Source organism: Dermacentor silvarum, chromosome 1 (genome assembly GCF_013339745.2).
Source record: "Dermacentor silvarum isolate Dsil-2018 chromosome 1, BIME_Dsil_1.4, whole genome shotgun sequence".
NCBI lineage: Eukaryota > Metazoa > Arthropoda > Arachnida > Ixodida > Ixodidae > Dermacentor > Dermacentor silvarum.
The window spans coordinates 91,294,358-91,356,035 of record NC_051154.1 but is presented as its reverse complement, the minus strand read 5'-3'; the positions used below and the strand labels follow the sequence as shown (position 1 = coordinate 91,356,035).

Below are 61,678 nucleotides of genomic sequence, written 5' to 3'. Positions count from 1 at the left end.
TTGTGCAGAATAAAGTTATAAAAAACTCACTAGGTTGATTGTTGGGTTCTGTTAGAATGTAATGTACTCCTTATTTATCGACAAACTATTAGCTAGTCCCGAGCAGATGCCATTAAAATTCTTAATGCCACACGTAGCGCAGTATTTTCAAGGTAGCGTCTACATGTCTTTCGTTCCTGCGTATTTTGTGGCTTACCAAGCCTCCGCAGACGGTAGGACTTACCTTTTCGATTTCCCAGAAGCGTAATTTACCAAATTCAGAATAAATTGACAGTGCTATTTAAGTAATTTATTATTTATTCAATTTTATTTTTCTAGTCTAAACTAGAAACGCCCTCCTTTCTGCCGTAAACAGCTTTACTGCTGACAGTGTATGATAGCCTGAGAATGGTTGGTACTCTTGAAGGGCAGACATACAGGAAAACGAGCGAAAATGACAATTGACAACATATCATCAACAACAACAACGACAAAGAAATGTAGGACGGGATATTTTGACACTTTTACACCGCATATGCCAGTGACAGGATACCTGACATGCAATATGCACGCTGGCGCAGTAATATAACAGTTGTTTACTGACAACCAACAAATAGACAGGTATGGGACCTATTTAGAACAAATAACACTAACATTTTTGGTGCAAAAATAGTATAACGACAAGAAAACATTGTCACACATTAAGTGTCAATTACCTAGAATATATACGTCTACAAGTTAATAAAGTATACCTTTATGTCTTTGCGAGACAAGTTAGTGGTGTTAATGTATTTATTAAGGATTTTTGGCAAACCTTTTAATGAACTGAATATTGTATTCTGTGCGAAAGCTATGCAGACGAGTGTTTGCAAATTCTGTCGAGTAAATTGTGCCAGTATAAGCTCATGTGCTAGCGAGCAAAGCCATGTGACGGCATCGGTTGTTTACAGCTGCAGCGCTATATAATGGACTCCGTCATGGGCAGATCGGGTGGCGTCATTCGCATGGTTGCTATAGATAGATGCCGCAATGGCTCGGTATCAATTCATATGCTGTATTGTCTCTATAGCTCGAATCCAATTCTACGCTCTGTCTTCCACCTGGAATATCACGAGCTGAGGATATGCTTCTGTGCCGCCTGTGGCTTGGCGTGTCCTACACAAACGCCTGTTCATTTCGCATCGGAATGGCCGACAGTCCTACATGTAACTGTGACCGCGAGCCGACGATTACCGTGGTCTGCCATCCACCAAGTTCCCACGCAAATCACTAGCCCTTGTGAAAGAACTCAAGAACAAAGGCTTCACGGTAAAGTTTCAGTGGATTGCCTCCCACATTGGTATTACTGGCAACGAGAAAGCTGATGCGCTTGCATACGCAGCGCTCTATCATCCTCCCAAAATCAAGGCTCCAAAGAGTAATCAAGTGAAAAAATCGGACATTCGAAATCACTTTGGGTCGCTTTGGGTTCCACCACATATGCCCTGCGTAACCAAGAGATTTCATCGAGAGGAAGTATCACTTTTATATCGAATCAGGACAGGATCTGCTAGTACACCGGCCTGGTTATTTAAGACGGGATGAATCAATTCTCCGAACTGTACGGCATGTGACGAGACAGGAGATATTGAACACTTTCTGTGGTCATGCCAGCAATTCCAAATTGAAAGGGACGCTCTCCTGGAGAATCTACAAAAAAAGGACCTTCCGCGTGCGTGCCTGCAACACCTTGTATTTCCCGAGGGATCAGTTATAGCCCGCACAGAAACTTCACGTCTGCTTATGGAATTCTTAAGAGAGACTGGTTTGATGGACATATGGTGAAACCATTCAGCGATATTGTAAGAGACGCTCAGGCGGAGCAATTGCCGGCCTTGATCGCCAGGCTAAACCCGCCTGTTGCTACAATCCACCACCACCACCACCACCACCACCATACGCATCTTCTTCGTGAATGTCCTCGACACAGTGTGCCTTAAAAAGAACTCTCAACTGAATTAGATAGACTGAACAATCCGCCTTTGTCGGAAGAGAAACTCATTGGACTCTGGCCCAGACCGTCCTCAGCACAGACAGTGTTGAACGCGTTCTAGCGCATCTTTAGGACATGTGGACTGAGTGACAGCATTTCTTAATTGTCGTGCGCTACAGCGCATGGACCATGTGCAGATTTTTCTTCTTATTTTGCTCGTGTCTCCTTCTATAATGTTTAATTCTCTCTCTCCTTACCCCAGCACAAGTTAGCCAGCCGGCGTACCCACTATCTATCCTCCGTCTTTCCCTCTCTTCCTATGCCAAAAGCATGTCAGAAAGCTATTATCAGGATTTCTGAGATGTACATAGCTCTGCAGCCGCCGGTCGCGATAGATGTGAGAATATTCCTCAACTCTTCTTTGTTTTATTGCGATAGCAATTATATGGACACTCGAAGAGGTTTTCTGCCGTCGCCGTCACCGTGAGGTTCCCTATAGAGTCCAACGGCGATGAAATCGTCGCCGCGAGCTGTATGCTGTATGTGCGAGCGAAAGCGCGCGAGGCACGCGCGCTTTCACGGGGAGCGAACGCACGGCGGAGAGCAAACGCGACTTCTTCCGTCGCGCGAAAGGCCGCGGGGGACGGGAGGGAGGGAAAGGAGGCGACGTTTAGGTGCGGCACCAAATGCGTATTTATATAACACGTTGCGAGGTGAGAATGTGGTAAAGACTTCCGACGCTACTCGACGAGTATCCCGTTCTGATCTCGTCGAAAACCTCCAAGCCGCCCCCAGAGGCACCGGCAACAGTCACCAACAACGCGCGCGTTCGGTGCGAACGCGGGCAAAACGCCGACTACGTCGACAACAGTTCGGCGCGTTGCTGGTGCTGCTGCATGTCCAAGTTTATACAGCTGATAAAACTACTATCCTTACTCCGTATAGCTCTCTACTAATTTGCTATCGCAATTGATGCTTCGCCTTTCGGGTGAAACTGCGACATTTTTTCAAATGAAAATGGCTGTAAAACCCGGAATTTGCAATATCGACCAACCCATAATGGTATTTCGATGACAAAGTTTTAGTCATCCGTCGAAGTTTGACATTTGCTATGTGGCGGAGTGGCGATTTTGATTATGTTATTCATACTTGTTGGTGATATGGCTTCCGAAACTAAACTACAATAGTTAAATTGCGAGTTAAATAGTGCGTGATAAATTCGAAGCTTGATTTTTATCGGCATAAGAGCTCTACATACTGCGAGCCAGCGCCCCAGCCACAGCAGAGACAGAGAAAGAGAAGGATAAATGAAAGGGAGGGTGGTTAACCAGGGCTGATCGCGGTTGTCTACCCTGCACTAGGCGAAGGGAAAAGAGGTGCAAAATATTAAGGGAAGGAGAGACAGTCCTGTGTTGATGTTGCTGACGTATTGGAAGTTGTCAGTTCTATATATATCACAGACGATCGCTCAGTCCGGTAGCTTCCAGAAATCGCAGAAGCGTTTTTGTGGCCTTCTGCAGCTGTGTATGTCAGGCCATAATCCCGAGATGGCAGAAAACTTATTTCGGAGAGGGCCATCCTAAGTGAAATGACTAGAAAACATCACCAATAATTTTATGTTCTTTAATCAGCTCAATATCCTTTTGTGAATACTGAGTGAATGTTCCGACGTAAAAGTTTTATTTCTTACTTTAAATAGGATACCTCCCTCTTAGTGACCGCGGAGATAAATGAAGCAGCAAAGCATTACACCTAATGAGTTAATATTTAATTGCATCCCATTCAAAAACAGTAAAATGCTATCATCTTTATACATGAAGAACGTTATGAATAATTTCTAAGTCACTGAGATATATGTCAAACAATAATGGGCCCACAAGACTTCCTTATGGGCCCCCGTTTTAACTAATAAGAAATTAAATTGCTAAATATCAACACATGCACATTGGGTTTTCTTCCTCAGATGTGATTCAAGCAAGGCGACTGGATTGACGCTGATTGCAAAAATTGAAATCTTAGATATAAGAATATCGGGATCGAGGCAACCAAACGCCTTATACTAAAATCAATAAAAAACCTCAAGGGCAAACCTCCCACTCTTTATTTATACATTGCACTATACTTTCCTTCTAGGATAGGAGAGCTTCTTCAGTGTTCCTTTAGGTCATCAATTCTCGTGAACATGCGTGTATCGGTGTCAGGGAGCCGACATGGTCGCCTAGCGCGCATAGCTCCAATGCTGGGCTTCTGATTCTCAGCTCAGAAGCCGCAATCTGTTCATTTTCCCGGATTGAAGGCAAAAAGAAAAAAACAAAAAACGACCACATTGCAGCTGTATTTGAGAAACTGCACAAGTGGACGAGTCACCAGTACTTATTTTCTAGGCGTTGTGCTGAGCAGCAGACTCGTCTGTCAATAAGCTTTGGGTTGCGTTACAAGGTAAGCACCGCAAATGCTTTATTGCACTTCCATGCTTGCAATGCACTCTCCTGTAGTGAGCCGTTATATACTTAATCAACTATGGCTGACGTCTCCATAAGAGAGATGGTATGAACTGCGAGGGACCGTCCAACAGAAGGGTCTCCTTTTGTCTTAGTGCGTTCCTCAGCCAGCTTCAAAGTTATGCATGAGGTCAAGCCGAGGCCGCTTCGTGATTTCGCCTCTCATGGGATTTGGGCCAAGCTAATAATAATATTATCATAATAATTATGGGGTTCTACGCGCCAAAACCACCACCTGATTATGAGGCATACCATAGTGGGGACTCCGCAAAATTTTGACCACCTGGGGTTTTTAACGTGCGCCTAAATCTAAGTACACGGGTGTTTTCGCATTTCGCCCCCATTGAAATGCGGCCGCCGTGGCCACGATTTGATCCCGCGACCTCATGCTTTGTAGCCCAACACCATAGCCACTAAGCAACCACGGCGGGTTTTGGGCTAAACGCCTTCGACTGAGTGATTCCATACATGACAATGCCTTTCTGGAATGGATCAGTGTGATAGGCCTGAATGTGACAAATCAGTTCTGTGGAAGACCAAAAGGTGGAGTAAAGGTCCCGAAAGGGAAACAATTTCATCCATCCGAGTGCAGCACGAAGGTGCAAAGGCAAAAATACGGGTTTCCCAGTAAAAAACAACTTCGCAGTAGAAGAAAAATTCATCCTGGTTTAGGGAATGAATTTTCCCTCAACTTCCGTCTCATTTTTATGTGCCACTAAATAATGTACACGTAATCAGCTTGCTTCAACTATTCTGAACATAGGCAACGGTCTGATCCCAGTTACTTCCTATAGGGCAATAACTGCTATCTCAACTTTCTTGACTTACACTCCAAGCGCTTCACATTTTTTTTAGAGGCACGCACTTTCATGTTCGAGCACCTTCACAGGTAGGAGTTATCGTGATAACGTGGAGCGAAAAGTAAGGTGGATGAAGGGCGGCTCTGCCGCTGCATTTTGGATCCAGTCCCGTGTGGCCGTTTGGTCCGGTAACTTGGGCCAACTGGTCTGCATGCTTGCGGAGAATGATGCAGTCGCGGGTGTTCTATGCAGGTTCAAAAGCGGTCCTGCGCGGAACGGCGTTATATTAACGGAATCAAGGTCTGTGCTTCAACAACTGTATCGTGGCGCATATTCTAATAAATATTGTCGAGAGTCACTTGGTTTACTTGCACATTTCAGAAACAAGTAGTCTAAGGTAGCCTTTCGGTGGATATCTTCTTCTTGGTATCACTGGCAATAAAATAAGAGATGCTCTTGCAAAAGAAGCTCCATCAACGACACCAGCTGTGAGCAGCCGAACACTGCAAAAAGTGCGCATGCACACCCATGCTTTCCAGCACAACTTTATTAAGGAAAAAAAAAAAAAAACTGAACGCGAAATATTTGAAGCGTATTTTATAAGGAAGACAGGTGATATGTGTGTAAGCTGTCCGCCTTTGGCGTAGCAGGAAAAAGAAGTGGCATTTCTTTCGAGGCATCTAGACATGTGAACTAATTGACTACACAATCTTATGTGTGAATTGATTGACTGACACAATCTTTTGTATGATGATGCATGCATGATGTAGTACCTGATGTGCAGTGCATAAAATAAATGATCGTTTAAAATAAACGCCAGTTGGAAGATCGACGCCCGTTCTGTCGTAGGTGTTCCTTTCGTCTTCGTCTTTACCGAGTTTTCATGAAAATTGTCAAGATGAACTAACTCGCCCAAACCAGAGTATCATTGCAGCAGTGAGAGCACCGATCAGCCACCAGTCGCTTTGAACTCCGCCACATGAGCCCAGCGTAGTGATGGGCTTATTCGCGTGAACGTCACGTTGATTTGCAGAATACGAACAGAGAGAGAGAAAACAAGAGGTGAAAGGCAGAGAGATTTAACCCCAGAGAGATGAAGCCCAAGGTGGCGTACCCGCTACCTTGGGCTTTCAAAGTCGGGTGAAGCCATTACGCGTACAATGCAATGAAATTGGTGACGTGACGCGGCTGCATTTCATTTACTCCTTGGCCGCTTCAGTGTGAAAAGGAAGACTGACATCTTGTAACTAAGAGGTGTTCCACATGTGTGTGTGCAACAGGTAGTGTTCCCCGTAGGACCAACGATAGTCCGAAATTAGACCTCGCATCCTCTACTCTCATTTTACACGACACGGAACTTCCGGCGACGTGGTGACTCCTGGTGACTCGCACAGTCGCGCTCAATTTGAGCTGCAACACGGCGCCCATACTCGAAGGGGCTACAAGACTGCTCGGTGGCGCGGACATCCGAAAAATTGGTTTAATAAATACCGATAACTTGAACGGTGTTGATTTTCCAATTTTTCATATGTCAGTTCCACCATGAAGCCTTGGGCCCCTTTCGAACATGGGCACCATGTTGCAGCACAAATGGGATCTCAAATGTTGCAGCTCAAATGGGAACGCAACGCTACGTTTCTGAGAAGAGGAAAGCTACGATAAGGGTGGAGGAATCGCCGGCCCAGATTGCCAGGCTAGCCCCGCCAGCACCAAACACCTTAAGCGACCGACGTATATACCGACCGACCAACTGACTTGCGCAGCCGTGTATCTTCATAGTTTCTAGTGTTTTTATTTTCCCGGAATAAGTGCAGTAAATTAAAGGAAGGGTAAGTTTCGAGCAGCGGTGGCGGCGGACAGAGAATGCTTGAAACCTCGTCCTTCGGCGGCTGTATGCACATAGCATAGCTGCACATTCTCGTTTCATGGCATATTGTAAGACTTGACTGGGAAGTTCACAGCGTCCGCGGCTAGAAGGCTCTCACTTTCAAAGCGAATACCACTTTCTTCTGCACAGAGGTTTTCTGCGCACCAATAAAAATCTGTGTTGAAATTCACAAGGCTTTTCTCTCGTAAGTGACGCCTGCCATTGTCGCGCCACCTCCGTTAATCTGTTCAATTAACATGAAACCTGACATACCCTCTGCTTTTATGAATGATTCTAGCGTAAGAACTTCTTTGTAAATACGGGTCCTGAGACCGCATCCCAGTGTTTAGCGCGTCTGGTTCTCAATTGCACATTGGGGCATGAGTTCGATTGCTAGGGCGATGGTAGGGAAACTTTCTTTTCTTTTTTGGTTCACCATATGTTGAACATGAAACTGAGCATTATAAAATCGCCTGACGAAAACAGTTCTTAACTGCTGGCGCAGTAAAAATAGAAAAAAGAAAGATAAAGAGGAAAAAGAACCGAAAAATAACCGAGAAAGAAGAACAAAGAGAGAGAGAGAGAGAGAGAGAGAGAGAGAGAGAGAAACAAAACAAAATAAAACTGACAAATGAAAACTACGGCGGGACGGGTGGGGCAGTCTGGACACTCTCTGACTTTGTTTTTCTCCGAAGAGGGTTCCTCTAGTAAAGCACTCACTCACTTCGAAACGAAGACTTGAATTTACTGAACGCATACTTACCGAGACTGAGGTGAAACCAACTGTACAGTAGAAATCCTTTCTATCATCATATCTTCCCTCTGCGTTCCTTGATGTGTCGTTTTCGCGTAGCGCTCAATACACCACATACTAGTGCATCATTAATGGAGCACACAAAAGCGAGCGCGATACATTCTTGTGCACAGCAAAGCGAAAGATTCGCCGTTGCTAGTCGTTAGACTTGTAGGTTTTAAAATATATGTCGTCGCAAGCATGTTATCGTCATTGCTGTAAATGCTGTTATGAAATTAACATCTCCCGGTTGAAGTAGTTGGCTCCTATGCGCAGCCGAGGAAGCGTTTTCACAGCTTCACTCTTTCTATCAGTAACCATGCAGTCATCGAGGCAAATTTGAGAAAATAGACAGCTAGACAGGACGAGAAACGAAGAAATGACGGAAGAGGAATCACTTTACTGCTTCAGAACATTGCGTGGAAATTTGGGCCGGCTTCAAATAGCTGCATGCATGGGAAGATGCGTACCAGTCAACCACGACAGCGCTATACGAACGAGGGTTCTGCTCCACTTACCTCCTACCCTTCCCATACACCCCCCCCCCCTCCTCGTTCCCTTCCCCCCAAACCATTGTATTTTGTTTTACTTCGTACACTTAAAAAAACAAACTGCAAAAATTCACAAATTAAATTAATTACTCTAATTCCCTTCATAGTTACACACTGTTTACATTGGAAAGTTGAAGGAATCGTCATAAAACTGTATTTCTGAGGTTTTACCTTGTAAAATGGCCGCGCAGACCGAAATAACTGGCGTCAAATTATGTGTTCAATTTACCTGACTACGCACTCGGCGCCTCGAAGCGCGGCTCTCCGTCCAACAACCCTGTGACGTAAATGTGTGACGCAAAATGAAGCTGGCGTCGCTCAAAGTTTGGAGTTGCGCAAAGCGCCAATCGGAATTAGCTCGTGGAAAGAGGAACATGCGACGCCAGCTCCATTTTGCGCCTCACGTCCCTTTTTCCACTACCTAATTCTGATTGGCGCTTTGCGCAACTCCCGATTAAATGCATATTCACCTCAGCACGAGGGGTGAGACCAGCGCCTCCTCTATTTTTTCAATGCCAGCCAGATGCGGCCGATCCAACGGTTCACCACCCTCTCCGATTACCCTGTCCAACTCTCTCCCGTCGGTTAGCGCTCGCGCCTGCTTTACGGTCGTGGGGGAGAGTACCCTCTGGGTAGCGCCTCACGACGGGAGTCGGAGGCAGTAATCATGACAAACGCGTGAAGCGTCTACCGCATTTCCTCCGGAACGGCAGCGGCGCACGCTCAGTGGCTCAGACGCACGCGTGACGCAAGCAGCCGTACCTAGAGGGAGCATATCCTAGGGTGCCTCGATGTCCTCCTCGCCAGCGGCGGACGAGGAGGACATCGAGGCACCCTAGTCGTACCCTCTGGGTAGCGTCACATCGCGGCAACTCACTGAACTAAGGCGGACCAGCGGCTCCCATGCGGAACGGGCGATTGCACTGGCTTTGAAAAAATAGAGGAGGCGCTGATGAGACAGACCGCTTTATCGCGTGGTATGGAGAAAGTTAATTTCTTTTAAGGCCGCTCTACTGCGTAAGGGCGCCGTAAATATAAATAAATAAATAAATAAATAAATAAATAAATAAATAAATAAATAAATAAATAAATAAATAAATAAATAAATAAATAAATAAATAATCTTTTTCCCTACGTATATACCGTGTATTTCTACAAAGCCTTTAGGTAATATTAAAAAAAAGGTGGTTTTGAAATAAAAGGACAGTTCCTTCGGAGACATGCCGTCAAGGGTCGCGACCACGGCATGGCGGGTGACACGTGGTAATTAGTCGCTAATTACTAAAAGTGCATTAATGTTTATTTCAATAATTTAAATAGATTTATTTTAGACGTTTTGGCTGGGCTCTTGATCAAGGCCGGACCTCAGCCGAAACGCCGAAATTAAATGTTTGTTTTTGCTTTTCTACATACGTCTACACTTTATTTCTTCCTTTCTGACGAGTTCCACCAGATGCAAAAAAAAAAAAAAATGAAGAGCTTTTCTGGTGCAGCGTTTAAAGTGAAGTTTGTTTTGTCCTTCATTGATTAATGTATGTATAACACTGGCGTCAGCCCGTTTGTGTAAGAGCCTGCATAAAGCAAAACGAAAAGTTTGTTCAACGCGTCAAGTTGTTCAACGCGTTTATCACGATATTTCGGATGCAAACTTGACGCGATTGAAAGAAGTCCTGCAGGATGTTACATGGGAGTGCATATATAACATCAACGATTCAGATAAGGCATATGACGAATTTCTAAATGTAGTGAAAAATATTTATCACGCAAGCTTTCCCACAAAAATTGCTAAGCGGACACACAGAATACGGAAACCTTGGGTAAGCAAGGATATATATACGATAAAATTAAAACCAAAGAACAACTTTACGCTACCTTCTTTAAAACTAAGGACCTAAATGTATTTGCTGAATTTAATATAAGCGGCTTAGAAACAACGTTGTGAAGTTGCTCTGGAAAGCGAGGTCGGCCTATTACTCTAATCTATTTTCACATGATATTAAGCGTACCGACCTCACCTGGAAAAAAATAAACACTGTGCTCGGGCGTAACCAAGAATGCAATGACATTGAATCAATATGTTACGCTAACGATTATGTTTCGGGTTCTGCTTTAGCCAATCTGTTTAACAATTTTTTCATTAACCAATTCACAAGTAACGCAACACTACAACACAAAAGAATACAAAGACCTTGCACAAGCCCAAACACCATAATTTTTTTACCCAACAGACGCTCAAGAGGTGGTTTCCGCAATAATAAACCTTAAAAACAGTAGCGTTTGTGACGTAGACAACCTACAATTAGGACCACTAGTGCATGAGATAGCGCGTCCATTAACGCACATTTTTAATCTTATCCTCTCCACTGGTGTATTTCAAAAAACCATGCAGATTGCAAAAGTAACTTTAATTTTGAGGGCGGTGACAGAAATGTATTGAAGAACTATAGACCCATATCAATTTTACCCGTTTTTTCCAAAGTGATAGAAAATCTCTTGTATATAAGATTGTCTAACCATTTTTCTAAGCAATCATTACTACACAATTTTCAGCATTAATTTCGTCAGCATTGTTCGACGGAAACCGCGATGCTAAAGCAAAAGGAAATAATCTTTAAAAACTTTTCAGACGGTAATTTAACGCTGGCAGTATACGTAGATTTATCGAAAGCCTTTGATTCATTACAGCATGAAATACTACTTGATAAATTGCAGTCATACGGTGTACACGGGATCGCGTATGACCTCCTAGCTTCTTAAGGCATCGTAAGCGATACGTATCAGTAGGAACATCTTCTTGAGATATTAAATGCATAAAGATGGGAGTACCTCAGGGCAGCATATTAGGGCCACTTTTATTTTGTGTTTGCATTAACGACCTACGCTTTTTTACCTTAAATACACATGTAACATCAATTTGCTATGCTGATGACACTACATTATTAATCACCGGTAAAACATCTGACGATATACAAAAGATATCTGATGAAACAATGCCGCTGTTACTAGAATGGACAAAGCGCAATTCCTTACTTATTAATACCGCAAAAACAAAAGCAATACTCTTCAGATCCAAAAAAATAAGGTTGTAAACTTGCCATTGATTAAACTCGGTCACAATGTGATTGGAATAGTAGAATGCATGAAAGTGCTGGGCGTATATTTTTCAAGTACTTTAACTTGGGATGACCATATCCGTGAAACTCATAAAAAATTGTGCAAGACTGCGGGTATGCTAAATAAATGTAGACATATCATTCCTCAACGTATAAAACTACTACTATATAACTCGTTAGCCCTTTCTCAGTTATCCTACGCCCACCTAGTATGGGGCACAACAACAAAAACGAATCTAAACCGACTGTTCTTAATTTAAAAGAAGTTTATGCGAATAATTGCAAACGTCCCATATGATTTTCACATGCAGCAACTCTTTAAACAGTTTAAGGTTATAAATGTTCATGATTTTTATAATTATCGTTTACTCCAGACGTACTGTTCCGCCACAAAAAAGAACAACTCTTTTTACAGCGAGATTTCAGAATTAAGAGAAAATATTGCCGTATACACTACACGTTACCACAATATTTGGCACATACCTACTGATCAAAACAACTATGCAAAACAATCAATCGCTTTTACTCTTCCAACTCTGCTCAATAATCTTGCCAACAAATTTGTAGATGTGTCACAGTTGTCCAAAAAACAATGCGAGATCAGTTTCTGTGAACTGTGTTGCATTTATTTATCTATTGTCTTGTATTTGCTCATTAATCGAAGCTTAATTTCCTTTATCTTTTGCAAAATGCTTATGTTATCTTGTGCAATCATTGTCTGTACATATGTGTAAAAGCAGTCATTTGTATGAAAATTGTTTAATAACTGCTGCTGCTGCGTAAAGGGGCAGCCACCTCGTCAAGCTACTACTCTCAGTAGCTTTTTGTGGCTACTCCTTCCTTGTGCATTTGTTCAAGGAGAATAAATTCAATTCAATTCGATTCAATTCGATTCAATTCAAAAGTTAGTCAGAATATCGCCCGTGGTATAGAAGAGTGTCTGAATAATTACCTATCTGATAAGCTACAATGACGCTTTGATGCCTGCGAGTACTACGGCTTGAAGGATGAGTGCACTAAGCGCTTTCTTTCTGTTCATCGATGCACTCGCTGCTTTTGAACTGAGGAAAAACAATCATATCTGTGTAGCTCGGCGTGTGCCGTGCAACCTTCCTTTAATCTCGTCGGTGAATGGCGGCCGATTCGATGCGCTCCCCTGGCTTTAATTATTTCGGCAGCATACTTGACTAAGCGGGCAGTCGTTGCTGGGCATTCTTGAGATACAGTAATCCGTGCTGTGCATGGGCACGCATTTTCCAGGGTATTTGGCTCCTCTGAGGCAGCTGGTGCCTTCGGCTGTGCAAGAAAACATAGAAGGCGTTAGTTCGTTCGCATCAGTGTCCCTTTCAGTTTAAGCCGCCTCACGCGTTGGCGCCAGGCAAACAAAACAAAAACAAAAACCTATAGAACACAATGTAGCTAGGTGTTTAGATGCGACTCATAAAGTAGCTACTACGGTCCAAAAAATAGCCGTGATTACTTTTTGTCACGATAAATAAATTGCAGAAAATATAACAGCATGTGCACGGTGCGGCGCGCGCTTTGGTCATGTCTCTTCGCGGTACTCAAGTATGAGATGAACATGATGAGAGCAGACAAATTTGATGGCCAGCTGTTGACAAAGCTGATGACCCTGATGACCAGCGTCAGCTGGTCATCAGGTTCAGGCTGGTGATCTGGGTCTCCCACTGCTCCGGTGTGGGGCGAGGGATAGGGGGGGATGCCGGAGTTTCGGTCGCATTCCCATGCCATGTGGTACAGGGTGTCTGGCGTGTGTCAAAATTTGCAGTTGTAGATTGCAATCTACAATTCGTAGATGAAATTAGTGCCGTAAAGTAAGTAATCAGAAAGTTAATTAGCGTAATTATGGTAATTATTCATTTACGCATTTTGATTTTTCGTAGAAGTAGTGGCCGCCTCATCGAGTAATTTAGATGAAAGGTTAGAATTGTACTTAGGGCCACAGGCAAGTTTAAAAATTTGGTGCAGCTAAAAAAAAAAAAGGAAAAGCAAGAAAAAGCACCCGCGGTATCACATACACATATACGCTATTCGAAGCTCACCAATGCCCTCTCTACCTTTTACCTTTGCCTCGTGACCGGCTTCCCACTAATGCTAAGGCATTAAAAAAAAGAAGCTGCTCACGTACTTTCCTGAGCTCAATCGTGCGTGTTACTTACAATGGTGCAGATAACTATGCAGATATATACATGTGGCACAAAGCTCTGCAGGCATGAGAAGTATGCGCCAACGGCCATTTATTTTAACCCTACAGACGAAGAAAATTTGCACACTTAAGGGTATTTTTTCTTTTGTTTATAACTCATCCCCTTACACCCGTATGAAAGGGTGTTTCAGTGAACTAATACACTCATATGAAAGGGTGATCTTTTGGAATTGCATCCTTTTTCCCTAATAAGCGTTTTGCGGAAATACACACTACGTTTTCCGTTTTACAGCGATATATTTTATTATATCACTACCCTACTCTTTCTGGCATGTCAGACCTTGTTTAACTCTTTCGTTACCACGCCCATCGAACTTGGGTCACCGGTGACCCAAAGGCGCCGCGAAAAAATTTAAAAAATACCGGCGCTCCTATGGACTAGCTGTGACATCTAGGGCCTACTCAGGTGGTACTGTGACCATGCAGTATGCACGTGAAATTTGTGAGGCCTTGTGGGCACCGACGGAAAATCTGTGTCAGTGCGCCTTCAGAATATCTATAAAGCAACACCAGGGCGAAACAATTGTAGCTAAGCTAGCAGTAAGATCTGAAAGGTAGTAAGGAGAGAGGAGGACGTAATAATTGTGTCTCCCCACTTAACAACCGGGGCCTGTCCCCTCCGCAATAAAAGTTCTGTTCTTATCGGTAGTAGATTGCTTCACATGTAGCTGCGAATGTTTATTTGAACAGATACTGCATAGATGAGTGGAAGACTTACTGCACGTAATATTGCGCTGGCACCGATGTTACACCAAAAAGAACATGCGCCTGCACATTTACAATTAGCTGACGCACGCTGATTCGCTGATGCTTGGCAGGAGCTTAAACAATTTAACCAAAGACTTGTTAAAGGCGAAAGGCCGCACAGGAAATAAAAGAAACAGCTCCGTCTCTGCACTTCACCACCGGGGATGTCATATATCGTACATGAAGTAGAAGGATGACATCCATTGCATACTGTGATTGTATGAGGTGTTCGAACGATGACTTGGCACATACCGCTTGGGTATAAACGCGTATGACTAATTACCAGCTTTAAAATTGAAGTGCCCGAGCTCCCTGAAATTCTGTAGGTTCTATGTTCTTCCCAAAACACGCTTTTAGCGCCATAAAATTAATGATAGGGTGCGTAAGGGTATTCTTCTAATGAATGCACACATTTTCAACATTTTCAGTTAAGGTAAGGGCGCACAAAGGGTGTTTCGACATCCAACCTACCCTCGAGGGTGTTCTTTTTTTTTTAATGTGTATGAAATTCTTATTTTGTGCTGTTTTTGCTTTGGCGGTAGCATTGAAACGTTACTCAGCTGCCGAAATGGTCAACCATTTCATGTCGAAAAAGATAAGTTTCACAAAGAGTTTAATTCAAGCTGTGTCATTAAGAAATTGTCGAACTTACTCTTTTCGCAGCACACCTTTCCACCAGTGCAGCCGAATAAAAAGGGGATGAACATCCAGTTCTTGCATACCTCCCTCGAAATACATGTGTAGCCCTCTGTCTGGCAATTTAATAGTTGGTTTCCTGTATGTGAAGTGGAGTTCAGATGTTAGTCACATGAGAATACAGTCACACATGACAAAGAGGATTTTGATTATAGTATAATAACACAACACATTGTGAGAGTTGCAAGCCGTGCGTAAAATGAATGCATCTGCTACAAGCTCTAGCAGGTAGCTGAATTGCTAAAACATGGCCGATATTTGTGCTGCGCTATACGACGTGCAATAGAGTCCGGACACTGTCACATGTGAGCGTGCAAGACTTGGCGCGCGCGCTGCACGGAGCGACCCGACAACGCCATCTTTTCCTGGGTTTACGAGTTTTCTCTTCGGAAAATTAGGGCACATGCGCTACATAAGTAGCCAAGCTAGGCACCGCACGAATTGGCGTTAATGGTCCTGCATGGCAGTTACCGCCGGAAAAATCTGTGCAGGATTTCATCAGTAGCTACGCACACAATAATAAAAAAGAAAGGCATTGTAAAACGCACACAGAATGGATAAAACGAAAAATGCAATGAAAGAAACACACTGACTCCAACATAACGGAATGCTACAGGTGTGAATAAAAAATACGACCCAAAGGTTTTTCTGCTACAGTTTGTTCTCCGCGAAACCCTGGCTGGTGCGAACACGAAAGGCTCATTTCTTCTGTGCTGGAATCGGCTCACACTCTACAGAAAACTGCACATCCACCTCTTAATTTTCAAGACAAGCAGTACTTCACCCAGTGATCACTACAATTGGCGCTTCGTCTGAAACAGTGGTAGTGGAAGCAGCGCCCGGATGGTGGACCCGATACGTCACTCCTCCGAAGATAATTTGTCAGCGAAAGCGAGAAAACCTTAACTAATTTGGTACTAATAATAATAACGTCGCCCACTTAAACTGTATGGAGCGGGCGTCCCTCTTAACCATGAACGAGATAAATCACTCTCAGTCATAATTCGCATTTGTCTATTGTAACATCTGAGGCTTGCATGCAAATTTACTTCTTGTCACACTTCATCCCTAGCCCTTCATCAGGGGGAAAAAGGTATCTTAGGAAGCATCGCCAACCTGCCTCTACTATTTATTTATTTACTTATTTACCGTATCCCCTCTTGTAAGGACCACATTCCCACTTTAGAGTGCGAAAATTTTGGAAAAAAGGTTGCGCTAAGCCTCGCGCCTACCCCCGTGCTTGTTAATTTTCGCAAGCCGCTATACTATAGATGGCACCAGTTTTGCTGTCGACGTTGAAATTATCATCACCGTATCCCGCACTCGTTTATAGAATGGTAGACTCTACGCCAAACCTACCAACTCGCAGCTTTGGTCGCGTACTCCGACGAAGTGGCACGGCCACCGTGTGCCCGGTGCACGGCAAGCCGTTCTGGCAAGTTCGCTCTTAAAATGTTTGTACCAATAGACCACATCGGTGATCGGGCGGTTGGTCACGTGCACGGGATGGATTGGCTGCCACGTGCGTAAAGCGGAGTTTGGGCCCACAGGCGATCACCCGGCCACGAACGCCTTAAGTTTCTTGTGCGCGTTTAGTGGACGCGTACCGGCGTAAGCTCGCGTGTGGGTATAAAGCCAATAAAGCTCCAAGCTGATTTTGCGCAGGACAGCCTAACTGACAGTGTCGCGGAGTCAAGGCCGTGGGCGCGGTATCAGCACTTGACACATGGGTGAACGCGAAACGCACCTGCGGCCTCGCCCGTCGCTAAATTTCAAGTAAGCAAGCTTTATTTATTGTAATGGGGCACATCACCGAGAAAATGTTTGTAAACACATTTTCTGCTGTGCTTGCTTTCTTAAAAAAAAAATCTTGTTTACCGCCGCAATGCATTTCTTTTTCTGACTGCCAGGTTATTGGGGAACTTTCACAGCATTAAATGCGAAGATTGCAGTGAATAGCAAAGATTGCCTCGTGTAAGGTGCGCACCCAGTAAAAAAAAAAAAAAAAAAAGTGTGCGGGCTATAACTAGGGTATTCATTTACTCACTGCGGGCCAATACTTAGCAAGCATTGAGTTTCGGCTTTTCGAGATCGTTTCTCATGTTTATACGCGGAAACTTGCGAAAAACACGGACGGAAGACGGGGCACACACACACAAGCGCTCGTCTTCCGTCCGTTTTTCTCAAGTTTCTGCACTTATACAAAGTCGACGACTCTACAATTGCGGTGGCAGGCCAAGTGCACAAAATGTCCACGGGGCGGTGTGCTACAGATTTTAGTATAGGTACAGGTGTGTTTCTAAGCTTCCGTTTATTAAAATACAGTGTGCGAAATTTCACACTTTGAAATTTACAAATATGGTGCGACCATTTACTCAAGATTGTGACACCTGTATATTTACATCTCGACCTCCGAAATCAAGAGCACGAACTGAACTTGTAAAAACTGTCGGGATGTGATGATGTCCTGAAGGTGAAGCCTACGTCAAAAGAATGTTCCACATCCACCGTCATGCCGCGGGGGGGGGGGGGGGGGGGGGGGGGGGCTCGCTGGTTAACTCTATCAGGGCTAGATGTAATAGCCATATGCAATACCCGAGAAAGTGTAATGCAGGATGGCGCCGCGATTGTTTAATCGTAAAACATCGGGTGCGTAATGCGGAAGATCGCGGGTTTTACACCCACCTGCGGTAAGTTGTCTTTTCGTCCACTTTCATTTACTGTTTTCTTTTTTTATTTATTTCCCCAGTTCAATTAAAAACAACCGTTCATTCTCCTGATGCTTTCTCTGACTTTATTGTCCTTGTTTCACTTTGCGTATAGTTAGTAAAATAACAACTGTAGCAGTCAGCAAATAGTCAGTAATAGTTTCATTATTATTTACGGTGTTTGTTAATTTATCGTTAGGTTGACTAAGGCACCTCCAAAATTTCTGTGGATCAGATATCAGAAACGTAGCAAGGGTCTAAAATGAAAATAACCTTTACAAGTTTCGTGCACTTAAAAATGTAAGATTTCTCAGCTCTTAGAACGTTAGTGACGAAGTGAGATTTTGCTTCCTTAATTTTTTTAGCTTCTGTTTAACGTGTACATTTCTGATATTCTAGATATATTGGTGCTTGGTATTGATTTTTATATTAGCCACAAAATTAATGTTACGTAAGTTTACAACGCAGAAAGAATCTCTGCCAGGAACATACAAGTTTATTTTTACAAAAGTCACGACGTCCACTTAATAATAAGCAATAAAGAGGCTGCTGTCTTTCCGTACAGTTCATCACAAGACACCGCATATATTAGGAGTCGGCTTATATGTATGTCTATACGCATAATATGTCTATACGCATAAGCCGACGCGCTATATCTGTGCAGCCATCTGTACTCTATAGATGTGCCTGTGGCATGCTCTGTTCTCTACGGAACTACGCAATGAAACAACAAGCGTTACCTAAATGTTCTGACCGCCGCAAATATGCGCCTTCAAGCGCATTATTCCTTTAGTAAAGCGAACAGCTTTCGTTGGCTCTCTCCCGTTCTCGTGGTCGGAAGACTATGCGGCCTTACACACGGACTTGTCTCCTATGCAAACGCCAACCAGCCTTTTGAGAAGCACGTGCTCTCGCGCGAGAGCTTTGTTGGATCTCCGAAGGTTTAAGCGCTATGGTTAATCGTGGTGCTATGCCGTATTTCTCCGCCGCCTTGGCTGACGGTTGCGAGGCGTCGTTTTGTCTTGACGGGCTCACCACAGCTTCGCTTAGACCAACTGTCATAGTGCCCGTGCGATGTGAGTGATTTACAAAAAAAAATATTCTTTGTCTACTGCTCTGGGACAACTTTATTTTTACTCTGGCTCTGAGTGGACATGTAGGTGTTTCAAAAATGTATTACTCACAAACAATTAACAACGCCAATCACACCAGTTCCCTAACTCGAGCAATAGTTCACTGCAGGCTATATTATGTACGGAGATGCGTGTATGATGTACTGTAGCTTCACAAGAATAGCATAATAGCAGTCGAGTCGCTTCATACACAGGGTCAGAAATGAACAGAAGGTATGACATAGATTTTAAATTATGCGTAAATTATGCAACATAAATTTCCAGACATGCACCATGGGTCAGCGATGAACATTGTGGGTCCATGATATGCAATGGACGTGAACATTGAAATTATGTATAGATATGAACATGCTAAGTATATACATGATTGTCCTGCCAAATAAGAATCATGAGCATAGGCCAAGGTTGAAGACTGGGCGTGTTGGTATAGCATATCTCTAGAGGTTGGAATGCGCAACATTTTAGACGAGAGACACAGATCATCTGTGCCTCTCGTCTAAAATGTTGCGCATTCCAACCTCTAGAGACATGAGCATAGGCCTACCGAACCCAGGCCGGCCGAAAAGCGAGTTTCACATGCGCTTCAGAGACAGACACTAACGGGCAGGAACATTGTTGAAGGAATTCCTCTTCCACCGAGGAAGAAGTGCTCCTCCGACTAAACAGACAGAAGCTAGAAATGCAGCCGCTCTAGGATCGTAAAAAATTTGGAGAACGCTTAAGCTTCGCCTTTAAGAGTAGAACGCGATATCATTCAAAGATCCCTGAATGCCTTTCAGGCTTCCCGGCAACTGCGGCTTTCCTTTTTCTCCACCTTCGCCTCTGCTGTTTTACGCTAAAGTGGACAAGAAAAAGGAAAAATGAAGGGACTGGAGAGATGTCGCAATGCATAATGTGGGTTATACTACGTTGCAGAGATACTAGGTACGGCCAGAAAAAATTGACTACGCGAGTTTCTCCGCTCAAAAAGCGGAAGGTCAAAGTCCCGCGAATCTCGAATATTCTGCTTTACATCTTCGAGCACATCGAACCAGATGGAGACAGAAATGCCATAACGATTACAAAAGCTTATATACGAAGGTATGCGCTCAGTTGTATAGAAAAAAGGGGACCTGAGTCTGCAGTTTGGTAAGGTAATGGACAAATATCTGCATTTTGGAAAGAGCTGCGCCCAATATGAGACCATACTCAACGGAGAGGCGAAGGCAGTGAGATGGACTATTCTCATGAGCGAAGTACAATGTAGTGTCGTCTGCGGAGGTTGTCACTTTCACAGCATTGCTGCCAGGGAGCGGAAGGCCTCGCACGCGTGAATAACCAAGTAAATAAAGCATAAAAAATGGCTCAGGACTAAGGACGAATGGTAAAAGAGGACGTCGCAGCGACCATAGAATTGTGCCGTGCACTAGGCGCGCACGTGACCGCTTGAACCACATCTTCGACACACACGCTGGAGGCCACAGCATTGTCAAACGTGGCGCGGAGGCTGGAGATGCGCAGATAGTTGGGCACAACCTTCGTTGTGTTCATTTTCAAGCGGTTAAAGCGGGTTTCCGTAAGGACACCTCGCCTTGCGCTTATCAGCCCACTGGTGATAGAAATAATCTTGCCAAGTTGTGAGAGGGATTGGACAAGGGCTTCGTTAGCGACGAAGTACGGCCTGAACAGGCAGGCGACGTTGGTTACCTGTAGACCAAAGAGGACGACTGCGACACGCTCGCCACCTATGACCAGGCAGCCAGCGTCGACGATTACAGCCATGGAATCCGTGTTCTTGACTGTAACATAGAAGTGTTGCTCTCCCAAATGCTGTACGCAGTGAACCGCTGAGAACGTGGAACGAGCAGGGACGTAACAGAGCGAGATCGCGTACTAGCGTCACCACTATGACCTTGAAACTGCAACATATGTTTCTCGCCTTGTAGACGACCGATAGGTCTCACGGTAGACGAATGGCTTATCCATCTGTACTGGGCTCTAAGACATGCCGGTGACCTGCTCTGTTCGCTACCAAATGACGCAATGAAACAACAAAGAGTGCCGAAATATGCTTACTACAACAAATATCCGCCTTCAGGCACATCCTTATCTTAAAGGGACACTAAAGAGAAACTGGAAGTTCAGCTGGAATAAAAGAGGGACCTTCAGGAATGCATGCAGTTTTTGTTGGGTGCAAAAACATGAGTTATTAGCGGAGAAATTCGTAAACAAGGACCAAATATCTCTTCCTCAATTTCTCTCCCCCCAGATTTGGCGCTGAAGCAGTGTCGTCACAGATTTCATTACTCTCAGCGAATCAGAATGCGCCATGATACGTCACCGCTTGCGTAAACGACCGAGGCGCTGGATGCATCATGGCTGCATGCATGGTCGCTGCGTTTGCGTTCGCCGCGATGGATACCGTTGCTGCCGCTGAACCTTGCAACGAAGAGCTCGCCAGGGAAGCAGGACTGCATTTCAGCGATATTCAGTGAAACGGAGCGCGAAATGATCCTCCGTGCTCGAGCGGTCGGTGTTTCCGCGTGCGATGGCGGTGAGCCGCCGGCCGCGCCGGCGGAAAGCCCAGCTTCGTTTTCGTCGACGAAGGCGAAGCGTCCGATCCGCCAGGCGACGATGTTCCCGACCAAACAAGCGTAGAACGTTGCGCACGTACTCGGTGTGGTTATTTCATGGCTTTATTTAATGCCATTCTGCACTCACCGAGCCGCCAGGTTGCTGCTGCAGGGGCACCGGCAGGGTGTTTGATGAAGACCGCATTGAGGGAACAGCTGCTCGAGAAAAGACTGGCTTCTGGGGCACGCCAAGATACTTTCCGAGGGCAGGAATATACACATAATCCGAGGGCGAGATATGCAGAGAGCACACCATCGGTTTCTCTGGCTCTTTTGCCGTTTTATCATCGGCAGAGCACTGAGCCATTGCGAACGCCGGGGAGCCGGGGCTCACCGCGCGACACCACATGAAAGGACACAATCGAGTCAACACTGCCGCTGCCCCTGAGCAAGCGCCTTGGGCCATTTATACAGCCCTCAACACTACACACACGAGGCATTTTCTGACTGTTTCCCGCGAAGTCAACGTTTTTCGAGCCACGCAACACGCAACCAAACACCGTAGAGCGGAACAGGCGCGCGCGACGATGCATTGACCAAAAACGAAACTACGAAACTATCACGACCGGGCGTATCGCCATGCCATTTTTTCTTATTTATTTAATTTTGTGCTAAACTTGTACTTCCTCGCTTGAAACGGTTTAAAAAGTTGGCAAATGCTGTTTATGTACGCTTAAGGTGTATTTCATTTTGCGTTTCATTAACAGCGATAAATCGCTCTCGACCAATCGCGACCGGCCTGCATTTGTAATCTCCGACGTCACGAACGTGTAGTGCGGGAAATTCGAAGGGGCGTCAGCACCTATCCTTCAGTTTTTCGCTATTTTCTCGCTTATTAAACATCTGTTTGCAGTAAGAATGGTATGGCTGTGATCGTGAAAGGATAATCTACCATTTAAGCTCAACTTCCATTTTCTCTTTAGTGTCCCTTTAAGAAAGCGAAACTTTTTTTGTTTTTTTTTTCTATCTCACCGGGCGGGGTTTGGCGGGGCTGCTCAGTTGGTTTCTCGCTGAGTAAAGTGGACTCGATCCCGGAGACAGTGTAAAAAAACCCCACAGATCTAATGCAAGCTTAAAAAATAACTGACGCGAAGCTTGTTTGAGTTTCCGAGGTAGCAGCAGTTCCGGATGGCATGCGCACGAACTCGTCACCTGTAAATGTTAGCAGTCTGTGTCACGAAGACGAAGGCGATGTATGATGCTTCCTGAGGGAAGAGTATTGATGAGGGGTGTGTGGGCACATAGAGGTACGACATATATTCAAATACATTTGTGGCTTGTATACCCCTTGTGTCCCAGTGGCATACACTTTTTTTTTTGGGGGGGGGGGGGGGGCGATTGACCAAGAATGGACTCATACCCAGTGGCACATACTCAGTGCCCCAAAAATAGGGTAGAACAAATGAAAGAAAATCAATTAAGCAGGGTAGGTTAAAATACTGACTTCGATAGTTTCACAGGTATCTTGAGTCACGATTTTCATACAAACAAGTCCCTGCTTCAAATGAATACGCTGCAACTGACGGGGAATATGAACGTCTAAGGGTCATTAGAAGACCGTCGATCAGAATGTGCGTTCCGGAGCAGCGGACGACTGGAGGCGAACAAGAATTCACAAGAAGCTCATTCAACCTAGCGCAGGCACATGCGAAAATGAGGTAGGAGACGATGGAGGTGTATATTGAGCAACATAGTCTCCTTTCACACCAGTTCCACGAATATGGTTCATTATCCGCCCATCAAGTGGCCCAGTTACGCAGACTCACCCTTTCCGAGCGCTTGCTATATAGCTCACAGCGCATCAGAAGCAGCTGTTTTTCACGAATCCCGTCGGCTCGTAACCCGACCAAGAGTTTCAATCACTTGCCGTCAGTTTTCGAGTTCTGCAGCACTCGCAAAACAGAAAGTTCGAGCATGCTTTTCATCACAGCATCCTTAACTTGATGGTGTGGGTTCACTTAAGACGAGCTGAAATGGAATCTTGCATTATGCCGTCAAAAGATAGCTGTCGGCTCAGATGGCGTTACGTATATGATGTTAAGAAACTTCGTACCAACAGGTAGAAAGCTTGCACCGGATTCATGGAATGTCGCTTATGCTATTGCAAACCTTCAACCTGGAAAGTCCCCTCTATATATTGACTCCTTCCAACCCGTAAGCCTCACAAGCTGTCTTTGTAAGTTAATGGAGAAGATGCTGGACAGTCGACTGCAATGGTGGTGTGAACACACGAGAGTGCTTTCCTACTACATGACAGGGTCTTGATAGCGGCGTTGTACTATTGTGCATAAGAACATACAATTTAAGTGCAATTCTCGACCGACGACTGTCATGGGCTTCACACATCAGCGTAATTGAAAAACAAGTCAGCACTGGTATAAACGTACTTCGCCGACTAGCCGGCACGACATGGGCCGTATTTATTTATTTGATTTGTAAACTTATATACAGGAAAGAAAAAGCGAGGAGCAAGGCTGGCAACTGCCACCAGAAGGGGCACAACGCCTGCCTACTCTTTAGAAAGTACGAGACAAACATAGAAAGGAAAGATGGGCCGTAATACTCGCTTCACTAATGCAAGTACATAATGCACTCATAAAGCAAGAAATTGCTTATTCTTCACCTAATTTTTTCAAGGAAACTGTTTCTGGCTAGGGTTCCGTGCATTTTGCTTCTGCGTCAACAAATACTCAGGTCCCGCGCGAACGAGCTCGTGCCACTGCTCGCGCGTTTGTCGTTCTCTTCTTCCACAGCTGGCTCGTCGGCGTCCCTCGGATATGCATTTTGAGTAAATTAGTTATAAATAGACACTATTTTCTAGGTCAGTAGACTCCCAGGTAGATAATAACGGTTTCTCAAAGATTTCCCGCTGTGCGACCCGCGTCGGCCATGTCCGCGTTCGCACCGCCCTCTCTTTGTCGGAGTTCCAAGCGCTTGCTTATCTAGTTTCCTTTCCTTCCGCTCTTCCGTGATGGCGGTGCCGTCGAAACGTCACGCGTGTCTAGTTTCCTCCTGCTCCCAGGACGGCGCTCCCGTCGTACACGCGAATGTGTATATAAAACCAGAAAGACAAGTTGCCGTTCTCGATGTTGAATTTTACTTCTCTTCTGTCGTCGTAATGGGGAGGCCTCGTATAGTCCGGACTCCCGAGGATCAACGCGCTTACGTGCTAACCAGCTTCACTGGCCATCCATCTTCACAGAATGGAATGGCTCATGATTTTTTTTTTTGCTCGTCACAAACTTCTGAAGAGCATCTTCAACGTTTACTGGCAAGAGGACTTACAGTGTGTTTCGGTGTCCCTCAAGCAACCTCGAGTCCCCTAGTTGTCGCTGAAGCTCGTCATCCGCCCTTTATATTTATTTGTACGGTTGAAATTTTACCGCAACATTCACTAAACCAGGTCTAAAGGGAAATGGACATAAGCAAAATTCACAAGGTTGTTCAGGAACGTAAACGCAAAAGATTATAAGCGGATATTACTTATCCTCCTTGGATGCTGACAACACCCAAAATTTAACTAACGGTTGAGGGAATAGCTAAGAGAGACACGTTCACGATAAGCGCGCGTAAACTAGAATTATAACCATATTCACACTTTATATCGCTAGTATATCCACGTTTATACAGACGGATCGTGCCCTTATATTTCTTCGGCATCAGCATTCGTCATGCCCCATTTCATATTACAGCAGACATTTAAATTTTCCCGAGTAACATTTTCCACCTTCACCGAACCCTTTGCTATAACTATCGGCGTTGCGCTTCGTAGCATCAGTAGAGAATGCGTAAAAATGAGTAATATTTAGTGATTCTCAAGCTACACTTGCATCACTAAAAACACAGACATAATTCGTTGAATGCTTGTTTATTGTACGAAACTCTGAAAAAGCTCACAAAAGCCAGTGCGAGGAATCACGTTATAGCGTTTCAGTGAATACCAAGTGACTGCAATAATTCCTGGAAACGCTGCAGGGGGTGCAGCTGCCAATGGAGCGCACAATAACGAAGAAAAATTAGATTCCTCTTTCACGCAGTGAAGCCCACTTGCACCTGAGACAGTTATCCGGTCGTCTCAGCAAAAATACTCTGTTCGAACAGCAGCCTGAGAGTTCTGAGTTATTCTCTGTAGACCCATTTATAAAATTGTAATTTCCGCCAAAACTTTTAACAGAAAATGATAACAGATAACAGAAAATGTAAGACATTACTGCACCGCCTGCGATTTGGCACAGCATGTATACGCAGTATTCTTTGTGCAGAATTAAGCGTGCCCCTAGTCCGCGGTGCTCTTGTGGCCAGCCAGATGAAGACGTGCACCACCTCCTTTTCGAGTGCTCAAGGCACAAAACTGCAAAGCGAAATTTGAGGGCAGATTTAATGCTATTCGATCGACGACTATTTACCCTAAAATAATGTATGGCCCATTGACAACAGTGGAGCTTCAGAGAAATGCGCTTGTCGCTTTAAATGTTTTCTTAAAAAACACCAGTATCTTTAGACTATATTAAATTTCAATGTCCACTGAAAGATACATGCATGATGTAGGTCTCAGCTTGTTAGGCTGTCAAATGTTTATGTACTATGTTATGTATGAGTATATTTACGGTCTGTACACCCGTATGTGAAACTGTGAAGTTTATGTGTTGTTGGACAATTCGAAGCACTTGTGTTTACATATACGACTGTATACACGTTCTTCTGGACTCACGTACACAACATTGCGATAATGCTGACACACTGTTTTTTCTGATATTTTTGTGTCCATTATGTAAGAAATTTTGTGAAAATGTCTTTCTTTACCAAGTGATGAAAAGTAGCTGGTGCCACTTAAAGGCACCAACTTCTCCTATTACATCATGTAAATAAAAAAAAAAGGTTTTCCGATTCGCCTATGGCTTGGAGCCCGTTGATGATGCATGGCTTAAGCACACATTCACATGCTTTGGCAACGTCCATGAGGATGGCAAGTATCGAAACGCAATTAACTCAGTAGGGCTGGACATAACTCAGTAAGTCCCAGACACTGTCCTGAGCGCTCAACTGCTGATGAAATTCAGTCAAACACAACTGTAGTTTTCTCTTTCTTTTTCAACTTGTCAGTTATTATTATTCATACCAGTATTTCCCTCTACTTCAATACACACGATGTTGGTGACACTGGCTGATACGAGGCCAGGTTCACAGGGTTCTTTTCAGAGGTTAGCCCTGGCACTACCCATGCTGTCTTCCACAATTATGCGATCTTTTCCGTGCTGCAGACGTCATTAAATATGTCTAGAAGAACACATCTTCGCTTGTAGGGCATATTTATCAACATCTGATTGCTGGTCCAAACAGGACCCACAACACAGTGCCGTCTTAGGTTGCTAAGTGCCAGATCCAACTCTCGAAAGGTGAATTGTAGAGTGTAACTAAGTTTAAAGGAGGTTCGCTATTCCTCCTAATGACCTGCCAAGTGAGTATATGTCTGGGAAGTCTCCTGCAAAGGCTTGTAAAGTGTTTCCTTCTTTACAGCAAGTCCTTCGAATGGCCTGTACTGGAGAACTTTCCAGGCGAAGTTGTTGATCACTCCCCATATCCTTGTCATCGCGGTAAACACTGCTAAACTTTCAAAGAATGCAGCCCACTGGCTTTTATTTTGTGTGTGTGTGTGTGTGTGTGTGTGTGTGTGTGTGTGTGTGTGGCGGCACCTTCCTGCCTTTCGTTCCTTCTTTTCGTGTGAGCCATTGCTTAAGGGGGTATGAGCCATTTATTGTCTTACGTAACGGACAGACTTAATTTTGAAGCAATTTAATTTTGAAGAATCGCAAGCGAATGCTGCTATCCACGCCGCCGAGCGAACTCGAGACATCGAACGCAAGCGACAATGGCAGACTGACAGCGGGCATTCGGTCAGTGACGTCGTTCTCTCCGTCGCAGCCGAACGTGTGTGGTGTAACCTCATAATTAAGAAATACGTTAATGAACCCTGGGGATTAACCCAGTAATAAACACCGGGGCCGCACGTTTCAGCTTCGCTGGGTAACCTTCTTCACAGAATGGAAGATACGACGATTTTTTTTTCTCATTAGCTTCCACTCTGCCTTTCCTGCGCGCAGTGCTAATGCTTTTTAGTTTCAGATCAGGAGTAGTAGCAACATGTCAACGAACAGATCACCAGCTGATTCACCCAACGCTTCCCTGTAAGTGTCCCAGCACGTTACATTGCAGAATCGTCGACCGTTGGTGTGAAAGCCGCTGATATTCGGGAAGATCGGGAAATGACCGCCATCCATTCTGTTTGGGGCTGTCGTCGATGATAAAAAAAGGTCTGTTGAATGTATAGCACGAGGTCTATTGCACTCCATGCATCCCGTGGGCTGAAGAAAGTCGGCTTGTTATTGTGCACCACAGACGAGTCCGCAACATACATGACTGCTATTTCATTGCCTTTATATGGCACGAGCACCATGCTCTGCCTCTGTACGTGCGTGCGCCCGCAGCGCAACTTTTGTAGACAGTTGGTTTGTTCGCAATCCTATTGAGTAAAAGCAGCTTCAGCCTTTATAGTTTACTGAATGCGGCTATATACAGGGTGTCCCAGCTATCACGCAGTACTATTAAAAAAATAGGAACGACGTTACGCGAGGCAAACCTATATAGTGCGTATTGTTTCCAGTACAGTGTAGTAGCCGCCAGTAATTTTTTCGTTACTGAGATTTAATTAGCTAATTGTAATTAATTATTTAACTCTAGAAGTACTGTCCTAATTATCAAAGTGTCAATGGTAAAGTTGTAGAGCAACATGATAAACTCCCGATACAGCTTTCTGGTTCTCAATACGTGCTACATAAATGTGTTTTTCCGAGTGTGAAAGAAGCCCGCGAATACACGCAGAATTGCCGCACGACTGACCGCTCGAGGCACTTTGCGTGTATTCGCGGGCTTCTTTGATGCTCGGAAAAACACTTCTATGTAGCACGTATTGAGCAACAGAAAGCCGTATCGGGAGTTTTTCATGTTGCGCTACAACTTTCTTATTGACACTTTGATAATTAGGACAGTACTTCTCAAGTTAGATAATTATTTACAATTAATGAAAAAAATCTCAGTAACGAAAAAATTACCGGCGGCTACTCCACTGTACTGGAAACAATACGCACAAGGTTTGCTTCGCGTAACGCCGTTCCTCTTTTCTTTTTTTAAATCGTACTGCGTGATAGCTGGGACGCCCTGTATAGCGGCTGTGGACTACCTGGTGCTGTTGTTGACGACGTTTTATTGCGATAGTAATTATACTGACACTATGTATATTTTTGCCATCGCCGCGTTGCCGTACTGTCCCGAATAAAGTGGAAGTGCGAGGAGAATGAGCGGCCCGCTCGCCGTATGCAGCGGGTGTGAGTGAAAGCATGCGGGGGCGAGCCGAAAAGGATGGTGTCTTGAAGCGCGCTGTGTTCTCGCGCGCTTAATGTTGGAAGTCACGGGATCGAGTGCGCCTCGGACTTGAGAAGCAAAGCGCGCGTCTCTTGTAGTCCAGCCGTGGCTGCTGCGGGTGCTAGGTCGAGGACGAGCCGAGGTGACTGGTGGATTCACGCACATCTATGGTTCAAAATCGCGTAATCTGAGTTTTGGAGACGCGGCGCAGTTAAAATGATGAAACGAGCGGGAGCACGAAACGTTCGCTTTGGGACAAGCACGCGCGCTTCCCGCTGCCGGCACTCCTCATCACGCCAGGTTGCGACAGCGAGCGTTCGCGGTCACCGAGAGAGATTATAGTTCATGTTTGTCAGTGCGCGAATGATACAATCGGAATGTTTGCTGCAATTTATGCAGCCTATAAAATTACGAACATTACTTCGTTCATTTGTCTAATAATTTCACATCGCTGTCAATGTTTCGCCTTTCGGGTAAGCTGCGACTTTTATTCGCCAGCTTACGCCAGTGTAAAATCATCACGGGTTAAATGCGTTCCTGCGAACGGACCCATCAAAGCGATTTGACATTTTGGGGGAAGTTCAGTTAATGTAAGACTGAAAAGAAGCGCATCTTTGATACTATCTTTGGCAATTGTGTTTACGTGAGGGACAGCAAACCCACCTGATTGCTAGCCTTTCTCTTAATGCCTTGCATACACCTACTAAGAATAAACTAATTCGGTGGTTTTCTTTTGGTTGCGTTAGATTGATTTTATAGACGTAATTGCTTCGATATCGCTACATCACACCTAGGTACCTCATAGGTAAGAAGACGAGCATGAAGCCCGTCTAACTGCGGATATAAGTCATAACCATGAAAGGCAAGCACGCGCTACAGTGCTGTCCCATTGTAAGGTGACAACGACTACGTTACAAATCTTTTAACATGACAAATGCGTGTCTTCTGTGCAATGTGCGCCAGTAAAGGGCAGCAAATACAGGCCGGCTGTCGCCAATAAGTATGAAGTGTGCGCTTCATACCGTTTCTCCAAAAGATCTGAAGGATATATCTTGCACGCTGTTTTATAATAGACAGTTTTAAAATAGGAAACCAATACTTGGGGCCCCAAAGAGCTTTGCGTACGCTGGCTTTGGGTAACACAGGAGATACGAGCTTCAGAAGTGTTTTTCACTACCTATTTACTTCTTGCGCTTGCGGTGCCACAAAAACAAAATAAAAGATGATATGACCTGGCATTGCAGTTCGGTATACGTTCTTAGGTTCCCAATAAAAATTCTGAGTGTTAATACATTATCGGCGGACAATTTATTATGTTGATTATGAGTGGGTATCTTATTAACCGCCATCAGCCAAGGCAATCCAAGTTCGGTTCCGCAGTCGTAAACATCCAGCTTTAGGTCTATACGAGTTCTCAATCGCCAACCGATCAGAAAACAGGTGCAATTTATTGCTGAATCTTTATGATCTGCGTGAGACAAGAAAAGGTGATAGCCTACATCAGCATTTGTTTCTTACGACCGTCACTAGTTACAGAGAAAACAGATCAGAGCCCATATACACAAAGACCTCTTACGCTAGAATTGTTCTTAAAAAATGCTAGGCAATCCTGCTGCTGGCCATATTATTAGCGAACGTGGACGAACAAAGGCACATAGCGCTTACGAACCGAAATGTTTGTGATAACGGACTCAGATTTGGTCTGAGGCGATGGCCGCCGCTTTCATAGGTGCCGTCATGACTATTCACTCAAAGCTTGTGGGCCAAGTTTGAGGCGGCGCGCTTATATATATATATATATATATATATATATATATATATAACAACGAGAACAAAGGGAACCGAGGGGCCCGGTTTTTAATCGGGCCCCTCGGTTCCTTCTCTTCCCGTTCATTAAACAACGAGGGTGTCGAATCCGGCAATATTGATGCCTCCAGGTAGCATGTGTGGGTTTATTGACCTAGTTGCTTTCACCCAAAAGGATCACGTACTCGTGACTCCTGCGGCAGACAGGATGTTCCACATGGCCGCCAAGGTTTCTGAGTGGTAGCGCTGGCTAACATTCCCAGAGTTAGTTCTAGTAGTGCAGCATAAAAACCCCAGACAGTGGATGGGAAAACGGCGCCGCGGTATACTCCATCGGTAAGAGCATCGCACGCGTAATGCGAAGACGTGGGATCGTTCCTCACCTGCGGCAACTTGTTTTGTTCATCCAATTTCATTTCCATTAATTTATAATTTCTTTAATTCAATTAGTAAGTACATGTAATTTCCCCTATGTTGTCATTGGCGTCTTTGGCTTATTATGATCATCATCACCAGCCTATATTTATGTCCACTGCAGTATGAACGCCTCTAACTCTGATCTCCAATTACCCCTGTCTTGCGCTAGCTGATTCCAGCTTGCGCCTGCAAATTTCCTAACTTCATCACCTCACCAATTTTTCTGCCAACCTCGACTGCGCTTACCTTCTCTTGGTATCCATTCTGTAACTCTAATGGTCCACCTGTTATCCATCCTACGCATTACATGGCCTGCCCGGCTCCATTTTTTCCGTTTAATGTCAACTAGAATTTCGGTTATCCCCGTTTGTTCTCTGATCCACACCACTCTCTTCTTGTATCTTAACGTTAGGCCTAACATTTTTCGTTCCATCGCTCCTTGTGCGGTCCTTAACTTGTTCTCAAGCTTCTTTGTCAACTTCCAAGTTTCTACCCTATATGTTAGTACCGGTAGAATGCAATGATTGTACACTTTTCTTTTCAACGACATTGGTAAGCTCCCAGTCAGGATTTGGCAATGCCTACCGTATGCACTCCAACCAAATTTTATTCTTCTCTAAATTTCTTTCTCATGATAAGGGTCCCCTGTGAGTAATTGACCTAGGTAAACGTACTCCTTTACAAACTCTAGAGGCTGACTGGCGATCCTGAATTCTTGTTCCCTTGCCAGGTTATTGAACATTATCTTCGTCTTCTGCATATTCATCTTCAACCCCACTCTTACACTTTCTCGGTTAAGGTCCTCAATCATTAGCTGTAATTGGTCCCCATTGTTGCTGAATAGGACAATGTTATCTGCAAACCGAAGGTTGTTGAGATATTCGCCGTTGATCCTCACTCCTAAGCCTTCCCAGTCTAAGAGCTTGAATACTTCTTCTAAGCATGCAGTTAATAGCATTGCGGAGATTGTGTTTCCTTGCCTGACCGCTTTCTTGATAGGTATCTTTCTACTTTTCTTGTCGAGAACTAAGGTTGCTGTGCAATCCTTGTAGGTATTTGCCAAGATATTCACGTATGCCTCCTGTACTCCTTGATTACGCAATGCCTCTATGACTGCTGGTATCTCTACTGAATCAAATGCCTTTTCATAATCTATGAAAGGCATGTAGAGAGGTTGATTGTACTCCGCAGATTTCTCGATTACCTGATTTATGACATGGATATGATCCATCGTAGAATATCCCTTCCTGAAGCCAGCCTGTTCTCTTGGTTGGCTGAAGTCAAGTGTTGACCTGATTCTATTGGAAATTATCTTGGTGAATATTTTATACAATACTGAAAGCAAGCTAATGGGTCTATAATTCTTCAGTTCTTTAACGTCTCCCTTCTTATGGATTAGTATAATGTTGGCGTTCTTCCAGCTCTCTGCTACACATGAAGTTGTGAGGCATTGCGTATAAAGGGCCGCAAGCTTTTCAAGCATAATATCTCCTTCATCTTTGATTAAATCTACTGTTATTCCATCTTCTCCAGCAGCTTTTCCCCTGGTCATGTCTTTCAAGGCCCTTCTAACTTCAGTGCTAGTTATAGAAGGAGCCTCTGTAACCTGTTCATCACTACTTCGAATGAAAGTAGCTTGGCTGCCCTTGGCAGTATAGAATTCTTCCGCTGCTTCTACTATGTCATCGAAATTGCTGATGATATTACCCTGCTTATCTTTCAGCGCATACATTTTGCCTTGTCCTATTTCAAGTGTTCTTTAGACTGATTTCATGCTGCGTCCATATTTTACTGCTTCCTCAATCTTTTCCCCGTTATAATTTCGGATATCCCTCACTTTCTCCTTGTTGATCAGTTTCGACAGTTCAGCGAATTCTATGTGATCTCTCGAGTTCGACACTTTCATGTTTTGCCGTTTTTTTTAATAGGTACTTTGCTACTTGGGAGAGCTTACCTACTTACTGGTTGGTTGTCTTAGTGTCTTACCTCCCACTTCAATTGCTGCTTCTGAGATCAGCCTAGTTACTGTTTCATTCATTACCTCTATGTTGTCTTCATCTTCCTGTTCTAAAGCTGCATATTTGTTTGCGATCACCAGCCTGAATTGGTCTGATTTTACCCCTACTGCGTCTAGGTTAGCCTGTTTCTTCTTGACTAATTTTATTCTTTTTCTCTTCAAATTGAGAGAAATCCTAGACCTCACAAACCTATGGTCACTGCACTTTATCCTACCTAGCACTTCTACATACTGCACTATGCTGGGATCGGCAGAGAGTATGAAATCTATTTCATTCCTTGTTTCTGAATTAGGGCTTTTCCAGGTCCACTTCCTGTTGTTGCGCTTCCTGAAGAAGGTATTCATTATTCGGAGCTTATTCCTTTCCGCGAATTCTACCAACATCTCTCCTCTAGTGTTTCTAGAATTGTTGCCGTAGTTGCCATTTGCTTGCTGACCAGCCTGCTTTTCCCCCACTTTTGCATTGAAGTACCCATTACTACAGTATACCTTCCTGATTGCTTAATTCAACATCTTCATAAAACTGTTCTATTTCTTCGTCATCGTGACTGGAGGTTGGGGCATAGGCTTGTCCTACCTTCATTCTATACCTCCTATTAAGCTTTATTACGACGACTGCTACCTTCTCATTAATGCTGTAGAATTCATCAATGCTGACCGCTATGTCTTTATGGACTAGAAATCGTACCCCGAATTCTCTCTTATCTGAAAGACCTCTGTAGCAGAGGACGTGGCCGTTAGCCAGCATTGTATAAGCCTCACCAGTTCTTGTAACCTCACTAAGGCCAATAATATCCCAGGCAATACCTGATAATTCTTCAAATAGCCATGCTAAACTGGCCTCACTCGATAGGGTGCGAGTGTTGAACGTTGCCAGGTTTAGTTTCCAGTGGCGGCCTGTCCGGACCCAGAGATTCTTAGTACCCTCTGCCACGTCGCAGGTCTGACCGCTACCTTGGTCAGGTGCTCCGCAGCCGCTGGGGACTGAGGGCCATGGGTAAATTGTAGAGTTATGAAGGAGGTAGTGGCCGAATACTGCACCAGGGAGGCCAATTCCTGTTCTGATTAGGGAGTGGCTTTGTTGAAGCTTAGTGGGCCTTCCTAATTTGGCTGCACCCTGACTAGTATACCCCCACTAGCTCACGGCGATATTTTTCTTCTTTTTTTTTGCCGGTTCAGGTGCCACTCCATGCCTGAAAATGTAGTGGACTGGAAAAAAAAAAATGGAACGTAACACTACACGTCTATGCATACAACACCAAAATCTTCCAACTTAACTGCACAATGACCCTAAATCATTGAGAATTGAAATGTCAGATGTTGGTACTCTAATCCGTTATTAACACACGTAATGGTGCCACTGAGAGCCTCGTTGACATCACGGATTTCACGGATGTACTGTTAGACTCGCTTTCATTTTGCGGTAACAACTCTTGCGTGCGACTCACGCATTAAAGAACCATTACGCGTTCAAGACCACAAGAAGATGCGCGCTTATTTATAAGTACTTCCACGCACTAAATGAAACTCAAATACTTCGAAGAGAAAATAAATCTGTAGAGTATACCATTATTAAAAGCGATCCGCACAGCCCGTTTCTAAGGCGCGGTACTCTCTACGTGCATGCGGGAGTAACCATCCGGCGATTTCTAAATTCAGCTGAAGTAGACTACAGAATAACCAGTATCTAACCTGATACAGCGTTATTTTCAGAACTCGCGAAATCCGAAAAGATAGTCTTAGTTTAACGGAAACTCACGCTAACTATCTGCATATCTCTGCGTAAAAAACCACTGACGTTATCCTTTCTCGAGCATTCAGCTATCAAGTTTTCCTGAAAGCAAACATCAAATTAGCTCGATAATTTATCTGCCTCTACCACAATCAGAAGAGACCAACACTGCTCTCTGCCTAACAGAACGTTCCTAAAACTCAAAGTTGTTCCAAGGTATCCTCAGAGAAATGAATAATAATGAATGCAACTTACCAAACGTGCCTCGAAAGAAAAGCACTAGTGTCAAACAAAACATGACTTGTCACGAACTCGCGCAAAAGCATCGCTCATCAACTGGCGCAACTTGCGCGTGACCTACCAAACTATATCGCTTCTTATGATATATATATATCATAGCGTGCCTGATGCAAATTCTAAACGCCGTTTTCGTCTCACGTATTCGCACTGGTGACGCTATTTCGTGACCAAAAACGTCGGCCATCTTTATTCTAAAACTATCTCTATTGTTTTTGAAGCTACAAGTGCAACACATATATGAATCAGGCCAGCGCCCTTTTAGTTTCTCCGCACTGTACAGTTATACAAGATAACCTGCGCGAAATTAAAAGAAGTGCTCGTCTAGAATGTTCCTTTTGGCGTGGAAGAGAAACAAGTAGACGTCACTTCTGCTGCCGTCACTTCAACAGCAATAACGGTGGTCGCAGTTTGTGTCGAGTGTTGGCTAAAGACATACTATATATACCGTCTGAGGTCAAGAGGCCCTACATAGACCAGCGTTTGACCAATGCAACCACAACAAAACGAAGTGAAGGAACTGCGTATCCAGATAGGAAAGCAGCTGCCATGACAGTCTGTGGTCCTTCGTCAACGTTACAGGAAGTGCAATTTATTTTCTTCCCCGCGGTGTCATAACTCCGAAATAAAGACTACGACCCCCCCCCCCCCCCCCCTCCCACTCCTCCCTGAAGAGTGCTCTTGCGAATCTCCGCGAGAGCACTGTTCGGGCTGTAGGAGGTACTCTTATCCTCCCAATCTAATACTCTGCAAGGCGGGATTATGGAGGACATTTGATCATGATGACAACCGTTGTTCTTGGCGCACAAAAGACGTCATGCAAACAGAGAATTGTCCTAGTAAAGATAATGCGCATAGCCACTGGTGGCACTAGATAAGTTTGCAGCGACTGCTGTTTGTACTTATGGAAGGTGTGTACAAGAGTGGATGGAACAATCAGTGGTACTTACGCTCTCCAATATTTCCTGATGGATTGGTTTCACTGGCGGCCCTTCCCTCTCTGTTCGGTAGATGTTCCTTTACTCTCGCTCCGGCGCTGTGGGGCTCAGAGGTTTGCGTAGCTGACCCCCAGTGCTCATCTGCTTCGAGAAAGTTTCGGAGCGAAATGAGTCGGTCCTGTCCTATGCCACGTATCATGACACGCGAGATCATATCCCACCCCAGTCGCTACGCAGAGAACATAATGACTGTGCATGTCGTTCTGAACATCGAGAACTGTAGGACGACGCTAATAAGCCGTACGAGACATTACCGACAATTAGTCGATTCGCGAAATGCACCGAGGGAACGCTGCAAACAATTGACGCAACGCCGCATTTACGCAGTTTGCGTACCTCCTGTAATGACGCATAGTTGAAAGGGTTAATCTCCTATGAAGACACGCGATATCGTTGGTGATAGGTTTAGTTGCAAGGATTCCCGCTAACTTCTACGGCACATTCTGGGATACTGTACGCGGCTTTCTGGCGCTGTTTTCGTAAGTTATTTTGTATTTAGATCAGACTATCAACTGCTTGCCCACACGATAAAGACTGGGATTCACAATAGGCTGCTTTCTTTGTGCCGGAAAGGCGCTCGGGCATTGTGCGCAGCAGTGCGTGTAGCGTGACCCCGGGAAGAAATGCTGAAGCAACGTATCAAGGGCCGGATGCGGCATCCTTTCGGTGGCGCCCAAGACGTCGACGATATTGTACAACTTCGTAGGTTTTTGGCCCTTTTGACCCTGCAACTGAGAAAACTATGGATTCTCTAAAAATAGGACAATGTGCGAGAAAACTTGGAACCATTGATCTCCGAAGGAGAGAGAGAGACAGAGAAAAGAATGTGTCCATACTAGCCCCGATGGCGCAACTTGTTAACACATTTAACGCATAGTATTACGCTCGCTAATCGAGACTGTGCAAACTTGTTTTTGCTTTCTCGTGTTCCAAGTTCCTTTCCGAAGTCTTATCGTCAAGCTTCTTTATTTCGTTCTTGATCGGATCTTACTCGTTGAAGAGGGAGATAGTGAGTGGGAGAAAGAAGGAAACCGAATCAAAGGTGGTTATTGTTGAGAGCTACAGGTGAGTTTAGGTTGAAAATCGTCGCTGCCAGTTACTCCGTTTAAGTGTCTGTTACACAAAACAAGGGTTCAAGCTACCACAACTAAAGGAAAGCGATGTCGATTGGTACCAAAACGAGCAAGAATGGACGCAAATGGCTCTTTCAGTCAAATTACCATTTTACGGTGTTTTCACTTTCGGAGTGCCCGAGAGGGCTTCTTTCGGCAGTGAGTTAGCTTTCTCCTTCTCAGAAACGCTATGATGGAAGGTAAGAATTAGGAACTGAGTGTGAATTCTTTCTTTCTGAGTTCCTTAACGTGCACCAGCGCATGTCGCAAAACTTTATGAGGACACACACCCGAGAACATGGTCAGGACAAGACCTACCGCTTCTAGGTAGTGCCAACGTAGAATTTGCGTACAACGGCACTATTGCAAAGCTGCCTCTCGTTATTGTGAAGGGCACCGGATCCAGCCTCTTGGGCAGTTTGCTGCAAAATCGAGTGCAAACTGTTTGCCCTCCAACCTGCCTACGAGAGGAAGCGCGACAAATTGTAAGAACAGGGTATCATTGAGCCCACGCAACATTCAGACTGGGCCACACCACTGGTCGCAGGGAAGACGTAAAACGGAAGCCTGCGTCTTTGCGGGGACTACCGGTTCACCGTAAACTTGGCGACAAAATCGTCCTCGTACCCGCGGCCAACACCACAGGAAGTCTTCGGTATACTACGTGGAGGAACCATTTTCAGCACCCTGGACCTAACCTAAGCGTACCAGCAGCTGAAGGTGAGCGAGAAAACTTCAGAAGTGCTCACTTTTAACACCACTAGAAGACTGTACAGGATTAAGCGACTATCATTTGGAGAAGCGGCCGCCCCAGCAATTTTCCAAAAGTACATGGAATCCCAGCTTTAAGGAATTCCTGGCGTGTGCGTCTATTTGGACGATGTAATCATAAGTGGTGCAACCAGTGAGAAACATGCATCTTGTCTAGAGCTTGTTGTGGAAAGGCTTGCTAGCGCGAACCTCCACTTGAGCATGAATAAGTGTTGCTTCGTGGTGCCTGAAGTGATATCTTTAGGTCACCTGATCGATACCGAAGGCATTCACCCCCATCAGCGACAAGGTATGGGCCATCACGGAGGCACGCGCTAGAAACCAACAAGCAGGATCTGCAATTCTTTCTTGGGCTCCTAATGTTCTATGATTGGTTCTTCGAACACTTAGCAATGGTGGCAACGCCATCAGAAAGCATTTGAAGCCTTGAAAGAGCTGCTCCGTGACAGTGCAGCGCTCAGGCACTACGACGAGACATTACCCTTATTCTTGGCATGTGACGCGTCGCCCTACGGCGTGGGTGCAGTTCTCTCACAAAGAGACGATCAAGGCAGAGAAGCAGCGATCGCCTTCGCTTCCCGCACGCTATCACCTGCAGAGCGCAATTATTCTCAGCTTGATCGCGAAGGACTGGTCATCGTCTATGGTGCCTCGCATTTTCGTCAGTATATCGCGGGCAGACATGTGACAATTCTAACTGATCAGAGGCCGCTTTTGAGCATCCTGGAGCCCCTGAAGCTCTGTCGCCCCGTATGACCCGATGGTGCATTAAGATGTCGGCGTATGACTATGACCTCGTCTACCGCCCCGGAAGCAAGCACCAGAACTACGACGCGCTGAGCCGCCTACCCCTCAGTGAAACCATGGAGGACCCGCCTCAAGTTGGCTGCGTGTTGATGTTCGTAGAGCTACCGAGGCCTCCGCTAACAGCCGACATGGTCGCAAAGGCCACACAAGATGACTCGACGTTGTAGAAGCTGTACAAAGCTCTGAAGGAAGGCAGCGTTCAAAAACTCGAAGACAACTTCAACGCTTTCGCAAGAGAGCTATGGAGTTGAGCTGTCATCGTGGTTGCATCACGCTGGAATCATGAGTTGTTATTCCAGCCCACTTCGCCCACAAGCCACGCTATCATCCACGCCGGACATAGAGGCGTGGGTGGCTCTATGAAGAAGTGCACCTGCAGCTACATGTGGTGGCCGGGAATAGACAAGGATATCGAGACATTTGCGGCAGAGTGCACAGCTTGCCAGACCAATCAACGCACTCCACCACGAGCCACAGTTCCGGATTGGGACAGACCGAGCATACATTGGCACACCCTTCACCTCGATTTTGTAGGCCCAATTGAAGGTACCAGATTTCTGGCGGTTATGGACGCCTACAGTAAATGGGTTGTTCGCCATATGAACGAAACAACATCGACAGCTGTCGTTGATGCCCTGCGTTCATTGTTTGCAACGTTTGGACTGCCCCACAAAGTGGTATCAGACAATGGAACCGCATCGTGTCAGCAGAAATCAGGAAATTTACAGTGACAACGGCATCATGGCGCTAACATCTGGTCCGTACCACCCAGCCACAAACGGACAGGCGCAATGCTACGTTGGAGAGCTACAACGCGCTCTCGCAAGAGACCCTACAGGGCCAGTACAGCGGCGCTTCGTACGCTTTCTGTTCAAACAGCACACAACTGTGCAGAATACGACGGGCTAAACCCCCGCAGAGCTAATGTTCTCCCACGAGCTGCGAACACACATCTCGGTTGTTCTGCCAGAACCACCTTCAAAGGCCGCACGAGAAATCGAAGACGCTCCGCACTGCCGGAAACTCGAGAAAGGGCAGCAAGTGCTTGCCCGCCAGTTTCAATTAAAGCCCAAGTGGGTCCCCCGCATGGGCTTGATATCTTGGCTAGTCGACGTCAACGGGACGGTTATCCGCCGACACCTCAATCAGCTACGCCGCTTAAGAGCACATTCCCCGCCGTCTGACACCGCCAAAGGCAGCCAACCTGAGGCTTCTTTCAACATGGCTTGGCTATCATCAAAGGAACATGACGCTCCTGAACCGACTCTTCCGACGCAGCCAGTGGATCCGGCTGAGAAAGCCAGCCTCAGGTGCGACAACACGGCGCCCGCCCAGCGAAAGTCGAGATGACAGCGACGCCCTCCTGACCGCTCAAGCACAAAACTAGGGGGGGGGGGGGGGGTTGCTATGTCTGCAAAACTACTATGTATACGAGATCCCTTTCTTCCGCTCGCACCAGCCGAGAACGACGCACCCTATCCCCGTCGGAGGCTCCCGAGAGACACGAGAGCAGGCGCCAGAGGGCAACCACAGACGACTTCGGACCGCACTGCGCGCAAGTCCGTATGAAATAAACTCCGTTACATGTTCCGAACGCCTTTTATTGCGATAGCAATTATATGGACACTTCAACCAGATTTCTGCCGTCGGCGTCGCCGTCGGGGGCAGCTTCTACTCTGCCAACAACTACGCTTGTACTGGCTATGGTGGCGGTCGCCCGCACCATCTCTTATCTCCACACGGCTCTGACCTTTGTATGCGCTGTGCATTCGTCGCTCAATTTCCGTTGAAGTGATAGACCGCACGAACCTTTGTCCGCTGCGGCGGCTGCGCCTGCTGCCAGCGTTTTGACAGTCATTGTCTGCGGTCATTTAGTGTGATCTATTCATGTTTGCTTGTGCGCACTGACACCACGCTTGTTAATTCAGTTAGTAAGCGAATGTGTCCAAGTTTATGCAGCCGATAAAACTACTATCCCTACTCCGAATAGCTCTCTACTAATTTGCTATCGCAATTGATGCTTCGCCTTTCGGGCGAAACAACGACATTTTTTATTACGGCTACCGCGGACATAACATCGGCCTAATAATACATAATTAGTGTGTGCACGTCATATTAGATGGGGTGTTTTCGCGGTTCTCGTGATGTCGCGTGACAAACAGAAGAAGTGGGGGTGGCCCGAAGTATATTTTACCTATTGTGGAGGGCAAAATGGAACGGGAACAGATTGGAATAACTTTACGTTATAGCGCCGCTAGACTCAGTGGCTTGGATGACAGATCAATCTTGGAGGAAAGTGTCATGCGACTTTCGCCTAAGCATTCTTGAATGCACTAGGACACAAAAGCCGTATTGCATTTCTTGAAGGGGACTGGTTTGCACGAACTAGCCGAGTGACACGGGGACTCCCCTGCGTCTTCTCTGGACCTAAATAAAGTTATTTCACTCACTCACTCACTCACTCACTCACTCACTCACTCACTCACTCACTCACTCACTCACTCACTCACTCACTCACTCACTCACTCACTCACTCACTCACTCACTCACTCACTCACTCACTCACTCACTCACTCACTCACTCACTCACTCACTCACTCACTCACTCACTCACTCACTCACTCACTCACTCACTCACTCACTCACTCACTCACTCACTCACTCACTCACTCACTCACTCACTCACGCCTGTGATTGTTAGCGACCATTCCTCTGTGAGTGTTTTCAGAGTGACTGCCTCTTTATTCTATATTTTGTCAATCCTGCTTATCTATTCATCCCCGCCCGCCAAGCGTAGGGTAGCCAACCGGGCACGTTCTTGGTTAATATCGCTACCTTTTCCTCTTCGTTTCTCTCTCGCTCTGTCCCTCGCCATAGATGTTGAAGATGCTGCCGCGTTAGAGACCTTGCGCCAGGTCACTGAACTCGGTGGTATGCAAACCTGATCCCATGTTCCACCCAGCATGGAGGTCAACATTGGCGTTATCTACGACGTCGACGAGGCTATTTGAAACGCAGATTTACGATAGTTATTAAGCAACCTACAAATCGAGCTGTTGTCACACATGTTTCTCACATCGGCAAGCCACGCTGTGTGAAGGTGATTTTCAACTGTGAATCGCTTCCGTCACACGTCAAGGTAGGCCATTTTCGGCATATAGTCTATTTATTCATACCTGGACATCTCTATTGCAGAATATGCATGAAGCTTGGACACACGTGAGTAGTGAGTGCAAGAATGGGACGGCGTGCCCCCGTTGCTCCGAGCGTCATAGCACTGACTGCAGCAAAGCCACCACTCTGAAGTGCCCTGACTGTTTTGGGCCCCATGATGCCTCCTGAAAGGTATGTCCCCTTATTCAAGAAGAAATGAATTTATTGAAGCAGACGGCAAGGGACCAATCGTCTCTTCGAGAAGCTGCCGATATAGTTCAAGAACGACACTGACGATACTCCTGTTGCGGATGATCCTCAAGAACCCTTACAGCATCAATGATGTGCGTGCCACATCCTTTGCCACCCAGGTCGATTTGCAAGGCGAAAGGACCGCGTCGAACTCCTTATCCTGAGAACCTTCCAGAGGAAGGCCAGCAGGTTGCCATCATACTGCAGTCAATGGTCGATGCTCTTCGCATGATTTTTACCAAGCTAGAGACACCGTCAGCTCGAAGCGCCTTACAAGTACTGAACGCCCTGTATCCAGCGCTTGCATGATTTCAGTAAGTATCATAGATCGCCTGTGGTCGTAATTTCCGACAGAAGTAAGATGTTTAGCTATGCGCCAGTGAATGCTAGAGGCATTATTTCTCCTATTTCATGCTTACATCGGTACGTTTTCACAAATCCGACTCCAACCTAACCTATCAAGTTCTGTTACACTATGCGGCTACGAATTCATCAACTATTTAACGTGCGGTGAACAAAGCAGTGGTCGTTTATGTCTGCAGACCACTGTTCCATCAATTCAACGATGTGCGACGACCACAGCAACGAACTTCACATTCAACGTGCGGCGGCTACAGTGAAGTGTTCACTTACATCCGCACGGACTGACATGTTCTCCGTGCGGTGCAGATCCCATGCCAAGAACCAATACCTCAATATTAGAAACCGGCCTCTGCAGACCTCAGTGACTAACTGTGGTGTCGATATGCACCTCCGGATGAAGCGGCACCCTCAGCGTTCTCTCATTTTCCTCTTTTTATTTTTTAACACCCTTGCTCCCTCCGTGGCGTGGCAAACCGGACGAGTGTCTGGTGGACCTCCCTGCATTTCCCTTTTCTATTCTCATCTCTCTCACGAGTATCAACCAAACTCTACCAGCCTTCTCGGCTGTGAAAATGAGCTCTGGTTGTGTTTGCTTTACGCAGAAACAATGTTTCAATTTTCAACTTTCATTGAACTGCCAACGATTGCTGAGTGGTAAAGATAACGAGAAAATGTTTCTGAAAGTCCTATCAATTCGTTGCTCACCTTCTGTAGAATAAAAAAAAAATGGTCTGTTGTCCGCATTCTCCTCTTTCTTTGCAGCATGCTGCTGCAGCAAATACTTTGTGTCAACGTTCTCGCCTCAAGCTCCGTTAGTAGAGAGTTGAAGAAATGGTAGACGCAAACGTCTGTTATACGCAAAAGAGATCACAGCGTGCTTAAGAAGCCGCGCGGTGGCACTGTGTAGCTCTCTTAAATCCGATACCATCCGTTAGTTTTCGGTTCGGTATATCTAAATCTTCCCAGTGCGGAAGGCATCACTTCACTCGCTCTATCTTAACACGGCTAGAACAGCAGCCTATTTATGCCGTTACAGTTAACGTCTATAACCCATATGCACTACGTGTGTCTTGTCCTTCCTTTCGTCCTTGTCTCGTAGGGGGATTTACACGCCTGCAATGCTGAACCAACTCGTACAACTTGCTGTGCTGTGTCTACAGCCTGTTCTCTTTATTTTTGCAGATAACAGCCAGAAATCGCACGCCGCGGACATCGCGTTTCATGCGAGGACTGCCGCATTGATGGTACTGGCATGCTCCGATTGGCTGGTGTTACGGGCCGGGGTTTGGTAAACCTTCAACAGCGTCTGCTCGGAGCTCGAACCAGGCTGACCATCGGAGAGTGTCCGGCAGGGAAGACGAAGCGACGTAAAAACAAATAACACAAGTTTAATACATAGTTACGGGTGAGCGGTGTGCTCAAAAGAAAACATACAAGAAACGTTCAGCGTGTATGCTCCTGCACGCTAGGGCAAAGCAAAAGTGTTCTTCACGTGGCAGCTTGCTGGCTTTTTTTATGCCCTCCACCGTCCGGGCATTCTCCTTCTCTGGTGCCCACACTGCAGAGGAAGCCTTGTTAGGACACGTCAGGGCAAACCAGACGAAGTAGTGAGGGTGGGTGACAGTGGTGAGGGTTGGTGGCCGTAGCGGGGTGAACGTCCCAAGCGGGTGTGAGTTGCCCCAAGCAGGGGTGAGCTGGTCGCAAGGCGGCACGGCAGGTCTCGCACATTCCTCGGACACATGCGGCGGACACGTCTGTTCATGTTGACGAGCGAGATCGTTAGCCACGCCGTTTCCCATGCGTTTGCACTTGTTCTGGGCATGGCCGGTCAAAGTGAATAGTAACACTGGTGGGCACCGTTTTAATACTATACAGCTGCTCGCGATCCGTACTAGCAAATCCAAGGTCTCGTTTTTCGGAAGGGCCATTCGATGTGCTTCTGGGGACAACTTGAATTGAAGGTAGTGCCACATGTGCTTAGAAGCGAAGGTCGACGTCCAAGGCGATGCAGCAGAGAGGCCCTAGAGTAAAGACCTCTTAGTCGAGGGCCTCTCAAAGGCTCTGTACTAATGCTGCTGAACGAAAACAAGAAGTCGTGCAACAGTGTATCAGATAGCAGACAACGAACTTGTGGACAAGCTGGTAAATGCGGCCCAAAACAATACGGAATTTCGGCTTATTCAATTCTCATTAATGGATACGCGTAGCGCTTTGAAATGCTAAAGAAATATGCATTGTATGCCAACTTCGTTCACTGAAAATAACAAGGAATCCATCCGTTGCAAAGTGGAACCTTGTCTTAATTACCCCTCGTATATAGAGCTTTCAAATAGACACACAAACGCTAATGTATCGACTGCGCATCACTATAAAAAAAGAAATCAGTACTTTATGAAATGTGTGCCTACCCCGGCTTGATCCTGCAGCTACGATAATGAGGACATTCGCCCATATGTTCCTCAAGTGCCCCTACACGCTTTGATTCAAGCGCGCTGGATCCGCGTGTCTAATTTCGGACGGCGCGGCTCTCCAAGCTTCCTCTACTTCAATAGTGGTGGCGCACTGCCTTTGGACTCCGTTGTCACGCCGTGTGGCGAATTTTTATCGCAGAAGCAGTGTTTCCCGAGTTATCTCGTAGACTTCCGTTTACCGGAAATGACGTCATCACCCGACATGTTCAACACAGGACAGCACATATACTAGGGGTTTATTTTTAAGCGGAACACTTTAGCCTTAAAAAAAAAAAAACTAACATCTAGGCTTCTGCCATCTTTGTAGATTGGTTACCTGGATAGGCGGACATTAGGGGCAAGGTAAATTTTGACGATAAGATGGTTAATTACCGAAATTGTGCTGATTAATGTTTTTAATTACTGACTTTAGGGCACAATTGTAATTGCGAAATGGAAGCTGAAAAGTAGTGAAGTCATGTCTGCTTAGTATAAATCCCAAGACTAGCACCACGTTCGAGAGATCCGTCCCCAAAATTTGCTTAAAAATGACTCGGTGTTTCAATTAAGATCGCCACAAACTGTTGGAGAAATGTTTCAGAAACTGCCAGCTGAAACGGCAATGTATTTCGCAGCACACTTTGAGGTCGCAAATCTTCGCTGTAACTCCAGGAACGTCATCGTCAACAATCTCTGTATCAAGTGCCTCGCACAGAGTGTGCATGGCTATTTCCGTGCGTATTAGTTGGCGCGTTCTTCGAAGTCAGAATCCCGTCACTTGATTCCTTAACCCCTGTGAAATGGTCGAAGTCACATGATATTTCCGCAAACTTCTCATCTGAAGCACCGAGCAACAATAATACCAGCCTTCCAAGACCCTTCAAACATTGAGGGATTAACAACTTCAGTGACCAGGCACTGTAAAGGGTGTAGCACTTGATCTCTAGCACGCTACCAACTATTCACAGGTTTACCTTTTGAAGTTCATTCTTCGGAATTCATTACCTGCGCATACAACCACCTGATTCTCGGCCCATCCCTCATAGTGGCGACGAGCGATGTTCTGAAGGAGCACCATCGTCATTATGGTGAAGGTGCCATTGTGGAGCCCGTTCTACAAACTTTTCCGGCGTTACAGTTCACCCACAGATTCACCCATCAACACCCTGTGCTATAGTTCGATTTTCTCGGTAGGACACAACAGATGAATGACAAAAAAAAAAAAGACCGGCCTTAAAAGCCACTTCAGTACAGATCTACGTACTTCACTACAGGTGCTGACGGTACAGAGACCAATTAATAATTGTTACAGTTTATCGACAACTCCACGGAAACCTTCCCTCTTTTTAAATGCGAAGCATTTCTTGCCGGCGGCTCTGTCCGTTCCTCCCGCGTCCCACACCCACACAGCGCATGCGCGTCCCCCTCCCCTCTCTCTTCTCTCCTACGCTCCCTTTCTCTCGTCTAGGAATCCTCTACGGAGCGGCGCCCGCGTGCCACACCCCCACAGCGCATGCGCGTCCCCTCCCCCTGTCTCTCTCCTCTCCTACGTTCCCTCTATCTCTCCTCTAGGAATTCGGAGCGGCGCGCACGACAGGTGGCGCGACAGCTGCATACTCCGCTGGGGGCGCCGCGGTAGTTCCGCGGTATGAAAATGACGGAGCGCGCGCGCCTCATTCTCTCTCCTGTGCAACGCCGCGATGAGCGCTCGGGCCGCTGCCACGAAATCATCTCCCGCTCAAGCTAACCATCTCCCCGCTGCTTCGCATCCACACATGGTTCGCTTTAGCGGGAGATGGAGTAATTTTTTCAGTTATCTAGAATCTCTTTATTCATTTGTAAATGACTGCGACCATACGGTTATCTGCTGAGGTGATTTTAACATTAATTTTTCTAGTTCAATATGCACCAAGGAATTTCAAAAATGCTTTATGAAAACTGCATCTATAACCATATAAAGTTGCCGACGAAGATAACGAATCATTACTCTGCTCTCATTGACCTGTCCGTGCCAAACCACAAGCCCCAGTATACTAAAGAAGATGTTTTCGCTTAGGACATTAGCGATCATCCTCCAATATTTTTATGTGTTAACACAGTAAAAAAAAAGTGAATATGAAAAGATTGGGAACAAGGCGCCCGTATGGGAGCCGGACGGTCTTGTTTTTCTTTTTTATTTTATTGGAAGGCGTCCTTTTACGCTTGACTAGCAGTAAAAAAACAGAAAAAAAACAAAAAAACATGCACTTATCGGCACGACTACGAAGTACCGAAAAATTCTACCATCACAGCTGGTTTCTTGCCGACGTGATATTATATCTACTGACTGGTCACCCATTCGCGATGTTAACATTGTATTGAACCTGTTTTAGATAAGCTCATGCATCTATACAAAAATTACTTCCCTTTGAAGACTTTTCGAGCTTCTAGAAAAATTATAACGCCATGGATAAACAAGACACTTTTAGGAGAAATCCACATAAAACGATTTATAGCAGAAGTTTATCAAACTCGAGGCATCTCAGAATCACCTGAATAAAGAATTAAAGAAAGCCAAGACCCAGTACCCCGAGAACAGTTTTGTGTCAGTCAGCCGTGATATGAAGTGTACATGGAGAGCATTAATGAAGTTCTAAACCATTCAAGTAATCAAACTGCGGAAGTGACATGGCAATTAATGGCGAATTTATGAGCGCGCATAATTTATCTGATATCTTGAATGGAAAATTTACCAATATACCTCTACTGTCAATAAGTGACGTGATACACGTAGAATCTAATACCAATTGTTCTCGTAGCAGCATGTTTCTCAAACCTGTTACGGCAGCTCAGATAGTGTAGAATTTTTGCATTGAATTACACTGCCAGTTGTAACGCTTAAGGCATACAAATAAAACCTTTGAAATTTGGCGTTGATGTGATAGTACCAGTCATAACGCATATATTTAATTTATGCTTCAGCTGGGAGCACTTCCTAAAAAAATGGCGATACATAAAAAGGAATTGACATGATTTTGGATAGTATTGTCCAGTTTCTGCGGGGACAATCTTTTAAACAGCTTAGAAAAACTGATTTTAATGCGACCTTCAGATTCTTTTACTAAAGCAAACATTCTATTCGATACGTAGTACGGTTCCTGCCTACATCGGTCAACATAATCTGCGTTACTTGACCAGACGAAGTGTACTATAAAGAATATAGACAATATGAAATACGTATTAGGTATATTTGGGGATTTTACAAAAGGATTTGATCCCCTAAACCAAAAACGACTAATTAAGAAGTTAGAAATTTACGAAATACCGGGCGACCCGTTACAACTAATCCAATATTATCTCATATAATTTTCGGTACGTAGACATGAACAGCAACTCTTCGGGCTTGCTCCCAATTTGCACAGGTGTACTGTGGGCAGCATCTCGGGACTATTTTTATTTCATCTGTACTTAAATACTGATCTGGATGAACAGATCAAATTCGTCATCTATGCTGACGATACCAGTATTTTTTTAGCTTCGGAAATTACCACAGAAATTTTCGATCGGGCAAACACCGCGTTAAGTAAGAGTAGTACGTGGGCAACTCAAAATGAGTTGGTGATTAACACAGGCGAAGCAAAAGCCGTACTGTTCAAGCAAAGGGAAAGGTAATTCCACCATGTCTAAAGCTGATATCTGATAACGGGACGGAACTCATAAATCAGTTTAAAACTTTTGGTGCGATATTTACCGCCAGCATGCCCTGAGTCAGACATTTAGAATAAAGGTTCAGAAAAGCTTGCGCAAATAACTGGACCGCTTTACAGACACAAAGATTATCTCACCAAAAGTATCTTATTACTCTTTTATAACACGTTTCTACTCGTTTCTATCACTCATAAATTATTGTATATTAGTTTACGGTACAACAACTATGTTAAATACTGAGAAGCTAAGTAAACTACACTGTGTGCTTCATACAGGCATCATCAACGGACTACGAGCCATGGGCGTCTCCATTGGATTCGTCCATGGATTTCTTAGAGATCGAAGTGTCCAGATTAAGCTCGGAAGTATAACTAACGAAAAGCGACGCATTTACCTCGGCGTCACACAAGGAAGTGTCCTATCTCCCTTGCTTTTTAACGTTGACATGGCCAGCCTTCCAGACCCACTTAAAGTAGCTCGGACGGCAGTTAAAATGCCAATCTACGCAGATGAAATCTGCATTTGGATCTCGGGGTACCCAGGGCGCAATATCCTTCGTCGCCGAAGGCGCTATAGCCCATGGCGCAATATCCTTCATCGAACGCCACTTATCGACGCTTGGCCTATCTTTATCAGTGGAAAAATCTGCCTTCATGCTTTTCCCAGGAGTGTGGCGCAAGTCAACCCGCCTGACGCTGAATATCAGAGGCCATCTAATTCTTCGTGTAACTAATGTTCGATTCGTGGCGTCACCAGCGACAGCAAGCTACTATGGCGACGCGTGGTCGAAAGTGTTGTGGCTTCGTCACTGCACAGAGCCGACGGACTTCGTCGCTTGGCAGGTGTACGTTGGGGAAACAATCCAATGTCCATGCTTAAACTGAACTGTGCACTAATAACAAGCCGCATTCTCTATCAGCTGTCGCTGATATCACCGTTATCGAGTTAATTCGAGCGAAGGTATGAAGTAACAGCGCGTAATGAACGCTTGTCCTGTGCAGCGCTGCAGCGCTTGTCCTGTGGTCTTCGTTCCTTTCTCGTCCTTGTTCATTACGCGCTGTTACTTCATACCTTCGCTCAACTATGAACCAACTAGCCCTCATCAAGTTGATACTAAAGCGAGTAAATTCGAACGCTTGGAGGCAGTGCCCAGAAAGGGACTTCGCTTGGCGATGGGAGTTCCACATAGCGCTTCAAACAAGAAGGTTACTAATGAAGCAGAGTCTCTTCTACTCCACCTTTTGGCATCTCAGGCCTTGCTGACGCAGCTATCAAGACTGGGCGAGTCCCGCGCAGGCACGACGCTCGGCTAAGAGCAAGAACTCGCTCCCATTCCCCATGGGGCGCTGAACGCCTTCCCATTTTTAGGATTGGAAGGGCCTAAACGGATTCGCCTCGACTTGCCATGGTCTTTTTCAGACGTTACCTGCAGCCTCAGTGTACCCCACCTACCGGCGAAACACCATTTGAACTGCCGAAGCAATGTTTCTCGTCCTGGACAACTTGAGCACAGCCTTTCAAAGCCACCTACAAGTGTACACAGACGGGCTGGTGTGGACACAAACAGATAGCTGCGCAGCGGCATTCTGCATACAGAACCCTTGGTGTGTCATGGTCTGGCCGCCTAGATCGTGCAGTTTCGTCTACAACAGTAGAAAGCGCCGCAATGACCGCCGCTTTGCGGAAACTACGGGGCTTTTCTGCACAAAATGTCGCGGTGCTGACGGACTCAAAGTCAGCGTTACAAAGATTACACCGTGGCCTTCCTCGAGATAAGTTTACGAGGCATCCGCCGCGGTAGCTCAGTCAGCTAAGGCGTTGCGCTGCTGAGCACGAGGTTGCGGGATCGTATCCCGGCCGCGGTGGCCGCATTTCGATGGAGGCGAAATGCAAAAACGCCCGTGTGCTTCCGTTGTAGTGCACGTTAAAGAACCCCAGGTGGTCAAAATTAATCCGGAGCCCTCCACTACGGCGTGCCTCATTATCAGAACTGGTTTTGGCATGTAAAACACCAGAAAGAAGAAGTTTACAAGGCAATCTCTGGCACTTATTAACTACCTAATGAACAAGGGATTTAATGTAAAATTTCAATGAATACCATCCCACGCAGGAATTGATGAAAATTAAAAAGTTCACGCGCTTGCACGCCTAGCGCTGACATGTGTACCAAAAGTGAAAGCGCCAAAAACTTTTCAGAACCCTAAGGATGCAATTCGCTTTCACTTTAGGGCGATCCACACAACTCTACACGAAGCCTGTGTGACTCATGGACTTAATCGCGAAAAAGCGACGTTGTTGTGCCGCATCAGAACCGACTCTGCATTCACCCCGGCATGGTTATTCAAGACTGGGCGTTGCGCTTCCCCGCTCTGTGACTTCTGTGGTGACATTGGCGACATCGAACATTTCATTTGGCTATGCCCGCAGTTTGACGCAGAAAGAAAAGCAATGGTGGACCACCTGCAAACGAGCGGTTTACGCACATGACCTTTGAAGACGTCGTTTTACCCGGAGGGCCCACGACAATCAGGAAGAAAGCGCAACGACTACTGATAGCTTTCCTGCGAGACACGAGGCTCATCGACACCTGACACACCCCTGATCTTAACTCATAGCAGGATCAGGCGGAAAAATTGCCGGCTATGTACACCAGGCCAACCCCGCCTGCTTCAACGTCATCACCACCACTACCACCACCACCTACACAGAAAAGTTAATATAACCCCTTAATTTATACAATTCCTCCCCTCCCTATTCGGTACAGCCCTTACTCAACAAACTAAGCTTGTCACGGGTTGAAGCCGTGTAGCTATAATTTGTGCAGTGTGCTAATAAACAATTTGAAAGACCATATAAATTATTTGTATCAAATTATTTGTGGTGTATTGTGTCCCATCACGGGGGTTGGGGGTTGGGGGTGGTGCTAGCAATTCTTTCTCCTGCTCCAGAGCCGGCGCGACGGTGTGAGTGGATGTGACGCACTGTTGTTTGCTTGTCGTCTCTAGCAGATGGCGAAAAGATGACGAAACGTTATAGTAGTCGCACATCTCTCGGTGTCACGAGGTTGCACTGGACTCGTCCGGGCTTCTTGTTGCCGTTTCTCCAACGTCGCTGCCTTAGGCTAAACGTCCAACGTTGCTGCTTTAGGCTTCTGCACTAGGCAATAGCGATATGAAATCGTACGTAATTAAGAAGTAGCCGAAATAAAGTGTAGAAAAGTTGGCTTGTCGAGAGCCCCACTAATTTATTCGCCGAAAAATGTAACTAACCTGTCATGCTCAATCACCGTTTCCCGCCTCCTGTTCGTCCCACTATATTGTTCCGAAGCCTTTAGAATTCCGTGTCTGCAGTTTAAAAAGAGTGATGAGACTCTTCGCAGAACACTTCCCTACGTATCAGAACCTGCTCATTCTCATCTTGATGTTTCTCATCTTGATGATTCTCATCAGCCTGCTCATCTCATCTTCCACAGCTGCGAAACAACGCCGCATCTCAAGCACAACTATTACTGTTTCTGATGAATCGAAGCCGACTTGCTCTGCCACAATACGTCAGAGGGAAACCACAAGCAGCATGTGCTCTTTTCACGAAGAAGGCAATACTTATTCAGCAGCTGCGGATGAGCCATGTACATTTGGAGACCAAACCACTTCGCAACAAAGAAACTTTCTTCCAGGTACAACACCCCAAGGAACCACTGACACTGCCGCAGCGTCGCAAACCCTAAGCGTCACACTCTGTCATATGACAATAGCGCCTATTCATCATGTCGTCGCAGCAGCCTCAGAAGAGCCTTCTGTGGAGCCTGGCACAATGCTTCTGCCACCAGACAAGTCTCCCACAAGCGAGAAATGCACCAGATACCCACCGATTACTGCGTCGATTTGCAACACAAGTCAAAGGTCAAATCTGATGGAAACTCAACCTCAGCAACTCCCGCCGCAACATCAGAAAGTTCAACATCAACTCCATCAATAACTTCAGTGACCCCGACGACGGCTTCGACATAATCGATGACGAAGAGCATCACCGAAAACCCAGATTCAACAAGAAAGGCGTGAACGCGCAAGCCAGCTAAACCCAAGGCAAACCCAAGTAGGTCGTGTCCCACGAAACGAACATCACCAAGGACCTTTACAACATGACCAGTCAAGACTGCGCCTATTGCGGGGACAATCGCGACGCCACCATATGAGACGGCGAAGAGGACCATGTTCTGGCCTCAGAAACCTCGAACAACAAGCAGCCATTTCAGGAAACGCGCATCTCAAACCATCAGAACCGAGGAAATTAAAGCGCCCACGGTACATCTCACGTGAGCGCTCTATCCCAATAATAACTCGCAACGTGCATCCCTTCATCCGCACTAATTTCAAGAACAACCACCGCTCCTGCTACTTCAATGCACTTTATCTGTACACACTTGCATCAGGCGCTCAACGCATACTACGATCAGTGTTCACGAGCTACGGCACATGCAGACGTCGTCCGGTACGAAATAGTCAGGCTCGTCCACCAGAGCTATGCATCAAGTTACCGGATCGCTACACGTTTCTTTGAAGTTGTCAAGGGTTACAGAGCCATGTTGGACTAACGCACATTCTTATTCTTTGCATTCATCCGCCCTTGCAACTATGACTCTCTCGAGGGGAGGGGGAAGCGTGTGACGTACCGCACAAGGACGGTGCGGTGCAATAGTGGGGAAAGAAAAAGACGAAGAATAAAGACAGTGTTCGGGCGACCATGTTTGTCTCCGTCCGCAACCTCCTGCTCGCGTCACATATATACGAGATGTCTGATGTCATCAGGGAAGTGAAAAGGGCAACTTTGCACGACAATGCTGCATGTTTTTTTTTTATCAAGGTGCATGCATTTATGACTCAGCACGTTAGCAAAATGGGCTCATTCTGCCGTAAGGTATATTAGAATTGGAGTCTGTATGTTCGATCTGTCTTGCTGCCACTATTTTAGGTGAAGGCAGATTTCTGTGTTTACAGAAGTGATGATATTACTTTAGGGGTGTGCAAATATTCGAAAGTTTGAATACGAATCAAATAGTCCTTGCCATTACTATTGTATTCGATTCGAGAATTCACTATTCGAAATTGCGAAATATCCGTTAATTTCGAATATTTAAAGGATAAACATAGTTATTGGGATTCTCAAAGGGGTGATAGCGTTAAGGATGAGAACTGTTAGGAATAGTTCGGCTGCAGGGGAGCTGCAGTTATTGCGCAGGGGCAACAGGTGCTGAGTGAGCGCACGGGGCAAATCACTTATGCTTAATAATTTTTAGTCATTCGTCATGAATGTCTCACATTTAGGCAGCCAACATGCGAATTTGTTGCCTCGACTGAGGCAAGGCAATTTATTAGTTGGCTATTCGCACGTTTACATTCCATTAAAACAATGTACGGGGGTATAGTATCACACTTCTTTTCTAGAACGAATGCAAAACTGTGTGCATTTGATGACGTGCTGTTCCCACTTTTTATTTTTTTTGCCATTGTCATGGTAGACCAGATAACTGAAAGCTTTTGCTTCCCATTTACAAGCTGCTCAGGTGACAGGACGTCTATTGGGACATTACACCCATTGAAATATACCTATGTATGAGCCATGTAAATAACGTCAGCAAGTATTGCTGAATGGGCGAGTTGGTGCATCATATTCTTGTCTTGCTTTAGTGCAACTCAGTTTGAGTATGAAGGAAAAAGGACCGACAGTTGACAGGATGAGCGCTAACTTCGAACTTGTTCTATTCCATGACCTTATTGCGCATTATGTTGCCCGCTCATAGCACACGTCACAAAACAATCGAATCAACAATCTTAGAAGAAGCCCACAACAGAAGTTCACTGAACACGTGCCGACTGTCTCAGAAAGTCAAGTTCCTTGCTTGATAAAGATAAGGAGGGTGTGCTCACGCACACCTTAACGCATTTTGAAATGGCATCAGCCTCAATGATCTCGCACGTCAGTTGATTGTGACTGCGACCTATTATGACGCATCTGATAAATACTGGTTTGCATGTACAAGTCTTGCTATGCATGGCAAGGAACCTGCTTGAAGAAAATTTGTTCTTAACATTGTAATCATGCTCGCTTCAAGCTTATTGATCGAAATCTGTGCCTTAATATTGGAGGAGCTTGAAACGTACTTGAAGAGCGCCTTGGCATTTAAAGTTACTGATCTGGTGGGCCGACAGTGGCAATAATCCAACAGAACCAGAAGTGATCCTGCGCTGACAAAATGCAACTTCGAGCGTAAAGACCAAAGTTCATACTGGAGGACTTCAATTAGCCCAATCAGAACTTCGTGCAGTGCCAGCGTTCGGTGAATGGAGGATTGTTAAGTCATAACATGCAGCAATGAAATCAACAACAATAATCGCAACGGCGACTGTCGGGCTCTCGGCACAGAAAGAAAGGCAAACCTCAAAAGTCTACCGTTGAGATCACGGATACATATGTTATCTGGCTAGGTATGTTGAGAAGTGCAGTGCAGCAGACATACATTACACTACTTCACGTTGCTATGTAAATCAAGGGTGACCATGACTCGAAAACAGCGAGAAACGTTCGTGAAGGGTGTTTTGTTTTCTCAGTACAATGCGCTGGCTTAAACGGTTAGCAACAAGATATTTGCATTGAATAGAGGGTGTCACTGCCTCAACCACCCGTCAGAACAAGCGCTCAGTCTCTGTTTGACTAATCTCGATTAAAAAATGTCTGAAAGGTTCTATGAAAATAGCTTCAGGGAATTCATTCAGTATGAGTACAGGAGGAGCTCCCGGAGTAACAAAACTCTCGGGGGGACATCATACGAGTAATCAACAATATACTAATAAACGTGTTATTGTCAACATGCAATGACAGGAAAGTACACAAGTATAACATAGCAAATAATTAGGAAAAAATGTCTACAATACATGAACTGCAAGATTAATATTAACTAGGTATATACAACACAAATAAAAGCTGTAGAAGTTCTGAAAAGGAAAACGAAAGATTCTGAAAGATAAGTTAATCAGAGCATAATATGAAAAGCATATGCATATATAAACATTGAAAAATTTAAAATATATATGTTTACAATATATATTCAAGATATTGCACTACCGCACTACTATCTACAAAGGTATTGCACTTGTAGATAGTAGTGCGGTTCGCAAATGTTTCTTGACGTCTGTCTTGAATGTTTGTCTTGTGCAGCGGGCTTTAATATAACATGGTAGTTCTGTCCGGTATTTAATACCCATACAAAGAACAGTGAATCTTCCGTGATGACTGTTTATTTGGGGAAGTGAGAAGTTGTTCTTAGAGGAATCTCTTGTATTCTTACGGTTAGTAAGAGTAGAAATATTATTTGTGTCTAAGAAGACTTCACGGTCGAGTATGCAGTATATCAGTAAAGTCAATTTGGGCTGAAGCATTTAACGTAATGGTAGTATGCTTAAAGAGCTGTAAATTAGTACTTCGTACGTCATATAACTACAGAAATTGCCATACTTTGGAGCTTAATTTTGAAAATGATGCAGATGTATTATGTGCGTAGAATATCTGTTTCCCCAAACGGAGGTGCATTATTTTAGGTGGAAATGTATAAATGTGCAACAAAATGTTTTTTTTTCTGTTGCGGGATATAGGAGCATGTTCAAATTAGTGCAATTAATTCAAAAGCAACTTTCTTTGACACCATGTCAGCATAAGTTCAACTAAAGGTGAAGGTCTAATTTGACGCCAAGAAACACTACCTCAGCTGAAGCTGAACCGACATGAGTTGGTAAATGAAGTGGTGTTGCATGACGTATGACACGCTTATATGTATGAAAACAACATAACGAAGGTAATTTGCTTCGGCCGTAATGCACTCGATTTATTACTGTATTTAGGCCTTCACACCTTGCAAAATTAGCGGTGTCATCAGCGTGTACTATGGATGAAGTACTAATTAAACTGCGAGGAAGATCATTAAATACATGAAGAATAAGAGATCATTCTGGAACAGCATTCATAAATTGTTTGGTATGTGAGAGTGAAACCCCGATGTCTACAACTTGCGTTATATTAGTTACGGGGAAGAAAGTTAGGTTAAGAAAGAATGTGGTGGCAGATGGTGTGAAAAGTGGCAGTCAGCGTTAAGACTTCAATATCATTCTTTTTTTTTTTCCAGATGAGGGAGTTTAATTCATTCAGAAAGTGCAGATGTAATGGTTGTTTGTAACGTTTTTTTTTTTGGCTTAGTGAGGCTTGGGAACTTTTCAATTGCTCTGCATAACTTGCAAATTAATAAATGAAGGAGCAGGTGTTATGTGGAAGGACGATGCTGCCCATAATTTAATTGCTTTACTCTGCAAGTGTCTATATGTTAAATGCGTCAGAAATGCTCTGCTAAATTTCCGCCAGCGACTGTGGATTTCAGGAACGCTATGTACTTACATTGTCTAGTATAGCGTCGGCACGAAAGAAACCTATGGAACTAGCACTGCGTGATTTAGTTTTCAGTGTGCCTTCGTCTTACACTCTTCGTGCATAGGTTAGTGTAATATCGATGGTAACCTCAAGGTATGCGGGGGCTTTGACAACTTACATGAATAGTAAAAAGCAGTCAAAAGACGAAGGACAGAGAAGAAGGACCAGTCGTCGTGTGTGCCACGTCTCTTGTCTGTCCTTCGTCTTTTGACTGGTTTTTACTATTCAGTATGTACCAACTGACCCAGACAGCTACTCTACTGCAACATACATGATTCAGTACTTCCCCCGCCGAAAGTGGTCCAGATGGCGATAAGCAGTGCTGCAAGTACAGCGTGACTGGCCATGTCAGGGCTGAAGGCCGCTCGTGTCTATAAAACAACGGTATTTGAGCTCAGTACGAAGAAATTCGGGTGTTTTGAGCTTATTTGTTGGGATGCCTTTCGTTTCTTATTTTTCCGGCGTTTCTGCCCACTTGGAGCCTTCTTTGTAAAACCTATTCATGTGAAGCCATATGCTTGGTGCTAAGTGCTAAGTTCCATTTTGAGCGTAATGGCGTGCTTTGTTCATTTGAAGACTGTATGATAGCTTTCACACGAATTCGGCAAAATAAACTCAAGAGCCTTTGTCAAACGTATCGTTCTTATTTTCTATAGCCCAGGGCGGTGCAACCGCTGATAAACAAAGAAGGTCTCTCCTTTCTGTAACCAGGCCTTTAAACTGAAAAGAAAGACTGAATTCGCACTCAAAAGAAAGTGAAACCTGTAAGTTGATCCTTACGAACCTAAAGCAGGAAAGAGTGGTAAGAGAGGCGTAAACATTACTCACCTACTTAGCCTCCACAACTAAATTTGTTAGGATTGTGACGCACGATAAGAAAAAAAAAAAGACAACAGCAAAAAAAGTAGCTAATGACTCTATATATTGTTTTTTGTTTTGCTGAACCTATCCATTAACCTACAGAAAGCGCCGTTAGCCTGTATGTGATCACATCTAGCGAAATGAACGTCTGCACAGGCTGACTATGGATCGAACTATCTCATTGAGTCGTCTCACTACTGATAGGAGATTCGATGCTATTTCAGACGACAGATGACAATAGACACAGAGACGAAAGGTAACGAGCTCATGATTGAAGGGCGTCGCAAATTCTACCTTCTTTTCAGCATAGCGCCCGACTTTACTCCACCAACATTGCTATTACGGCCTCTTTACGTCTCAGTCATTTCTCGATCGTCGCACCATATGGTTTTTAAGATCATGTATCAGTTCAGTTCAGTTTATTTTTTTTTCGCCGTACAGTGAAAGAAAAAAGCCCAAGGAAAAAGCCGTACAGGGCGGCTGGAGCCCTCCACTGCATTAGACCCCGAACCACTACTTCCGCACCCCTTGCTGATGCCACTTGTATGGAGGAGCAGGAGCAAAAGAAGCAAAGGTCAAGCAGACGCACGTCCGGTTTGCTACCCCAGGCGGGTCTTTCCTTTCTACCTCTCTCCTTTTTTTTATTTCCTTCCTTCTTCCTTCCTTTCTTTAGTTTCATCCCTTAACTGTTTTCCCCCTGTACGAAAATCACAGAACTAATAGCGCAAAAAAATAAAAAAAAAAACTTCCGGAGTATTACTAAAAAAAGAAAGGGGTTTGGTTTAGTCTCCACAGCGCAAGTATGACAAAAGACGCAGTCTTTGTTGAATCTTCACAGACGTCACACTTTATTTACAAAAAAAGAAACAAAAATGAACAGCATCCACATATGGTAACGCATGGTTCAAACAAGATATATCTTCGGCAATACACGCCTATGTACTGATCATGGTGTGTTTACGACAATCCAAAAGGTGACACACAACACTAGACGCAATCACAAATCACAAACGCAGACATTACGGCAATGTTTTGTTATTAGCTCACCTCAACTCTCGTGTACTGAACAACGCAAAAGAATAGAACGTTGGAATAATCGAGTTGTCGCATTCTTTCCGTGAGTTTGTTTGGTTTTTCATCCTGGGCGACTACTTTACAAACTACCGTAACAGCAAAGAGCTGCAACACGATCTTTTGATATAAAATAGAGAATATAGGCTCACTTTCTGTTTATGTACACTTACACACTGACACACACTGACACACACATTTGCACATGTACTTTCAATTACGTGCACACAGACTCTGCGGTGGACACGGCCTATGACACTAAGATAAAATTGACCAGGTAAAACTGAGGGTGCATGCCAAGTCTTACTGGTTCATCTTTTGTGTTTAGCTCGCGGCAAGTTTACAAGTCGGTGCCTTCAAAGAAATCAACCGGGCAAAGTGGCTGCAACAGGCACAACCACTTTGGGTTGTGTATTTTGCATGTCCGACAAAACCAGGGAATTCCTCGGAGAGTCATCGGAGTTGCCAAAGTGGTTTTTTTTTCGCTGTGCCACAAGATTTCATCCCACTATTTTTGGGACAAGCGAGCACAGCTTTATCAGCACTGTGCGTACGCTCTCTCTACGCAAGAATCCATGTGCAAAAAGTCGCCGAGAAACTTTTACATATCAGTGCGTTGGTTTAAGCTCACTCCATCATGGACTGTGAGAGCCACGAAGTAATTGTTCATCAACGCAAGAAGGAGAGGGCTTGCTGTATATGGAAGGTATAGGAGCCGGTTTCCATAAATTAGAGCCATTTTCAGCAATGGGTACTTTAGGATTAGGTAAAGAAAGCAATCATGGTGGTGTGCTGAGAACAGAGGGTAGAATTGTCAGCGACTGCATATTAAACGTCTGAAGGTGGGATGGATCTCATGTTTGTCAGATATTACGTATAACACTGGAACGTTTGGAAGTTGTCTTAAGAAAGTAAACGTCCGCTAACAATTGCCCTTAATACCTATACCCAGAGCTGTAATTGTTATTCGAGAAAGTAGAAAAAGCTTGGTGATTGAGTTGGTATCCCCAACGAACCATGTCCGCTGTCATAGCTTTCACGTAACCGCGACGACGAATTGGAGAGAGGAATTCACTAAAAGCAAATACCATGAAGAAAGAAAGGGCATGGTGGTATATTATAAGCCGCAAGGGAGGCACGGTGTGGCAAGCGAAGAGCAACACAAGGATTATTCGGATCAGAGAACGCTCTGAGTTAAAGGTTTCCTTTGTGGCCTTACAAGTACAAGAAATTCGTCTCAGCGCACTCTGGTAAAAAAAAAAAAATAGGATAGCAAATAATACAGCAACCAGCAATGTGTTTCAGGCTTTTCAAGCGAAGAATGCATTTCAAACACCACCGTGCAATGACCAAAAAGTAGACAAAGGGTATGCTTTGTTGTGCTGCTCCTCTCCGGTGAGGACTAGTGAACTGCTTTTTGAGAACCCTCTTACGTCTTCTACTATTCTCAGGAAACACATCCATTACCGCGGACAGAATTTCATAGAATCTTAGTTATTTTCATTGTTTATTAATGACAGAATTGTAGCTCAGTGTTTATGGTCCACTCCACTCAGACCCGTGCATACCCTAACTAGTTGTACTCAGCCGCTCAGCGGGAACACCACTCCGCTTGCGCTTGCGCACAGCGCTCATGCCAGCAGTGGAACACAGAACACCGTGCTCGCCCTGCTGCAAGACGGTTGAGCGGAAGGTGACACTGCGTCCATTGGGTTTCTTTGTTTCTCGGTTCGCTGATCGTGCGTTGGTCTTATTTCTAACACACGCGCTTAAAAAATGCGAAATCAATGGAGTTTTCTGGCTAGCTTGAGCGCGTGAAAGGTGAGCGTAGCGGTATAGGTAAACGGCGATGACCTACAACAATCTGATGTCGGGCTCGTATAGGGCGTCGTTTCACCCAAAATCCACTATATTCTTGTCGCGGAATCTCGGCAACAATTTCTGCACGAAAACTTCTTCTTACGAACACTTATGAGTGTTTAACACCTGTTCATTTAAGCGACAATTTAATCAGACATCGTAAGCTACGTTGAATGTCGCGTATTGAACGCATGTTGCGGTGAGGCTCAGGATACCCTTCTTTAACTTGAATGCCTGGTCTGTTTGTAAGCTTCGAGATGCTAAAATTTTTGTTCAGTTAGTAAAATAATTAAGATAGCAACCACTTGTGGATAATGTACACTTGTATACAGGAATGTTAGCCGCTCCTTATTTGCCGATACGAATGCCTAAGGAAAATAATCCAAAACCGAAAAGTGGCAGGCCAGACAAAGGCACCGGATAGAGCCGAA

At 45.1% G+C, this 61,678-nt stretch overlaps 1 long non-coding RNA gene across 1 annotated transcript; it reads right to left on the bottom strand.

The window, feature by feature from the left end:
- Positions 1 to 12,255: 12,255 nt before the first annotated feature.
- On the bottom strand, positions 12,256 to 36,492 carry LOC125942700 (uncharacterized). The gene is made up of 3 exons (XR_007465307.1): positions 36,338 to 36,492; positions 15,203 to 15,325; positions 12,256 to 12,872 (listed from the first exon to the last, which is right to left on the bottom strand). It is a non-coding gene; the product is annotated as an uncharacterized LOC125942700 (long non-coding RNA).
- Between the last annotated feature and the right edge of the window lie 25,186 nt (positions 36,493 to 61,678).